The 71,251-nt window shown below is 45.1% G+C and overlaps 3 protein-coding genes across 15 annotated transcripts in view; all 3 read right to left on the reverse strand.

The window, feature by feature from the left end:
• Positions 1-6,295, reverse strand: part of RALGPS1 (Ral GEF with PH domain and SH3 binding motif 1) — a 135,183-nt gene extending 128,888 nt beyond the window's left edge. For 9 of the 11 annotated variants that reach the window (XM_058159665.1, XM_058159671.1, XM_058159667.1 and 6 more), the window contains exon 1: positions 6,124-6,295. The gene's annotated coding sequence lies outside the window, so the exon portion shown is untranslated. Of the gene's footprint in view, positions 1-5,932; positions 5,974-6,123 lie in introns of those variants that run through there. The other 2 variants (XM_058159664.1, XM_058159662.1) reach the window with 2 other exon arrangements.
• A 13,675-nt stretch (positions 6,296-19,970) lies between these two features.
• ZBTB34 (zinc finger and BTB domain containing 34) lies at positions 19,971-50,243 on the reverse strand. 3 transcript variants are annotated; one of them, XM_058159674.1, is made up of 2 exons: positions 50,162-50,243; positions 19,971-29,794 (listed from the first exon to the last, which is right to left on the reverse strand). In XM_058159674.1, the coding sequence occupies exon 2, from the start codon at positions 29,770-29,772 to the stop codon at positions 28,288-28,290; it is 1,485 nt and encodes a 494-aa protein (XP_058015657.1). In that variant the 5' UTR covers positions 29,773-29,794; positions 50,162-50,243; the 3' UTR covers positions 19,971-28,287. The 3 variants fall into 3 exon arrangements, with proteins under 3 accessions (XP_058015657.1, XP_058015659.1, XP_058015658.1); XM_058159676.1 differs by lacking the exon at positions 50,162-50,243 and adding an exon at positions 35,489-35,622; XM_058159675.1 differs by lacking the exon at positions 50,162-50,243 and adding an exon at positions 31,005-31,066.
• ZBTB43 (zinc finger and BTB domain containing 43) lies at positions 41,662-50,285 on the reverse strand. The gene is made up of 2 exons (XM_058159681.1): positions 50,162-50,285; positions 41,662-47,470 (listed from the first exon to the last, which is right to left on the reverse strand). Exon 2 carries the CDS (start codon positions 47,454-47,456, stop codon positions 46,065-46,067), a length of 1,392 nt encoding a protein of 463 aa, XP_058015664.1. The 5' UTR covers positions 47,457-47,470; positions 50,162-50,285; the 3' UTR covers positions 41,662-46,064.
• Positions 50,286-71,251: the final 20,966 nt, after the last annotated feature.

Here is a 71,251-nt window from a genome sequence, read left to right on the forward strand (position 1 = left end):
TGTCTAGTTTAATGAAAAGAAGGACTAGGGGAGACATGACAGCAGTCTTTCAATACCTAAGTGGTTGCCATAAGGAAGAGGGAGTCAAACTATTCTCTGAAGCACCTGAGGGTAGAACAAGAAGCAATGGGTGGAAACTGATCAAGGAAAGAAGCAAGTTAGAACTAAGGAGAAATTTCCTGACAGTTAGAACAATTAATCAGTTGGAACCGAAGCTGCCTCCAGAAGTTGTAAATGTTTCAACACTGGAAATTTTTAAGAAAATGTTAGATAACCATCTGTCTGAGATGGTGTAGGGTTTCCTGTCTGGGCAGGGGGGGTGGACTAGAAGGCTTCCAAGCAGTGATGGGATTCAAATAATTTAACAACCGGTTCTCTGCCCTAATGATTTCTTCCAACAACCAGTTTGCCAAACTGCTCAGAAAGTTAACAACCGGTTCTCCCGAAGTGGTGCGAACTGGCTGAATCCCATCACTGCTTCCAAGGTCCCTTCCAACTCTGTTGTTGTTATCATTATTATTATTCTCAGATTTTGGAGTTTCCCAGATGTGCCAGTTTATCTATCCTAGTAAAGAGAACTTTGAAAGATGCTTGCTTCGGAGTTTTTACTTGGAGTTGGGTGTTTTTTTTTCCTGGAACGCTGACATTAACCCGAATTTTTTATTTATTTATTTATTTTGTCAATCATATATAAGATATAACAGGTAAACGTATAAACATAATTTGGATACATGAAAAAAGTAAGTAAAAAAGGAATAATAGGATAGGGACGGTAGGCACGGTTCCCTGCTGCGCCGTGTTTTTATCTAACTAAACCTAATAATAATAATAATAATAATAATAATAATAATAATAATAATAATAATAATAATAATAATAATAATAATATCAGAGTTGGAAGGGACCTTGGAGATCTTCTAGTCCAACCTCCTGCCCAGGCAGGAAACCCTACACCATCTCAGACAGATGGTTATCCAACATTTTCTTAAAAATTTCCCGTGTTGGAGCATTCACAACTTCTGCAGGCAAGTCGTTCCACTGATTAATTGTTCTAACTTATTGTATTTCATGCCGCTTCCATTTCTTTAACCCAGGTGTGTTGGGGATGCTCTGGACGGTACAGGATGTATAAATTATTAATCAGCTGAAACGAACAATAGGGTTCCACCTGTCATAGGTGAATTATTATTTTTACGGTCATGGGGCGGGGGGGGGGGAACTCTCTCTCTAGAATTGAGCCAAATATGAAATATGAATAGCCCCTTAGCTATTTTGACACAAATGAGAATAGCCTAAAATGTAGGCCAGGGATTAAAATCCAACGTCACAAAAACAAGACGACCTGCTATGATATACAGGTAGATTCAGGTATTAGGGAATGAGGTGTCCAAAATACATTAAGAAAATATGCAGGCCTCCAAGTCTACCGATTCTGAGAATGCCTCACCTGTCACTCTGGGGATTTCACAGAGACGGGAGTTAAAAGGACACCTAAACTTTAGCTTTGTAGCTAAAAAGTCTCTAGCTTTATAGCTATAAAATTCACAGGAATGCGCTCATTGCGCTCATTGGGATGGACAAGTAGTGAGGCGTGGCCGACTCACTTTTGATATATTATGATCTAATCTGTTTACCTGTAACGTATTTATTTTGCATTCTGCCTTTATTATTCTGACAAAGAATAGAATAGAATAGAATATTTTAATTTGTATACCGCCCTTCTCCCGAAGGACTCAGGGCGGTGAACAGGCAGATAAAATACAAACATACACAATAGTAAAAACAACCCTTAAAAAACTGATTTAAATTTGCCCAAATATTAAATTTGCCCAAATATTAACAAAGAACTCAAGGCAGCAGGGAACCTATCCAATACAACTTTCCCTCTTCCTGTTTTCCTCACAACCGCCCTGCGAGGTGGGCCGGGCTGTGGGACTAGAACTCCCAATCTCCTGGCGGATTGGCCCAAAGCCACCCAAGTCAGCTTTCACGCCTAAGGCAGGACTAGAACTCTCGATCGCCCTCTTCTCTCTGGCCTGGCGCCTGAACCGCTAGGCCAGACTTGGTTCGCTCCATTGAAGCACTGTATATAAAGCAACGCGGTCATTAAGTGAATCCAGCTTCCCCCCCCCCCCGTTGGCTTCATCACAAAAAAGGAATCATGTGATTCCAGGATGCAGCAACCGTCATAACGATGAAGCATCTGAATTTTGATCACGTGACTACACTGCAATGGTTGTTAAGTGTGAAAAGTAGTCGTAGGTGCGGTTGTAACTTGGAGCAGTCACTAAACAGATTGTTGCAAGTACAGGACTACCCTGCACTACATGTAAACGTATGTAAATTTATATCATTTTTTGTAAGGCTGGACTCTGGACTGTCTTGCTGCATAGACAGATGAATGAAAGATAACCGAGGGAAGCAAAATATTCCTATGGAATAGGAATATCTTGTTGTGAAACCCACCCCAGGGTTACTTGGGCGAAATCGGTAGCTGCACAACAAAAAAACACACCAACAACAAAAAAAAAAAGACTTCCTGCAGAAGCCCACCAAGCCAGAGGGAGCTGGCAACATGCCAGGCCGACCCAGACTTTAAACAGAAATCCCAGAAAGTCTGCATTTCAAACGTTACACAGACAGAGACAAATTATTAGATCATTTGCTAAGCCTCCCCAAAGTCACTGGTTGGAAATAATAAAGGTAAAGATTCCCCTCGCACATATGTGCTGGTCGTTCCCGACTCTAGAGGGCGGTGCTCGTCTCTGTTTCAAAGCCGAAGAGCCAGCGCTGTCCGAAGACGTCTCCGTGGTCATGTGGCCGGCATGACTCAACGCCAAAGGCGCACAGAACGCTGTTCCCTTCCCACCAAAGGTGGTCCCTATTTTTCTACTTGCATTTTCTTTTACGTGCTTTCGAACTGCTAGGTTGGCAGAAGCTGGGACAAGGAACGGGAGCTCACCCCGTTACGCGGCAGCACTAGGAATTCGAACCGCCGAACTGCCGACCTTTCGATCGACAAGCTCAGCGTCTTAGCCACTGAGCTACCATGTCCCTCGATAGGAAATAGATGGCTATATAAATCATAAATATAATTTTTTTTTAAAAAACCAACCGCGTAGATGAAATTGACAGGCCAAAAATGCTCCTTAGCGATAAAGATATTCCTTGATTTACGACCACAATTGAAGAACTCTATTGTTCCTTAGCCATACAATTTTAATTGTTTAAATTTTAGATTTGGTTTTAACTTGGGGTTTTATTATTTATGTCTATTTTAAATATTCGGCCTATTTAATAAGTTTTTTAGATTAATGTTTTACTGTGTATATTTATGTTGTTTTTAGATGGCTGTACACCGTCCTGAGTCCCCAGGGAGATAGGGCGGTATAAAAATATGAATAAATAAATAAATAAATAAATAATAGAGATATTCCTTAACTTATGACCAGAATTGAGCGCTACATTTCTGTGGCTAAGAGAGACATGGATTAAATTAGTTTCGTCCCATCTTCCAAGTTCGTTAGCCACAGCCGTTAAGGGAATCACTGCAGATGTTAAGTTTATCACATGGTTTTTAAGTGAATTCGGCTTCCCCACTGATGTTGCTTGTCAGAAGGTCACCAAAGGGGGTCATGTGACCCCAGGGGCGGGGGGGGGGGCGGAACAATGCTGCGACTATCATAACTTGCCCAGCATCCAAATTTTGATCATGTAACCACGGGGAAGCGGCAATGGTTGTGTGAAAAATGGTCGCAAGACCACATTTTCAGTGTCGTAACTTTGAAAGGTCACTAAATGAACTGTTATAAGATGAAGTTCATTGTAAACCGAAAGACTCTTCCACAGAAGGCTGGTCTCTACGACAGGTGCCATAGACAGGTGCAACAAGAATAAACACAGGAAAGAAGAAAGAAAGAAGAAGAAAAAGAGGAAGAATATAGAAAAATACCCAACTGAGGAACAGGTGCAGCAGAAATAAACATAGGAAAGAAGAAAAAGAAAAAGGAGGAGGAGGAGAAAAGGAGGAGGAGGAAGAGGACAAGAAGGAGAAGAAGACAGAATATAGAAAAATACAGAAGAATATTAGAATGTACAATAATATTTACAGCTATTCTGAGCCAACCAGAGTTGTTTGGAGGAGAGGGGTGAACAATCAAAGCAAACCAAAGGAAACAGTACAGAAGCTTTCTACCAAGCCGAGTGAGGGACCCAACATGCCTTGCCCACCCAAACTTTAAACCAAAATCTATAAAATCTGCCTTGCAAATAATTAATAAACAGGTTTCAGGCACAAAACAGAGAGTCCCTAGTGCACCACCTGCAGAGTCACTTGTGTAAAATGGGTAGCTAGATGCATCACCTTTTAAAAATAATAATAATAATAATTAAAAAAAAATTCAAATCCAAACCCTGCATAGAAAGGCCACATGTGAACTTGACAACCTGAAATGCTCCTTAGCCAATGAGCGTACGATCCAACCGCCTAGATAGCTGCAACGCCCATAATATGAATAATATTAGCCAAATAATATTCACAATTATTCAAAAGGTCTCTGGTGGCTCAGACTGCTAAGACAGTCTGTTATTAACAGCAGCTGCTTGCAATTACTGCAAGTTCAAGCCCCACCAGGCCCAAGGTTGACTCAGCCTCCCATCCTTTATAAGGTAGGTAAAATGAGGACCCAGATTGTTGGGGGCTATAAGATGACTTTGTATATAATATACAAATGGATGAAGACTATTGCTAACATAGTGTAAGCTGCCCTGAGTCTTCAGAGAAGGGCGGGATATAAATTCAAATAAAAAAACAACAACAACGCAACACAAACAGTATTAACAACGCAATAACAGAAAGAAGAAAAATAAGACGACTGGAATATGGTTGTGATTCTGAAGCTTTTCTTCCCCCCCCCGACCCCCCCTTTAAATACCTTTTGTGGCCAGGGACCACCAAGACTTGACTCAAGATTTAAACTATAACATTTCAAGCCCTTGAGGAACCCCATGTGATGACATCGCGGTGGCCACCCCCAGGGGTCTGCAGGCCACAGGTGGGAGAATATAGAATAGCCAAAATAGGAATCATCAGGCTTGTTGTCAGGCCCACCCAGAGATTCTTGGATGAGATGGGTGGCCAACCCAACCCAAGCTAACACAACACAACACAACACAACACAACCCAGCCCAACACAACCCAATATAGCCCAACTCAACTCAACTCAACACAGCCCAGCCCAGCCCAGCCCAACACAACACAGCCCAGCCCAGCCCAGCCCAACACAACACAATACAGTCCAACTCAACTCAACCCAACCCAGCCCAGCCCAACCCAATATAGTCCAACTCAACTCAGCCCAGCCCAGCCCAGCCCAACACAACACAACACAACCCAGCCCAGCCCAGCCCAGCCCAACACAACACAATACAGCCCAACACAACTCAACCCAACCCAGCCCAGCCCAGCCCAGCCCAGCCCAGCCCAACACAACACAACCCAGCCCAGCCCAACACAACACAACACAACACAACACAACCCAGCCCAGCCCAACACAACACAATACAGCCCAACACAACTCAATCCAACCTGAAGCCCCCCCTACCCCACCAGTGACCATTCCCCCCCACCGTCCCCACAAATAACCCCCCCCACCCAAAAGCCACTCTCCAACCACTCGGGAGGGGAGGGGTCATGAAATCCACCAGGGGCGCCCTCCCCCCCAGGGCAGTACGACCCCTTCCTGCCCACCCCCCACCCCCGCCACCCAGGGATGCCGAAGAGACCCACCCGCGGGGGTGGGGGTGGGGGGGGTAGGCCAAGGTCAGCAGGGGGAAGGGGATGCCAAGGGTGGGCGAGGGGGTGGGGAGGGGGTTGCAAAAGAAGGCCGGGGAGGGAGAGAGGGAGAGAGACGGAGGGCGAGCAGAGACCGACCTGCAAACGACACGCCTGCCAAGCTGCGCGCAAACAAGGAAGGATGAGAGCAACGGCGAGGTGTGTGTGCGCGGGGCGGGGGGGGGGATTGTTAGAGGAGGGGCGGGGCCGGGTCTTGCGCGAGGATTGGACCCTCCCCCACCTGTCAGTCAAGCGCGGGCCAGGAGGGAGGGGGGGGGAGCCTGGCTCACCTGCTTGAGGGAAGGAGGGGCGGCCGGGCCAGGGTAAGACCCCTACCTGCGCGGTCCTCTCCCCGGGAAGGTCGGAAGGACCTTTCCCCGCCGCCGCCGCCGCCCGCGGGACGCCGGCGCTGCTCTCCGAGGGTGGGCGAGAAGCGGCGGCGGCGGCGAGGCTTTCAAGTTACGGCGAGGGGTGGGGGGGTGGGCGTTTTGAGCGACAGCGCCTCCTCCCCAGTCCCCGCGCGGGCTCGGGCGCCGACGGCCAATGGCGGGGCGCGGCGGGCGGGCGGAGGCAAATGAGCCCCGAATGCGCAAGAGGAAAAAAAAAAAAAAGCTTGGGCAACTGCGGCGGGGGGGGGGGGGGTGATGAGCGAGGGGAGGGGAGGCGGGGGAATGGAACAGCCAGCGGTGGCGGCGGCCGTTGGCGCGGAGGGAGGGGGCGCAGAGGGAGGAAGGCTCGGCCAGGGGCAGTTTGCTCGCTTTGCAATCGCGGAGGGGGGGTTGCCTGCGCGGACCCCTCCCCCCTTTCTCTCTTTCCCTCCACCCCCCCCCCACCTCCCACCTCCCAGGCTGAGCAGCCCTGCAAATTGGCACCAGCCCCTGGGGTTGGGGGGCTCGGGGGGGGGGCTTGGATGGAGGGGCTGCCTTGATTGCGCAGCTGCTCGGGCGCGCACCCGCCCACCCCGCATTTTGCAAAGGTGGGATGGATTCTCCCACCCCACCCCCAACCCACCCACGGGGGTCTCCCGGAACAGGGGAAGCAAGTAGCACAGCAGCCCCTGGGAGCATCTAAGATCCCCTTGAGGAGTTGCAGGTGGACTTTGGATGGAACATCATCGGGGGTCGGGGGGGGGGTGTCGATGGACGCGAAGAGCTGGGTCTCTGGAGAAGGCCCTGTTGGAAGGAAGTCAAGGAAGGAAGAAGAGAGGTGGAGAGGAAGGAAAGAAGGAGAGATGGAGGCCAAGGAAGGATGGAGAGATGGAGAGGAAGGAAGGAAGGAGAGAGGTGGAGAGGAAGGAAAGAAGGAGAGATGGAGAGGAAGGAAGGAAGGAGAGATGGAGAGGAAGGAAGGAAGGAGAGAGATGGAGAGGAAGGAAGGAAGGAGAGAGGTGGAGAGGAAGGAAAGAAGGAGAGATGGAGGCCAAGGAAGGATGGAGAGGAAGGAAGAAAGGAGAGATGGAAGCCAAGGAAGGATGGAGAGGAAGGAAGGAAGGAGAGAGATGGAGAGGAAGGAAAGAAGGAGAGATGGAGAGGAAGGAAGGAAGGAGAGATGGAGGGGAAGGAAGAAAGGAGAGATGGAGGGGAAGGAAGGAAGGAGAGAAATGGAGAGGAAGGAAGGAAGGAGAGAGGTGGAGAGGAAGGAAAGAAGGAGAGATGGAGGCCAAGGAAGGATGGAGAGGAAGGAAGGAAGGAGAGATGGAAGCCAAGGAAGGATGGAGAGATGGAGAGGAAGGAAGGAAGGAGAGATGGAGGCCAAGGAAGGATGGAGAGATGGAGAGGAAGGAAGAAAGGAGAGATGGAAGCCAAGGAAGGATGGAGAGATGGAGAGGAAGGAAGAAAGGAGAGATGGAAGCCAAGGAAGGATGGAGAGATGGAGAGGAAGGAAAGGAGGAGAGATGGAGGGCAAGGAAGGAAGGAGAGATGGAGGCCAAGGAAGGATGGAGAGATGGAGAGGAAGGAAGAAAGGAGAGATGGAAGCCAAGGAAGGATGGAAAGATGGAGAGGAAGGAAAGGAGGAGAGATGGAGAGGAAGGAAGGAAGAAGAGATGGAGAGGAAGGAAGGAAGAAGTGATGGAGGGCAAGGAAGGAAGGAAGGAGGCAACCAGCCCAGTTACAGTGGTGACTGGAAGACGAATTTGGGGACAGATCCTTCTGGAGAAGGTCCACAGGCGGAGTGCCCAGAGAATGCCAGAAAACGCAGACTCTGAAAAGGGCAGATCCGAGAAGGGTGGACGCCTTTTAACGCTGGTGCTGAAGGTGACTCTTGGGGATCCCGCGGACAGCAAAAATAACCAAGAAGTCCGAGATGTCTCAGAAGCCTTAGAACCTCACCAAAAAGATCCCTCCCAAGCTTTGCTTGTCAGAAGGTCGCAAAAGGAGACATTGCAACTGTCATAAGTATGAACCGCTTGCCCAGCCTCCGAATTTGGATTGCGTGGCCATGAGGAGGCTGCAGCGATCGATCCTTCGGTGTGAAAAAAATGGCCATAAGTCACTTTTTTTTCTGACCCAGATTGTTGGGGGCAATAAAGTTGACTTTGTATATAAATATACAAATGGATGAAAACTATTGCTTAACATAGTGTAAGCCGCCCTGAGTCTTCGGAGAAGGGCGGGATAATAATGCAAATTAAAAAACCCAAAACTTTGAATGGTCCCTAAACGAACTTGAGGACTTGCCTGTTCTATTCTACACAAATGGCTGTCCAGTCTCACCTTGAAAACCTCCAGGGATGGAGCAACCTCCCCCCAAAAAACCCAAAAACTATTACCTGCCCTAGAACAAACATTTAAAAAAATGTTGTTGTTGTTTTACATTTATATCCCGCCCTTCTCCAAAGACTCAGGGTGGCTTACACTATGTTAAGCAATAGTCTTCATCCATTTGTATATTATATACAAAATCAACTTACTGCCCCCAACAATCTGGGTCCTCCTTTTACCTACCTTATAAAGGATGGAAGGCTGAGTCAACCTTGGGCCTGGTGGGACTTGAACCTGCAGTAATTGCAAGCAGCTGCTGTTAATAACAGACTGTCTTAGCAGTCTGAGCCACCAGACACCTTATGTTGGATAACCATTTGTCTGAAATGTTGTGGGGTTTCCTGCCTGTGCAGGGGGTTGGACTAGGAGACCTCCAAGGTCCCTTCCCACTCTGATATTATTATTATTATTAAGCTAAGCACAGGTGCACTTTTTTTTTTTTTGATTGACATTAGCCAGGATCCCAGAAATCAGAAGAATTCTACAAATGTCAAAATGTTGTCCGTCGACTTAAAATGGCCTGATCTGGTTGCCATCGAGCAAGTAAAAAACTGCAGACATCTCCTGGGAAAACGGCCAAGATTAGTTATGTGTTGACATCCTATTCAACTACTTGTCCTGCATCGAATATATTTTCGGCACGCATGACAGACAAGCCTCGGTTGGTTGGTTTCTCTGGGTATAAATAAACCGTATATTCCTTCACCGTCGTAAAGCTGCTGTTCTTTGAAACAAAAGGAAAGGAATAAGCCAAGATAGAAAGAGGCCCCCGGTAAATGAAAGCCTGGAAGGATCAAAGTGTTCGGGCGAGAGTAAACATTACATTAAACCAAAATAAAACGCGGAGGAATATTTTGTCTAGGTTTCATTGAGAATTCATGTTTACTTCCTGCTCTGGGGCAGGTACACAGTGAAGGAAGCTGCTGCGCTTTTATTTAGCAGAAAGCAAACAGGAAATGTGATTAGCAAGAGCGAAGCAGAGTGGTTTAAAGTACAAAATCCTGCATTTTCTGGTAATTCCCTTCCTACTCGTAGAGGTGGGGGGCGAGAGAGGGAGGGAGAAAAGGATGAATAATAAAAATCAGGAAACTTGGAATTCTCTGGTACTATTGTTTCGCTCAATTTCAAGTGCCCTCAGTTTTGTTATTTATTTTATTTATTTGTATTGTGCCTTTTATTATAGAATAGAATAGAATAGAATTTTTGATTGGCCAAGAGTGATTGGACACACACGGAATTTGTCTTTGGTGCATATGCTCTCAGTGTACATAAAAGAAAAGATACCTTCATCAAGAATCATAGAAGAGAGGAGAGGAGAGAAGAAGGAAGGAAGGAAGGAAGGAAAAAGAGAAAGGAAGGAAGGAGTGGAGGAAGGTAAAGAATAGAGTAGAAGAGAATAGAGAATAGAGAATAGAATAGAATAGAATAGATTTTTTATTGGCCAAGTGTGATTGAACACACACGGAATTTGTCTTTGGTGCATATGCTCTGTGTACATAAAAGAAAATATACCTTCATCAAGAATCATAGAAGAGAGGAGGGGAGAGAAGAAGGAAGGAAGGAAGGAAAAAGAGAAAGGAAGGAAGGAAAGAAGAAAGGAGAGGTGGAGGAAGGTAAAGAATAGAGTAGAGTAGAATAGAATAGAATAGAATAGAATAGAATAGAATAGAATAGAATAGAATAGAATAGAATAGAATAGATTTTTTTATTGGCCAAGTGTGATTGAACACACATGGAATTTGTCTTGGTGCGTATGCTCTCAGTGTACATAAAAGAAAAGATATCTTCATCAAGAATCAGAATAGAGTAGGAGAGGAGAGAAGAAGGAAGGAAGGAAGGAGAGGTGGAGGAAGGAAAAGAATAGAATAGAATAGAATAGAATAAATTTTTTATTGGCCAAGTGTGATTGAACACACATGGAATTTGTCTTGGGGCATACGCCCTCAGTGTACATAAAAGAAAAGATCAAGAATTCTAAAGTACAACACTTAATATAGTCATAGACATTAGATTCCTTTTGAAGTCCTTGACCTGCAGAACTTATTTATTATAGTTCGTTTTGCACATAAAGCCCTGGTGCGCGAGGGCACGTGTTGTGCTGCTCGCTACCAAACGCCTCTTCTGGTTCCATCCGAGCCAACAGTGTTTTTCCCCAAAACAATCGAGGTTCATATCAGTCCAGACAACGCTGCCGAAGGAAGCTGCTCCGTTTTGCCGTTATCAGCCCTCTCCCACACGGCTAGATTCTTTGAAACCACAAGCCTGGAAGGACCGAGAGCTTGCAACTTTTTCTAAGTTGGCAGTTAATAACCACGCAACGCACCCGTCCCAAGCTCCAGGGGCAGGGTGTGCTCAGATAACCTAAGAGACTAGGTGCAATTGTTCCAAAACCTTCGGAATATAAGGGTGAACCTAACACAAAATACTTAGGGTGCAGCTCAGGATGTTTTTGCTTGCTTCCTCTTAAGGGCATGTTAGATCCAGGATGGTAACAATTCAGACGAGAGAGAGAGAGATGCCTGTCCAATCTCTCCTTAGGTTTGGACTAGAAGACCTCTAAGGTCCCTTCCAAATCAGTTATCTGTAGGCAGCTCATACTTAAGTGGTTGTCCATTCAGACTCTTGGATTCCCGTTAGTTGAGCCCAGTCCCACCTGTCCTCCATCCGTGCCTTTGGCGTAAAACCTTACTGAATTCAGTTTTATTGGATTGGGCTCAGCGTTTGAGCCTTTCAGGATCTCTTCAGGATCCTAAAGCAATAAGCACAGCGACTCTAGTGGCTGATACCTAATAAATATGGCCATGGCTAGCAATTAAACAGAACAGGAAAACGTGATCATAATGTAATGAAATATTAGCCGATTACAATTCTTACCTTCAACCTTTACGCATGTGATAAAGATGGCATAACTTCAAGGAAATCAGCTGGAATGGTGTGTGTTTTTTTCAGGCCAAGGGGGAAAAAAAAGAAAAGAATCGCATCGACTTTAATGAGTCAACCCTTTAAAGCAGCCACGTGTTGGTTTTTCAGACTCACACAGAAGCCTGCAAAGAGGGACTGTTTTCATTATTAGACAACTTTTTCACCTTCCTGGTTATCTCCGTCCCAGTCATGGCCGTCAGTGAATCATTTAGAGTCTCGATGCTTCATATATACTCTTAGAACTAAACCTGGACTCTGAACTTGTTAAAAAGCAAACTCTATTAGTAACTGTCCCATTTTAACAACAACCCTACAGTTTTCTTGTTGAGCAGCGAGAACAGCGATATGAGATCAGTGACACTTATTTCAGGAACTGTTTTTTAACACCTAAAAATGGTGCCTTTTTTGTTTATTTTTTTTGGGGGGGACACAAACAGCGTAGTATAAAGCAGGGGTGTTTAACTTCAGCAACTTTTAAGTCCCAGAATTCTGAGAGGTGAAGTCCACAAGTTTTAAAGTTGTCGAGGTCGGACATCCTTGGCATCAAGGGCTAAGTAATGGATCTTCTTCTGGGCATGGCTGTGCTGTTCCCTCAAAAATAGGCACCAGGTGCCAGCTCACTAGCCGCGATGACAAATTTTCTATTGAGAGCAAGCGATCCCTAGATCCCACAAAGTAGCTATTAGGGCGACTCGTCTTCAAGGTATTGAAATAAAGCTATTTAAGTTGAACAACTGATGACACCGAATGTTCACTTTCTACGCAAATTTGGTTTGGTTCTTCAACTGTTTCACCAATACATTCTTTGCTGTTGGGTTCTTTTAGTGGTGGGATGGAAGTTTATTGTTCACAAAATTATACAAATCACGACTGGAATTTGTGCCTAGAAGGTCCTCTTCTTGGCTTGGTGTGGTAAATGGTGCATTCAGTTCTTATTTGGTTGCAAATATTTCTGTAGCGGTTTTTGAAATTTGCTACATAGCCCTTTTTGTTTCATGGATGGATGGATGGATGGATGGATGGATCCCAGTTGGTCTAGGAACGAGAGACACTCAGTAGATGAATTACACCGAGGACCGATTGGTGGGGACACTTTCATCCATGTAACGGCTTTCTTGACTGTCCTTCAGTTGGTCCTTAAGTGGTACCCGAGATTCAGGATAATTTATGTGAAATTAAGGTCGTCGCAAAAGGGGATCATGTGACCCTGGGACACTTGCAACCGTCCTAAACATGGGATTTTGATCCTCTGACCGCGGGGACGCCGCAATGGTCGTAAGTGTGAGGAACGGTCCCAAGTCATTTTCCGATGCTGTTGTCGCTTCGGTCATTAAACAGGCTGTCGTAAGTCAAGCAGTTCACTTGAGCAATTATCGGAGGAGATGGGTCTTCTTGGGGACATGTTTGTGATTTATAAAATCTTAACATTGCCATTTACGGTCGATGTCACCTTGGACACCTGTGGACACCTGTCATCTCTGGAAGCAGCCAGAAGGGACGCTTAATGCTTTCCATCAATCATAGCTAATAAATAGGTAACGGACATCCTCTTTTTTACCACCGAAACGAGTGCTTGGGTATTTTGAGAAAGAAATATGAGCGTTTTAGCTAGGTGATTCACCTCCCTGACACCCTGGGGTGAAAAATAGCTTTTGCTAGAAAAGAGAGAGAGAGAGAGAGAGGAAGAGAGAGGGAGAAGGAAAGAGAGAATGGGAGAGGAAGAGAGAGAGGGAAAGGGAGAGGAATAAGGAGAGAGGGAGAGGGAAAGGGAGGAATAGGGAGAGAAGAGAGGGAAGGGGAAGGGGGGAAAGAGGGAGGGTGGGAGAGGGAAGGTGAAAGGGAGAAGGAAAGAGTGGGAGAGTGGGAGAGGGAGAGGAAAGGAGAGGAAGAGGGAGGAGGAAAGGGAGAATGGGAGAGGAAGAGGAAGAGGGAGAGAAAGAGAGAGAGGGAAAGGGAAGGGGAAAGGGAGGGAAAGAGGGAGGGTGGGAGAGGGAGAGGAAGAGAGAGGGAGAGGAAGAGGGAAGGGAAAGGAAGAGGAGGAGGAAAGGGAGAATGGGAGAGCAAGAGGAGAGGAGAGGAAGAGAGAGAGGAAAGGAAGGGAAAGGGAGGGAAAGAGGGAGGGTGGGAGAGGAGAGGAACAGAGGAAGAGGAAGAGGAAGGGAAAGGAAGAGGAGGAGGAAAGGAAGAATGGGAGAGCAAGAGGAAGAGGAGAGAAAGAGAGAGAGGAAAGGGAAGGGAAAGGGAGGGAAAGGGGGAGGGGGGGAGAGGGAGAGGAAGAGAGAGGGAGAGGAAGAGGGAAGGGGAAAGGAAGAGGGAGGAGGAAAGGGAGAATGGGAGAGCAAGAGGGAGAGGGAGAGGAAGAGAGAGAGGGAAAGGAAAGGGGAAAGGGAGGGAAAGAGGGAGGGTGGGAGAGGGAGAGGAACAGAGGAAGAGGAAGAGGGAAGGGGAAAGGAAGAGGGAGGAGGAAAGGAAGAATGGGAGAGCAAGAGGAAGAGGGAGAGGAAGAGAGGGAGGAAAGGGGAGAGGGAGAAGGAGAGGGAGAGGGGGAGAGAGAGAGAGAAAGAAGAAATATCTCCAGCATATTCCTCTGTTATTGTAAAGGGCGGAGGGAAGGGAAGCTCAATGAAATCACACAGGGCATCTTTGTACATCAACAATTGCAGACAAGGAATCGTCGCGCCCGAACAATGCATGTGTTTTTCAGCAGCTTAGAAGAAAAAGCTTTTATTTTGTATTTATTTATTATTTTTCTTTGCAGAGGACTGCTACAAAACCCTTCGCAACCCACACCCTATGAGGTTGTTGCCATGTGAAATTCCCTGCAATTAGGTTGAAGGGGTGGGCGGTGGGGGGGGGGAAACGGTACATTTCTCTACTCCCTCTAGTGGTCCATGAGAGAAAAAATATATATGAATGAATAAATCAATTTTACCATCCACCGATTCTTCTTTTTGGGGAACAGGGAAAAGTATTTTGCTCGGTGGTCAGGCTCAAATTTCAGACACGTTCAGTGGCAATTAAAATGTAAAGGAAAATAATAATAATAATTTGAGGGTGTTTTGTGTTTTTTTTTGATGATTGCAACTAATTTATTTGGAAGTAAATTCCTGTTTTGTTCCCCAAAACAAGTACCCGTCGGTCACCTTTTTTTATAGTTACATACAGGTAGTCCTCGACTTAAAACAGTTCATTTAGTGACCGTTCAAAAAAAGTGACTTACGATCGATTTTTACACTTACGATGCTGTGGTCACGTGATCAGAATTCAGGCGGTCGGCAGCTGGCTCGTATTTATGACGGTTGCAGCCTCCCAGGGTCACGTGATCCCCTTTTTGCGACCTTCTGTCAAGCAGACTCAACGGGGGAGGGGCTCAGATTCACTTAACAACCGTGTTCAACTGCAGCGATTCACAACTGTGGCAAGCAAGGTCGTAGAACGGGGAAAACTTGCTTCACCAATGTCTCGCTTAAGAACAGACAGTACGGGCTGAATGGCGGTTGTATAATAATATTATAATAATAACAAGAGTTGGAAGGGACCTTGGAGGCCTTCTAGTCCAACCCCCTGCCCAGGGAGGAAACCCTGTAAGTGGAGGGGGTACCTGTGCTTAAGCAATAAATTACACATGTAATTAATTCAGGGTTTAGATTTTCTTGCAGATACTGAATTAATTTTGGAGAATATAACCTGGGTTGGAGTTGCATTATTTCATCCGTCAGAGGTAAAGAGACCGTGTTTCAAAGCAAGGCTTAAATTTTGTTTTTATTTCACAGCCGCCGAACAGGAATACATTTCATCACCTCGCTTCCCGGTGGAACAAAATTAATTTTAGGAAGAGCTCACGACACGTTTTCTAACAAGTCGACTCTGTGTAAGGCACAAAGCAGGAATGTTTGCTTACAGGCTGAAGTCTAGCTGAAGTCCCGGTATCCCTGGGTGAAGTTCACATTTGGTTTTAACGAGCCCTTCCACCGTTTTCGGCAGGTGCGGCAAAACATCTTGTGCAACGGAGAGTTCGCAAGGTGGGCACGAGGTCTGAAATGAGGCAACCTGACAAAACATCCTGCATCTGGTGCTACATGAAGGGGAAGGAGAAAGAGAGAGAGAGAGAGAGAGAGGAGAAAGAAAGAAAGAAAGAGAGGAGGGGGAGAGAGAGACAGAAAGAAAGAAAGAGAGGGGGAGAGAGAGAGGGAAAGAAAGAGAGAGAGAAAGAAAGAAAAAGAGGGAGAGAGAAGGAAAGAAAGAGAGAGAGAAAAAAGAGGGAAAGAAAGAGAGAGAGAAAGAGGGAAAGAGAAAGAGAGAGAGAAAAAAGAGGGAAAGAAAGAAAGAAAAAAGAAAGGGGTAGAGAGAGGGAGAGAGAGAGAGAGAAAGAAAGAGAGAGAGAGAAAAGGGAAAGAAAGAAAGAAAAAAGGAGAGAGAGAGGGAGAGAGAGAGGAAAAGAAAGAGAGAGAGAGAAAGGAAGAAAGAAAAAGAAAGGGGAGAGAGAGAGAAAGGGGAGAGGAGAGAGAAAGGGGAGAGAGAGGGAAAGAAAGAGAGAGGGAAAGAAAGAAAGAGAGGGAGAAAGAAAGAAAGAAAAAAGAAAGGGGGAGAGAGAAAGAGAAAGGAAGGAAGGAAGGAAAGGCAGGCAGTGAAGGGGGAGAGGAGGGGAGGGGAGGGGAAAGGAGAGGAGGGGAGGGGACAGGAGGAGAACAAGAAAGTTCTCAATTGTCAAAATGGTCACAATATCTGGAACTATCCCCCCCCCCTCTGAAAAAAGGTATTCAAATCCTTTTAGAGGCAGTACCTCTTTTCCATACTTGAATCCCGTGGAGATAAAAATTGCGGTGCGAACCCACTTTCAGGGTGGGAAAAGCGAAGGCAGTGGCTTAAGCTCAATTTGCACCCAGCAGACCCGAGAGATCCTGTGTTTTCTCTCTCTCTCTTGACGGGAACCCCAGAGAAATGAAGCCAACCACCACCTTAAAAAAAAAAAAAGGGAGCAAGCTAGAACACGATTCGGCATATAAGTCATCTCTGAGCCGGGCAGAGCTTCATTTCAAGGCGCTCCTGCAGAAAATATGACTTCAGTAACAGAGTTGTTAATGCCTGGAATACTTTACCTGACTCTGTGGTCTCTTCCCAAAATCCCCAAAGTTTTAACCAAAAACTGTCTACCATTGACCTCACCCCATTCCTAAGAGGTCTGTAAGGGGCGTGCATAAGAGCACCAGCGTGCCTACCGTTCCTGTCCTAATGTTCCCCTTGATCGTATCCAATTCGTATAGTTATTTCATGCTTATGCTTATATATACTGTTGTGACAAATAAATAAAATAAATAAATAAGAAAACAACAACGAATAGATCAGGCCGTGCCTTGTCATCCCCTGAGCAAAGGAAAGGAAAACAGCATTTTCTCTGGGCAAAAGAAGGAAAGGAAGAAAGGAAGAAAGAAAGGAAGGAAGGAAGGAAGGAAGGAAGGAAGGAAGGAAGAAAGAAAGAAAGAAAGAAAGAAAGAAAGAAAGAAAGAAAGAAAGAAAGAAAGAAAGAAAACAAAAGTTTGCTTTGTGAGACGAAAAGTCCGAAATTTTACACCTGGTCCTTTACAAAGACTTTGGCTTTGTAGACTCACAGATGTTGTTATAACCCTGCCAACTCAAAAGCATCCAGAAAAACAAAAAAAAAACAAAAAACCTCTGGATGACTTTTAAAACAAGGGCCAAATTATGTCCTGCTTTTAAGTCGTCCGTCTCCCCCTTCTTCCGACTAAAACCCCATTCGCCAAGTGGAAACCACCAAAGGACCTGGCCCTCTTTCAGGACTTGAATAGATTTTTACCCTTTCTCTCCATTGCCGATTTGAGTTTACCGTCTCTGGGGGAGGACCAAGGATGAGGAATGGTTTTTATTAATAGCCGGGTTGGAAAGCCCCAACGGTGTTTTTTTCAAAAGGCACACGGACTTTGATTCCCACCCACCCACCCACCCTTGAAAACGTTTTCGCTTCTTATCCGGAGAAGCGTCTTCAGTTTTCGGTTCTTCGGCTTCTCGGATGAGAAGCAAAAACGCTTTCAAAGGGGGGAAAAAACCCAAGAAAGTCCAGTTGCTTTTTGGAAAAGAGCCCTTGAGACAACCGTGATCTGGAAGATGGAGAATCTCCATAGATATTTAGCCTGTCTGGATTAAAGGTTTTGACAATTTTCTGTTTAAAAGGATCTTTGCTGCCTCTTAAAATGTGCCCGGGGTGGGAAAAACGTGGGCGACTATAAAAGCCGAATGCCGATGCTTTTGAGTTTTGGGTTTTTAAAAAAAAAAAATCGCACGGGCCCAACCCTCCTCACATTAGAAAATACACCCATATGTATTCGGTTAATCAGACAGATTAATACAGTAATAGTAACACGAGTTGGAAAGGACCTTGGAGGTCATCTAGTCCAACCCCCTACTCAACGCAGGAGACCTGGACTAGGGATTCGAACCGCCGAACTGTCAACCTTTCTGATCGACAAGCTCAGCGTCTTAGCCACTTGAGCCCCCAGTCAGGCTACATATAATGGAAATAAGTAGTCAATTTTGCAAGGTTTGGGGAATTCAAAAAAATAATAATTGCATCTTAAGTTATAGGTTATGTTTTAAAATATTTTGATCCATCAGAATAGAGCAAGTGGTCTATATATTAATACCTGGCCCATTTCTCCAATTAAGTGCAGTATTTGTTAGTTGGAGAAAGTCTGCTTTTGTTCCTGTACGACTTCTCAACTGGCAGCTAAATCGAACTAAAACTATCATTCCCCAATTCATTTAAGTCTTAGGCATTGCCTTTAAACTGGTTTATGAACAAGCCAAGGTCGATTAAGTGAACCACGGTTTAAAGCCAGCCCTTCCATCAGTGCTCCTCTGATCAGTTCAGTGGCAAATCCCTGGGGTTGTTGTTTTCTTGCCCTAAAGCCGAGCCTTTGAGGTTGGGAAGTGTGCTTGGCCCTTGGCCTAGAGTTTGTATCTTTGAACAAGCCGGGATAAAGAATTAGGGAAATACACACCAAAGGGGTTTGCTCCACTCTTGGCTGGAAGAGAGCTAGGCCGCCGTGATGGGACTTTGGAAAATCCCCCCTTTTAAAAAGAGCTTGCTGTAAGGCCTTTTATTTAGTGACATGGGACTTTTAAGACTTTTCCCCTTTTGCAAATGAAGAAAAGACCAGCAGGGTTTTTTTTTTCATTAGTGCTGAATGACCTCCGAAATATGAGTGTGAGTGGCGGTGGGGTTAAACGGATCATGTTCCGAAGACGCTGGAGGAGGCGCCATTAAAATGCCACGAGCCCATGCTTGAGATAATTCTGAATTGAATTTAGCTTGGTCCATGTGAGCTGTTTCTCATGAGCACTGGGTGACCTGAACGCAGAACTGCCAAATTACATTACACCTTACCCCAAGTGACCATCATCTGTATGGGAAATGTCTCTCTCTCTCTCTCTCTGTTTCAACTTAGGAATGGTCCCCCAAGGTGCTTTTTCAAGAGGCAACTGGACTTCGTTTTTCTCCGAAGACGTTTCGCTTCTCATCCAAGAAGCTTCTTCAGCTCTGACCGGGTGGTGGGGAATGGAAGGGTTTCATTAACTGTTTTAGTAGTTAATGTAATTTAGTAACTGACCAGGTGGCTCAGTGGCTAAGACAGTCAGCTTGTCGATCAGAAAGGTCAGTAGTTCGGCGGTTCGAATCCTCGGTACAAATCTCCTGCGTAAGCAAGGGGTTGGACTAGATCAGGGGTCTCCAACCTTGGTCCCTTTAAGACTTGTGGACTTCAATTCACGGAGTCCTCCCAGAACTCTGGGAGTTGAAGTCCACAAGTCTTAAAGGGACCAAGGTTGGAGACCCCTGGACTAGATGACCTCCAAGGTCCCTACCAACTCTTGTTACTGTTGCTGATTTATACTCCTTGCAGACAGCTGGTCATTTGTCTTCTTTTAGAGAGTCGTCGAGGCCACTTGGAGGTTTGTCTGTGTCCTTACTTTTAGATAAACGACCAAGTGGCCTCAACGACTCTCTAAAAAAGGAGGCAAATGATCAGGTGTCTGCAAGGAATACAAATCCTTTCCATTCTTCAGTCAGAGCTGAAGAAGCTTCTTGGATGAGAAGCGAAGCATCTTCAGAGAAAAAGCAGAAACTCCAGTTGCCTCTTTGGAACAATTGTGGGACAACTCTTTGGGACAACTGTGACCTGGAAGACGGAGAATCTCCATCGACCACTTGGGAACGGGTGACGCAAACTGAACTCTTAAGTTCCATGGACAATAGCTTCACCACACACCCAAGTTGTATTTATAGACCCACATGCTAACCCCAAACCAAGACACATCGCGGTTTAGATAAGAGATAGACGGACACCGTAATATGAGGTTGGGGAGATTTTAACCAAGCAGGGTGTGTGACGGACACCCAGCGACATGGCACCTCTTGAAAAAATAAACCCAAACTTGGAGACAGTGTGTGCGCTTCAGAAGCATTTTAATTTATAAACGGCAATTCCCATCGACTTTATTTATACCATAAAAAGGCAATTTACAAGCAAGGAAACAAACAAACGAAAAAAATCCATTAGAACAAAATTAAGCAGCACTGAAATATTCATATCACAAAATTGGGTGTGTGGGGGTGTGTGGAGAGAAAAGAACCAACCAACCAACCAACCAAAAAACAAAAACAAAAAAAAAACCATCTGAGTATAAGAGTAAAATATCATTTGAATAAATATTCTAAAATATCTCATGCTATAAAATAATCCTTAATGGCAAGTTTAGTTGCTTTAAGAGCATCCGTTTCATTTACTTCACGTTATCGATGAAGTGTGTGGAGTTTGTGAGGTTACCGGTTTAATATTGCAAAATATTGACACTGAGGTAAGTCATTCAAAGCGTTCAAATATTGATGAGGACATCAAAAGCTAGCGGCTCTTGATAGAAAGTTACTTAAAAATGCCATTGCCAACGCACCGGCGTCACGCAAATCTGTCGTTACTCGTCTTGAGCCAAAGACGTGTAAACAAGTGTTGTTGTTTTTTGCAAAGTTCAAAAGAGATCTCAGCTTTCCACATGGAGACCTGGTTAGAAGGCATGTTCTCGAACAGAGAAAGTCAGACTGCGGACATGGTCACAGCTAGTGGGGCGAATTGCAAAGGTAATCTGATAACTCATAGACTCCCCTCGTCTGGACTGCAAAAGATTTAGAGTTTGCTTCACGCAGCGAACGGAAGGGGAGAAAGGAGGTTGGAAAATACAGAGCCGTATTCTAGATCAGGGGTGTCAAACTCGGATCCGGCCCGCAGGGTGGTTAGATCTGGCCCAGGAAACAGTGAAGGATGGGCCTCCACTGCTTCTGCCAATGAAAACAGAACTCGGGAGGGCTACGCGCAATTGGCAGAGCGTTGCAGGAGGCTGTCGCGGCTGGAAACGGAGTTTGGGAGCCCGTTTTCGCTGCGGAGCGCTCGGGCCGCCACAGGCGCCCCTGACACGAGTGACGTCAAACTGCACCCTCCCGCCCCAAGGTCAAACCCAACCTTGATGCGGTCTTCAATGTACACCGAGAGCCTATGCACCAAAGGCAAATTCCTTGTGTGTCCAATCACACTTGGCCAATCAAAAAAATTCTATTCTATTCTATTCAACGAAATCGAGTTTGACGCCCTTTGTTCTAGATCACGGGGGGCGTCCAACCTTGGCAAATTGCCGGCCGGGGAACTTTCTGGGAACGGTTTTTAAAGTTGCCAAGATTGGTCACCTCTGTTCTAGACTGGCAACGGTTTGAGTCTGAAAAACTGGCAGACGGTCTTTCGTGTTTAAGGGGGAAAGCTGAAGTCTGACGATCTGTTCCAGAACTTGCCCTCAGAAAGGACAGGAAAAATGCAGAAAACAGCGTAAATTCGTTGGGTTTGGCACAATCTGAGAAAAGGACAAGTTTTAAAAAAAAATGTTCAAACAACGTCCGAGCTTCTTCCAGAACCGTTTCGAAATTCCAACAATATACCCAACGAAGACTACCGTAATCCCACATCTTTGAAACAACCAGATAGTACAGGTAATCCTTGACTTACAACCATTCGTTGGAAGTTACAATGGTACCAAAAAAAAAAAAAAAAAAAAGGTAACTGGCCCTCCCACTTACGGCCGTCGTAACATCTCCAGGGTCGTGGGATTAAAATCCAGGCGCTAGGCAACCAGCATGTATTTGTATGACGGCTGTACCGTCTCAGGATATGTGTGTGTGTGATGCTGGACTCGCTTAAGGACCGTGTGTTTCACTTAACCCACCGGGTCAAGAAAATTGGGAGCAGCTCACTGAACCGCCGTTTCCGCTCAGCGACAGAAATTCTGCCTCCGGTTGTGGTCCGTTAAGTCAAGGACTACCTGTACGGCCTATCTCCTCCAAGGGAACGTTCTCAAGAGGCTCTTGTGTAAAAACTTGCGTCATTCCACTTTTCGCATGAAGACGTTTTGAGTATCTGCCGAGCGATTTCATGACGTGACGATTACTGAACGTTCTGAATGACTTCACTGAACTCTGGGGTTCAGTTGCTGAGCCTTACTCCGCTCCTTACAGTTCATGAACTAATATAGATTCATATATATATCTATATATCTCTATATATTTATTTATATTTATATAAAGGATTTACACGATTCCCAAATACTTTAAAATATATAAAAATTTTAATAAATAACCCTGACCTGTCTTAAAAGCACCATTCCAGGGTAGAATTCCCCTTAGAAAATAGATTAGGTGTTGCATATTTGAGTCCCTTGTTGCAGTGGCTTCAATGTGAAACCCCCTTCCGATAACGACGACAAAAGAAGTCACAGTAAACTTAAACGTATATTTCAGATAAGAGATATCCGTCAAAAGATAAAAGCTCAAACACACCCTTGTTTCCTCCCACCCCCACCCCACGCCCAGCCCTTGATCTAAAAGGAAAAAAATAATAATTCTGCGTCCTTCCTACACAGTAGAGCTCAGAACAACGGCTTCAGACAACGCAATTCTATCTAAGAAGGAACGAAAAGTCTCCTTGATGTGTTCCATTTATCCTGCGAATTTGTAAGAGACTTGAGAAAAGGGGGGAAAAAAAATATCAGTTCAGGCTCAACAAGCCGAGATATAATCTTCGCCCTCTGCCCTGGATAACGTTCAGCCTTCTCCAACCTTACGTCGGACTTCAATTCCCCTGCTTCCCAGCCAGTGAAGTACAGGTTTGGTGGGGGACGATGGGAATTTTACGCCCAACAAATCTTGAGCACTTGGATAAATTACCCGGTAGGACTCCTTGTCTGAAATGGTTCGAGCAGGGGGTTGGACTAGAAGACCTCCAAGGTCCCTTCTAACTCTGTGATTCTGATTTCATCTGATTTTTTTTCCTTTCTTTTCCTCAGTCCCACTTCGGAATGGAGCAGGAGAGAGGTCCAGGATGAACCGTGGTTTAAAAGATGAGGTGGGCTCAACCTGCTCTCAGTTTTGGCCAGGACTTCCAAGTTAATTTCTACTGTGAAACATACGTGGGATATATATGAAAGGTTGAAGACTTGCAATTCCCTAAATCTCCTTTTCTTACGGCAAATTTCCTAAAACTATCCTTCCCGTCACTAAAAAGCATTCATCCTTGAATACAGAACCAATTGTGAGGTGTTCTGTTGCTTTAAAAAAAAAAAAAAAAAACCCACTTATTTACAAAGCTTTTCCCTCCCCCCACCTTAGTCTATTTACAAGCTCAATAGAAGTTATATGGAAGAGTTAACTGGTTAGAAAAAAAAAAATTCAGTCGCTATTTAAAACCACAAACATTAGCAAAAGTATAAAAATTCGTTTTCACAGTATGTAAATAGGTTAAAACATATAAACAAAGGACATTGTCACTGTTGTTTTTTTTTCACATTGTCTACACGGCTAAAAAGGTAGATTGAGAGACTCAATTATGAACCAAATTTCTAGGATTTCACATATCTAACCCAAAGTTTCATATATAGCTGTCTCCACTGACTTTCTTAATTCCTGCATTATTATAAATGAAATGAATTTGCCATTCTGGATTAACTTAACACTGTAAAGTCAGCGGTACAACTGGCTCACTGCATGCTTCAAAAGGGTAAGAAGGTGTACCCCGTTCCCCCTCCCATTGTAACGGAAACACGGTGCAAAAAGGCACAATTTAGGGGTTGCGGCTAGATTTGGAGGCCTGTTTGTTTGTTCACCTTGCAAGATAGGGGGAAACGGCAGAGCAAAATCTGAGGAAGACTTGCATAAGGGCTGCTTCACGCAACGAGTTTTGCTTTTTGTGCCAAGGCCAATCACAGGTATCTGGGAAGCTCAACGCACCGCTGATTTTGCTGCGGAGGCGTTTGCGCAGAATGGTCCACCCCTGCTAGCACTGATAAAGTTCGCTAGTTGGGCGGTGAAACGTTTGCAAGGAAACACCTAAGCTCAGAGAGCACTCTTCAACCCTGAGCTACAAATATTTTCCTCTGTCAGTAGAATCGTTCGTCTAACTTTTTCAGCAGCTGGAAATTCTAGGACTTGAAATCCTTAACCAAGGAGTAGAGCGGCTAAAATGGCAGCCACCACAGTTACCTGCTAGTAGAGAGTCAACCTGAATGCAGCCACATTGGCGCAGCTTCTGAAACATTTCTCAACGGTGATCGTTTCAAGGTGGCTGGACTTCAACTCCCAGAATTCCCGCTGGCTGGGGAATTCTGGGAGTTGAAGTCCAGGCATCTTAAAGTGGTTAAGAAACACTGGCATAAGGAATGGGGAAAGGGGGGGTACGGACAATGTTATGACAGGGGTGAGAAATTAATTAGTCGATATTATCAAAATGTCTAGGTATTTTTCATTTGGTCTTTGCTGGATGTTTGCCTCCAATACAAAAGCAGCAGAACTGGAACAGAAATTCGTTTTATACAAGTATGCCCTGCCACGCTTTTAAATCTTACTGAAGCCCTTGGAAAATATGTTGCTTTAACTTTACGCATGCCGGCTTCCTACAGTTGCCATCTCCGATGAAGCTCTCTGATTTATACAGTACTATATTATGGCTTGATCATCTTTTAACCCTAGCAGGCAGTTGAAAGAGGGGGGAAAAAAACCTATCAACAACACAAGCAAACATACGAAGGGCTTAAAAAACCTTTTAAAAGAAGGCTGTCATCGGATGGACGAACGCTTAGGCGGGTTAACACTAACTATGCCCCCACCCCTCCCGGTTACGAAATCTGCATAATTAAACAAAAAAAAAAACAAGGTAGCCTTTTGGATACGTCACTCTTTGGTAAACTCAAACCAGCTCAAGTTTACAGCTTAAAAATAAATAAACGAACAGCACTGTATACCTCGGAAGGAAGGACTGAGAGAGGGCTAAGATCGCAGAGCAGAAAATTAACCGTCCTCTTCCCTCACCCGTCCCTTAATCCCGACTACTGTGGAATAAAACCAACTGATTTAAAAGGCACCGCAGCAGAAAACCTTGGCAAAGCAATTAAAAAACCGGTTTCGTTCCTTGGATGGAAAGGTGGAAAGGTAGCTCACGCCTTAAGAAGCGTCAAGAGGATGCCTGAATGGACACCGATGCCCTCGCTGAAGCCTGGGATCTGACTTTGCCCTGTGGAAGTGTGAAAATTTGTCTTTGTTTTCTTCGGGGGGCCCATCTTGCCAATTCCACCTTGAGCAAAGGTAAAGGTAGAGGTTCCCCTGTCCAGTCGTGTCCGAGTTTAAGGTGCGGTGCTCGTCTCTGTTTTTTGGCCAAGGGAGCCAGCGCTGTCCGAAGACGTTTTCCGTGGCCATGTGGCCAGCGTGGCTGTACTCCATAGGCGCACAGAACGCTGTGACCTTCCCACCCAAGTGGTACCTATTTATCTACTCACATTGGCATGCTTTCGAACGGCTAGGTGGGCAGGAGTGTCCGGCCGCACGCGTACACTACAGGTCGGCCTCGACTTGACGGCAGCTCGCTGAGTGGCCGTTCGAAGTGACAACGGCGCTGAAAAAAAGCGACTTACAACCATCTCTCACAGATCACATCCCTGGGGAATGCCAGATTCAGAGGGCTACCTGTAATTTCCTGATGTCCAAAGGAGAGGAAGGGAGGGCAGAGGAAAGAGGAGGAGAAACACAATAAATATATGGATGTTTGTGGGTGGGTGGGCGGGCTCTTTGGATCCCAATTTTGTTTCTAGAGTGGGGGGGGAAGGTAATAAAAGGGCTGGATTGAGATGGTGACAGAAGTAAGTATCTCTAAGAGAGGTTGAAGAGGAAGAGGCTAACTATGTTAGTTTAACTCCGCTCAGGGAGTAGACATGATGTACTGCAGATTTTTGCTACACTGCTCTAACGACGCATTTCCCTCTCAAACACTGCAAAGATCTATTCTCTGCCTTCCTTAAAGCCTGCGCTTTCAGCGTTCAAAACCACAATAGATATTCACGTCTCTTTTGGGCAGGTCGCCTCAGCAAGATGGAGAACGGACCCTCATTTGAGAAAAGCCAGGCCTTTTAAAAAAATAAATAAAAAAAATTCACAGTTGTGAGAAAGCTTTTAAGGAATCACCCTGGAATTCAAAGCGAAGGCTCAGATTGAAATGCAACAGCGTGCGCTACGATAGAAAAACCCTTAAAATCGGCGAAGTGGTCATGCATCCTCCAGATTTGGCAGACAGGTACAGAGGCAGGACATCCGTCTGTCTCCCGCCCCCCCCCCCCCCCCGTTGAAGAAGCACATATTGGGATGATGGGAGAAACCATGGTTTCGTTTAACTAGGAAGAGCATGGCCGTGCCGCCACGGGGTTACAGGCACATAGAAAGAGAAAACTGAAGTTCTGAGTCCCAAAAGTGCTTTTTCCAAGAAGCAGCTGGGCTTTCTGAAAAACAAGGAAGTCCAGCTGCCTCTTGAAAAAGCAAATTTGGGACAACCTGGACGATTGAGAAGCTCCGTAGACACTGGAGTCCCAAGCACCCTTCAAACTAAGCACCACCAATCTTTCGTTCTGCTCAACCCAGTTAACTCTACGGTCTACACCTCCGTATCAGAAATTGAAACCGCCACTAATCAACCCAGCAAGGAGAGCAATGCGGGACGTTCCCGTAAAGGCGAAGACACCGATCGAAACGCCGCTCACTCCACCAAACGTCAAAAGTTAACACGCTTCTAAACAAAATCCGTCATTTTCTCCACTGGGGTAGAATCCTTGTTTAATACAGTCAAGTTTGCCAGCTTATTCTCTTTGAGGTCTTTTTTTTCAGGGAAAGCGAAATCTAAGCGGAAAGGTAAAAAAAAAAGGTTTTACTACCGGTTTTAAGTTTCACATTTTTCTATGCTGTAGTTAAGGGGAAGAAAAAGTTAGCACCACTTTTGAAAGTTTATCAAACATCTGAAAAGCAGAGAAAACAGGATATTTGTTATTGGCTGTCTGTGAAAAATACTGATTTAGCCACTGTTATGGAGAAGCTAAAAGAAGCCTCTCTAATACAATAGGATATATTGCTCATCGTTTCCCATATAATATCATTACAAAAAAAGTTTTTTTAAAAAAAATCAACTGTTTCATTTGAAAACATTTACGTATGAAGTTAAAGTGTACCCGAAGAGGTCCATTACAAATACTGCACTGAAATATTGTAGATTCAAATACAACATCTTTTTTTAATCCACAGTTAAAGCTGACCGTTAACTATCCAGAGCGATTAATGTAAAAACGTGATTTAACCTGGTCTGCCTTTTTACAGTACGAAATGAAGGTAGATTCTGAGGAGAGTAAAAAATAGTTAAAACCACAATCCTGTATTCTGTCTTGGCTAATATAATAATACATTTTTGTTCCTATAAAAAAAGGAGGGAGGTCAGCACCGAAGTTGTCCAGTTTGGATTTTGGACAAGAAAAAGCCCCAAATTAATACATTGATGGCATTTGGTTTTTATACGCTGTGGAGCAAAGTTATAGTAAAAAAAAGTTATGCTTTGCTTGCTTCTGGACTATCCTATTTGCACAAAGGGAAAAACCAACCAAGAACAATGTTTCTTGAACAAAATCCAGTCTGGGGAACTTATAAGTTTGAAAGCCTTATCGTCAACAGGGTTCTTTTTAAAATTTATTTAAGATTATTCTACATTCACCCCTCACCAACCAGAAGAGAAAAAAAACAACCCCGAACCTTTTATAAGTGTTTATATATATATATATATGTATATTGTATATATATTATATAAAATTCAAAGCTATCGAAATAGTTATTCCACAAAGAAAACAAACAGACATCCAAGGACATCTCGTCTGCTCGTCGGCTCCCCACAACGCAACGTGAGGCGCTGGTTGGCGAGCCAGCCAGCACTATCCCTGTTGCCATCACATCTTTAGCTAACCAAGCTCGCCCCACCATCGGCGAGCACGTCATTCCCCTAGATCAGGGGTCTCCAATCTTGGCAACTTTAAGACTGGTGGACTTCAACTCCCAGAATTGAAGACTTCAACTCCCAGAATTCTGGGAGTTGAAGTCCACACGTCTTAAAAGTTGCCAAGGTTGGAGACCCCTGCCCTAGATGGTATTTTGCGAGTAAAGCTCACCCTGCTTCTTTGCAAACAAAACAAGCAGGCTTTGGCTCCGGAACCACGCCCACAAGAACGGCTAAAATTTAGGAGGACGGGGAGGGGTGGAAAAAATTGCAATTATAACTCTGGTGAAACCGATCGAAGAAACGAAAGGGGAAAAAAAAACGTGTGCTTTGCTCGAATTGCGTGGAGAGAGAAAAACAGCCTCGGGTGTTTTTAATCGGGGGTGTGCACATCCATGGTATAATCCAGAGTCTCGGGCGCGGAAGGATCGTCGTCTCTCTGTTCCATATAGACTTCTGTTCTTTCGGGCGATTCCACCCGGCTTCGAATTTCAGCCACGCCGGGATGATTTTTCCGCAAGTGCTGGTTCAAGGTCCCTTGGAAAGGGAAGCACTTCCCGCAGACTTCGCAGCGGAAAGGCTTGTCGTCGGTGTGGCCGCGGATGTGGTACTCGAGCTGATCCTTGCGGGTGTATTTCTTCCCGCAGTACTTGCAGACGAAGGGCGTGATGCCCATGTGTAGCCTCATGTGCCGGTCGAGGCTGCCCTTTTGGTTGAAGGACTTCCCGCAGTAGATGCAGATCAGCCGTTCGCTGTAGGCGTACCAGTGGCCTCTGGAATTCCTTTCCCGCGGGCCGCTCTCGTAGCCCGGCTGATGGGCGGAAGGCTCGCCGTCGGTTCCCGACACCAGGCTGGAAACGTCGCTGTGCAAGTGGCTGGTGGAGACCCGCTTTTGACGCCCACGGCCTCGGTAGGAGCCGAGCATAGACCTCGAATTGCCGGAACTCCTCAGGCTGCCGAAGGATTCGGAGACGTTAGCAGACTGCGAGGCTCCCTGGGAATACGAGAAAGCATTTTGCAAGACGGAGCCGTAGGACCCGACGTTAACGGCCACCACTTGTTCTCCGTCCACCATTTCCGTGTGGTATCCATCGTCGCCAAGCGAAGAGCTATCCGAGCAGCTGGGCCGGTCGGATTTTTCCATTTTGACTTTCACCTCGGCAGCCTGGCTCTCTCTAATGATCAGCTCCGCTTGCTCGTGGTCTCCTTCGACTTGAATCTCGTATTCCGAAACGCTACCGCTGCTACCCCGGTCCGAGTGGCCTTCTTCTTGCAGGCGGCCGCGGAGAGCGTTGGCCGGCGTCGTTTCCATTCGGAGGTCGTTCCCTGAAGCTGGCGGGCGGCCCTGAGCGCAGTAAGGGGGAGGGGATATCTCGATGGGGTTGGCAAAATAGCCGCTTTCCTTCATGCCGTTGTGGTTCTCCAGGGGATCTTCGCCGCCGATCGTCACCGAGTCGACTTCCCCGACGCTGATTTTCGAATGGATGCTTTCCAGGATCTGAGTGCACTTGTCAATGACGCACTGCATCTGGAGAAAGCTGGCTGCGGTGAGGAAGCTGACCACGTCCTTCAGCTGCAGAGACATCCTTCCAGTGTAGCAAAAAGAAAGCAACTGCTCGAAGACGCTGGGGTTTTTAATGACGGAGATTGACAAGCCACTCATGGTGTTCAACGCCGAATGGTCGCGGAAGTAGGGAGAGCTGGCGGCTAAGACAGCTTTGTGAGCTCTGAACGGCTGGCCCTGGATGTGCACGACGATGTCGCAAAGCTTGCCCTGCAGGCGGAGTTCGTTCAGCTGGCTCAGGACGCTGCTGCTGTACTCGGGAACGTCGAACTGGATGAAGCTGCTGCTGTCCATGTCTCCTGGCCCAAGGTGTAACCTGCAGAAAGGACACAAAAGGAGCGTTCACGAAATCAGAATTCAAAATCCACGGCAGCCGTCTGGGGCCAGGGATGCGATTTTTAACTTGGCACCGCATATGATCTGCAAGTTGATGAGAATAAAAATACAAGAGGTGGCAAGTTTTGCCCGAGATTCAAAAGAGCAAATTACGTTCATGAGACATGGCACATTTGGAGCTGTGCGAAGTAGGAGGGAATTAATTCCCCTAACACGGAGTTGATAGGGGGAGGGGGCTGCCATTTGATACCGCAATCTCTTAGAACATCGGCATGAATTAGCACATTGAGTCCCTTCTTCAAATACCGGGAATTAATAAACCCATTAGAAGTTGCGTACTAAGAATGCAAAAAACAGAAGAACTAATTTATTTGTTACATGTATTTGCTGACTATCTCGCGGCGGGGCTACTCTAGGTGGCTTACAACAGTAAAAATGAAGAAATGAAAAGACTATAAACAGAAGATACTACAACCTTACAATCAGGCTGGAGTCGGGGCTGAGCGTTTACTTGCTGGATGCCCTTCCTGATGCCTACGTAGAGTTCGCAGCAGATATTTTCTCATTGATAGAGAAACATCTGTCGCTACTAGAATTGAACCCTCGAGCTCTCGAGTGTGAGGTGAGCTTCTTTACTTGTAGGCCACTCCGCCGCTCAAAAAAGAAGACAACAGAACAATAAACAATGAGAAATAACCAAAAATGAAATGATGGCCAAAAAAGAAAGATGGACAGATAGAGAGCAGAGAACAAGGAGGGGGTGGAACCTGCCATCAATCCAGCAGCCGCTTCCAGCATGGACTGGAAGTACATTGTCTGAAAGGAGCTGACCCCAAGTACTGCTGATGTACACTAACAGGTCATGCAACATTAAGAGGCAAAGAATATTGCAATTTCCTTCCTTCTCCTGACTCCAAAACAGAATTTCTCAACAATTTGAACCATCTTAGTAGACAGAAGAACAACTGATGTCAAAAATTTTGCTGCAGTTTTTTCCCAAACCCTTCCAGAAGACTAACAAAGGTGCTTCCTTTCACACAAAAGTCATCCCTTTGGGGGGAAAAAAATGTAGCAGAGATAAATCAGAGAAAAATAGGCAAAAATAGGCAAAAATAGGCAAAAAATAGCCAGAGCCACTGGAATTACAACTTGGCTCACACCCCGCTGATAATCAGCGATCGCAAACTTACTAATTGGGATGGAATTTAATTTCTTCTCTCGCCTTCCAATGTGAGTGCAGCCTCGTCTATCCGAATTGTGAGATTTTAAAAAAGAAAGAAAGAAAAGATGATCTCATTTTTATCCGGGCCACCTCACTTTTTAAAGAAGCATATATTAGCAGCCCCTCCAAGCTCTCTTTCGCTGTAATTCCCCGGAATCTTAATCAGCAATAACTTTGAACACTGGAAATTGTATTCAATAGATCTAAAGAAGCAGGCTCACAACAGCGCATTTTGGTTTTGCAGAGCCCATATGAGCCAATCAATGTCCACAGCAGATAAAGCAACCTTGAACGTTATGTACCTTGCTTTTATTTAAACTTCCACATATTTTACAAGTCTGTAAATACCATTTCTGAAGAGAGATCTATAAAACAGAGAATGTATTCCGTGTACACACGACAGTATAGGCAGAACGCCATAAGCTGAACCTTAAAATGGTATTTTATTCTTATTTTATACTTATGGCTGTATGACTGTAACTTTGTTGCTGGCAATCCTTATGATTTATATTGATATATTGACCATCATTTGTGTTGTAAATGTTGTACCTTGATGAACGTATCTTTTCTTTTATGTACACTGAGAGCATATGCACCATGACAAATTCCTTGTGTGTCCAATCACACTTGGCCAATAAAAAATTCTATTCTATTCTATTCTATTCTATTCTATTCTATTCTATTCTATTCTATTCTATTCTATTCTATTCTATTCTATTCTATTCTATGATTCTTAATGAAGGTATCTTGTCTTTTATGTACACTGAGAGCATTTGCACCAAGACAAATTCCTTGTGTGTCCAATCACACTTGACCAATAAAAAATTCTATTCTATTCTATTCTATTCTATTCTATTCTATTCTATTCTATTCTATTTGTGAGCCATCGCTGTAAGAAAGAATCGCCTTCCTATGACCAAGGAGAAGGATGGTTGATTATCTGGAGCTAGTCCTCTTGAGCTATTTATATGTACAGGTTAGGTGCAGAGAGGCCAGTTAGTGACTTTATTTTTGCACTTGCAAAATTACCAAGACGTGAAAAGGAGACTTGCACTATTAAACCACATTGTTTATCCATCGTTACATCCATGATCTGTGTTGATGCTTTTTATATAAGAAAATATTCAGTGTACTTTTTCAGTTCAATAATATTGATACACTGAAGAAAATTAAATCTTTCTTACATAAATACATCAACAAAGAACGGCCGTTCGACGTTAACAACAGCACTGAAAAAAAGGGGACATGACTGTTTTCCACACTTACGACCACTGCAGCATCCCCGTGATCAAAATTCAGACGCTTGGCAAATGACTCATATTTATGATGGTCGCAGGGCCCGGGGTCATGTAATTTCCCCCCTTTTGTTATCTTCTGAGCAGCAATCTAGCTAGATTCACTTAACAACCGCATCAACCAAGAACTGCAGTGATTCACTTAACAAACGTGGCGAGAAAAGTCGCAAAATGGGGCAAGCTCACTTAACACATGTCTCACTTAGTCACATACATTTTGGGCTCAATTGTGGCGGTACGTTGAGGGATACTTGCACAGTTTTCTTTATGTACCTTATCACCACCTCAGTTTCTCCACTGCTGTCTGTAAATGAGTGCTTGGACTTCACTTCCACACCAAAGAAGTAATTAATTAGTCCAGACTAACTGATAGCGTCAGATAAAACTTAGTGGTGAAATCCACGAGTAACTACTCCTGGGATGTGAGAGCATAACAAGGCGTTGAAGTTAGAAAGGTGTATCAAAAGTTCCCACGTCAGATGTTTACATCTATAAATGTTGAGACTCTTCCCCCTTTAAGGTGCCTTTGGCTTCTTAAAACCTTCAGTGCCGTTAACAGTCCCTTCTTACAACCAGCTCTGCCCCACTCTGTCGCTTCTTCTCCCCCCCCCCCCACCCGATGTAAAACTCAAACCTGTGGGAGGTTTATAAACAAAATTCTACCTATCGTCCATTGCTGCATTCTTCTCTTTATTCCCCATCGCTTCCGCCTTCGGCTTATAGAGCCTCACCTAATAGTACCCGGTCTTTTTTTTAGCAGCGAGTTCCAAACTGTCGCCAAGGTAACAATTTCCAGACCCTTCCAACTAGACAGAAGGGAAAGGAGACCCTAGAGTACAGAAAGGTTTCGCTAAACAAATACCCCGTGCTTCGTTAGCTGCCCATCTCAACAAGAGACTCCAGAATGGTGAATGATATCAAATAATAATAATAAAAAAAAACAATTGGAGGGTAGAAAGCCCAGCAGTGCTCAAGAAAACCCTCTTCGACCATGGGCACTTGCCAGGTGAGCTGGCATCCATATACCTGCCTTCCTAACCAGGGTTGGTTATAGGTATATCCATCACACAGGATCATTTCTATGGAGTAAACCGGAGGCAGCATTTTAATTGATTTATATGCCACCCACCTCACTGCCAAGCGATTCTTGAGTGTTAGGGACATTCACCACCTTGCATTTTTATACATATATATGTAAAATAATGGGTCGCAGCGTTAGCCTGGTTCCCAACAGACTAGAACTCACAATCTCTTGGCTTCTAGCCGGGTGCCTTCCCCACTAACCCCTAGCTGGCTCTGGGTGGAAGAGGAGGTTCTACAATAGATCACTTGGGGACCCAGGCAAGAGGGCAGGGCTGCAAACTTATGAATGCCACCAGACTAGAAAACGGGTGATCGTGAGTTCTAGTCCCACCTTAAGCATGAAAGACGGCTGGGTGGCTTTGGGCCAATCACCAGGCGATGTTGAGTTCTAGTCCCACCTTAAGCATGAAAGCCGGTTGGATGACTTTGAGCCAGTCGCTAGGCGATGATGAGTTCTAGTCCCACCTTAAGCATGAAAGACAGCTGGATGACTTTGGGCCAATCACCAGGCGATGATGAGTTCTAGTCCTACCTTAGGCATGAAAGGCCATCTCCGTGACTGGGCCAATCGCCAAGAGACAGGGAGTTGTATTCCTGCCTGAGGCATGAAAGACAGCTGCATGACTTTGAGCCAATCACCAGGCGACGGTGAGTTCTAGTCCCACCTTAGGCATGAAAGCCGATTGGTGACTTTGGGCCAGTCGCTAGGTGATGGTGAGTTCCAGTCCTACCTTAAGCATGAAAGGCCATCTCCGTGACTGGGCCAATCACCAGGAGACGGTGAGTTCTAGTCCCGCCTTAGGCATGAAAGCCATCTGGGTGACTTTCGGCCAATCGCCAGGCAACAGTGAGTTCTAATCCCGCCTTAGGCATGAAAGCCATCTGGGTGACTTTGGGCCAATCGCCAGGCGACGGTGAGTTCTAGTCCCACCTTGGGCATGAAAGACAGCTGGGTGACTTTCGGCCAATCGCCAGGTGACGGTGAGTTCTAGTCCCACCTTGGGCATGAAAGACAGCTGGGTGACTTTCGGCCAATCACAAGGAAACGGTGAGTTCTAGTCCCACCTTGGGCATGAAAGCCATCTGGGTGACTTTGGGCCAATCGCCAGGCGACGGTGAGTTCTAGTCCCACCTTGGGCATGAAAGACAGCTGGGTGACTTTGGGCCAATCGCCAGGTGACGGTGAGTTCTAGTCCCACCTTGGGCATGAAAGACAGCTGGGTGACTTTTGGCCAATCACAAGGAAACGGTGAGTTCTAGTCCCACCTTGGGCATGAAAGCCATCTGGGTGACTTTGGGCCAATCGCCAGGCGACGGTGAGTTCTAGTCCCACCTTGGGCATGAAAGACAGCTGGGTGACTTTCGGCCAATCGCCAGGTGACGGTGAGTTCTAGTCCCACCTTGGGCATGAAAGACAGCTGGGTGACTTTCGGCCAATCACAAGGAAACGGTGAGTTCTAGTCCCACCTTGGGCATGAAAGCCATCTGGGTGACTTTGGGCCAATCGCCAGGCGACGGTGAGTTCTAGTCCCACCTTGGGCATGAAAGACAGCTGGGTGACTTTGGGCCAATCGCCAGGTGACGGTGAGTTCTAGTCCCACCTTGGGCATGAAAGACAGCTGGGTGACTTTGGGCCAATCGCCAGGTGACGGTGAGTTCTAGTCCCACCTTGGGCATGAAAGACAGCTGGGTGACTTTCGGCCAATCGCCAGGTGACGGTGAGTTCTAGTCCCACCTTGGGCATGAAAGACAGCTGGGTGACTTTGGGCCAATCGCCAGGCGACGGTGAGTTCTAGTCCCACCTTGGGCATGAAAGACAGCTGGGTGACTTTGGGCCAGTCCCTCCCTCCCTCCCTCCCAGCCCGGCCCACCTCACAGGGTTGTTGTTGTGGGGGAACTAGCAGGAGGCAGCAACTACGCTGCCTGCCCAGAGTTGCTTTATAAAGCCACGAAGGCCGGATGGGAATGAGAGGAAACCATCATCGGAGGGAAGGCGCCTGAATAGGAAGAAGCCGGAAAGGAAAAGGGGCCCCCAGAGGCCGCTCGGCAGGCCGCCTCCCTTCTCCCGCCTTACCTGAGGGGCGTCGGGGTCTCCTCACATGGCGGGCCCGCCGGAGGGAGCTCGGCCCTGGCCCGAGTGCTGCTTTCCCCCCGGCCGCCACCGCCAGCGCCGCCGCTTTCCCCCCCCTCAGCCAGCGGCACCCGGAAGCGAACCCTTCCTGCTGGGGCGGGGACGGGCGGACGCGCGGTTCCGCTTCCGGGGCGCCAATCGGAAAAAGGAAGCGCCGAGGACACGCCCCTTCAAAGGAGGGCCGGCGAAAGAGAGGGCGCATGCGCGCAAAGAGAGAGAGAGAGAGAGCCTCGCACATCTAATCCCTTGCGCCCCTAGTGGGCGTTTCTGTGTCCTACTCCGAGCAGCTCTCATCTTAATCCGGATTTTGCGTTAAATCTAAACCTAAAGTGGCGCGATAATATAATTAATATAATAATAAATATTAAAATACAATAGAATAGAAATAGGTATAGAATAGTATTTGTATTAGTATTAGTATTATTATTAGTATTGTCCAAGTATTAGTATTAGTATTAATATTACTAATACTAGTATTAGTATTAATTTGTCTTGGTACACTGAGAGCATATGCACCAAGACAAATTCCTTGTGTGTCCAATCACGCTTGGCCAATAAAAAATTCTATCCTATCCTATCCTATCCTATCCTATCCCTGAGTAGAGTAGAGTATACCAGAGTATAATATAGTTATTATATTATTATACTAAAATATAATAAAAAAATTATAAATAAAATAATTGAGAGGATTAAAGTTAGCGTATTTCAAACCTCAGCGTATTTCAGGTCAATTTCCTTTTCTTGTGGAGGATGGCACCGAATCCACCTGCACAAGAAGTACTTTAGGTTCACACCATCGGTTCTTGCATAAATCCAATTTTTCTGGGTGGGGAACAGGGATGGGTGGGTCAAGAGAGGATGCTATCCTCAATTGCAATGACCCACGGTCATCCAGGATCCAAGCTGTTCTGTCCTCCTTCAGAGACGCAGAAACAAGCGTGGTAGAGCAAAGATCAAGACAATTTAAAAAAAAAAAAATTGGTTACGCAGATCAACGCGTGTTTTATTCTCCTGTCCTCCTGGTCCTTTTCTGTGGTTTTCTTTTGTTTAGGGAAAAGGCATTTTCGTCACGATTGGGTTTGCCATAACTGAGCCCAAAATTTCTGTTGCTAACGTGAGAAAGCCGTCAAATCATTTTATGATCTTTCCCACCCTGGTGGTTAAGTGAATCACTGCGACTGGTTTTGCTTGTCAGAAGGTTGCAAAAAGGAATGATCGCCTGACCCCGGGACACTGCGACCGTCATAAATAGGAACCACATGCCAAACGTCCAGGATTTTGATCAACTGCTGCAACGGTCATAAATGTGAAAAACGGTCCTAAGTCTCTTTTTTGACCGAAGTTACTAAACGAATGGCTGTTGAGCGCTACCTGCAAATCATGCACGGTGTCTTACACACCACTTGTACCTCGAGTCCCACAAATTATAGCTCAGCATCTGGAATGAACCTCTCTTTTTTTTCTGATCCCACTTTGGTGGATGCAAAATCCAAGTTTTTCTGCTGACCTCCTTCCCTTCTGCGGGGCTGTGGAGTTAATTGAAAGCCTTTTTTTAAAAAAATTTTCGGGAGGGGGAGGCGGGGTTGTCTAAAGTTTATGACCTGATTCAGCCCAGTATTGTGTTCTTAGAATCATAAACTCTTCCCGAGTTTGGATTCCCAGGAGAGATTTGGTGGTGGTGGTGGTGGGGTTGAGTTTAATACGTTCACAAGTTATCCTGCCTGGACACATTAAGGTACAAATGAGTAATGCGCAGGGTGTTTATACTTGTTGACCTCTGTGCTGTGGACTCTTTATTATCTTTTGGGGTAGGATAATAATGATAAAAAAAATATTCTGCTTTTTCTTAAAAAAAAAAAAGCACTTTTTTTTTTAAAAAAAAAGACATTTCTTCCTTCCAGATCGAGAGAAGTATGGATATTTTTTGTTTATTATTTGCATTTATATCCCGCCCTTCTCCGAAAACTCAGGGCGGCTTACACTATGTTAGCAATAGTCTTCATCCTATTTGTATATTATATACAAAGTCAACTTTTATTGCCCCCAACAATCTGGGTCCTCATTTTACCTGCCTTATAAAGGATGGAAGGCTGAGTCAACCTTGGGCCTGGTGGGACTTGAACCTGCAGTAATTGCAAGCAGCTGTGTTAATAACAGACTGTCTTACCAGTCTGAGCCACAGAGGCCCTTAGTATAACATTCACTGTTGTTATATACAGGTGGTGCTTGACTTACAACATTCCTTTAGTGACCGTTGAAAGTCACACCGAAAAGAGTTCGTTTAGTGTCCGTTCAAAGCCCCGAAAAAGGGTGACTTAGGGACGTTTTTCAGAGTTACGACTTTTGCAACATCCCCGGGGTCACGTGATCACAATTCAAACGCTTGGCAGCCGGCTCATATTTATGACAATTGCACTGTCCGGGGGGGGGGGGGGCGTGTCATGTGATTCCCCACCCCCGAGGACTACCTGTACGAGGTATGCTTTTTAAGTCAACAATGGGTGAAGGGGCTTCTTGAAAATGTCATCAAAAAAGGACAACAAAGACTGTTCTTTCTGCGCCAACTCAAAAAGCTCAAACTGCCCAAGGAGCTGCTGATCCAGTTCTACAGAGGAATGATTGAGTCTGTCATTTGCACCTCTATAACTGTCTGGTTCGGTTCTGCAACCCAACAAGACACATTTTGTTTGGGTTACACATGTATTTTATTTGGTTTCTGATTTTTTTCCCCTTTTTTGGGTGATGGGGGTGGGGGTGGAAAAGACTCATTTCCCCCCCTGCCCCCAAGAGGGGCAGCTATTATCATCTGCACCTCCCTAACAGTCTGGTTTGGTTCTGCAACCCAACAAGTCAGACACAGACTTCAACGGATAGTTAGAACTGCAGAAAAAACAATGGCTACCAACCTGCCTTCCATTAAGGACCTATATACTGCACGAGTCAAAAAGAGGGCTGAGAAAATATTTGCAGATCCCTTGCATCCAGGACATAAACTGCTTCAACTCCTACCCTCAAAACGACGCTATAGAGCACTGCACACCAGAACAACTAGACACAAGAACAGTTTTTCCCCAAAGGCCATCACTCTTCTAAACAAATAATTCCCTCAACACTGTCAAATTATTTACTAAGTCTGCACTACTATTAATCATTCCCATCACCCATCTCCTCCCACTTATGACTGTAACCTTGTTGCTTGTATCCTTACAATTTATATTGACTGTTTCCCTATGACTGTCATTAAGTATTGTACCTTATGATTCTTGACAAATGTATCTTTTATGTACTCCAAGAACATATGCACCAAGACAAATTCCTTGTGTGTCCAATCACACTTGGCCAATAAAGAATTCTATTCTATTCTATTCTATTCTATTCTATTCTATTCTATTCTATTCTATTCTATTCTATTCTATTCTATTCTATTCTAATCTAATCTAATCTAATCTAATCTAATCTAATTCTATTCTATTCTATTCTATTCTATTCCATTCCATTCTATTTTCTATTCTATTCCTAAAAAAACCCAGCCATAAAGCGGTTTAATTCATTTGTTGTGTTTCTATCTTGGTCTCCGTTCCACCTCAATAAGGGCTTGTGAACAAGATTTGTGAAACAAGTTCCGATTAATTTTTGCACGTTTGACGGAAGTCGGGCGTACCTGTGAAACCCAACAGGAATAATTTTACACAGGTCCCGGCATGTGCTATTTTCCGTGTCTGAAAGAAACACGTCCCTTCTTTCGTGATCGTGCGAGAAGAGAGTTCTTATGCACGGTGATTGAATTTAAAGGGAATTTAGTCCCGGATTTAAGCCGAAGCGTGGCCGTTTTGTTTGGAAAGCAAACATTCGCTCCGGCCATAGTCAGTTATGACAGCTGTCGGAAGGGCAAGCATCTCAGAGATTGGGTAGATTTGGTTACCCCTTTTGAAAATAAATGGCTGAATTCGGATACTCTTGTTGAAAAGGAGCGATTAAATGACATTTGTTGTGATGGCCAGGGTCAGTCGAATGCCACTGACCGCCGGTTGGTAAGAGGCGGTGGCGCAAAGGTTTTCTCTGCCTGGGTGAAGTCGACTTGACTGAACACAAGTGGCCTTCAGCGTCTTCGTTTCAGGTGATCAGAAGGGACCGAAGCACTGCCCTTTTGCACAAGAATGTGATTGTGTGTTAACGCACATCGAAGAGGGGGTGGGGCATCTGGAGTTGCACACCTGTCGTTTGCAAGTCACTAACCACCCCTGGATTTCCCTGGAGTGCTTTGGAGGGAGGGTAGAAGAGTGTTTTCTTTCCCACGCTTGATTTCTCAAGGGGGAGCAACAATATATGGATGCTACATTCTCTTAGGGTAGAACAAGAGTAACACAGTTGGAAGGGGCCTTGCGAGATCCTCTAGTCCAGTCCAGGGGTCTGCAACCTGCGGCTCTGCAGCCGCATGTGGCTCTTTCATCCCTGTCACAACCGCCAATGTGCGACACCCGCTGGCATTTGATTTATTGAGCTTTTTGACTTTTTTTTTTTTTCAGAGTTCAAAATGTTTTGGTTGCCTGCAGAAATAAAAAATTGTCTCCTCTGTAGCACTTCATTGATTTCATAAATGCAGCACGTTATAGGTTTTTTTATACATAGCATAAAGGTAAAAAAAACCCACCATGATATATGCAGCGTTATCTTCATTTTAGATGTCCGAAGGGTTTTGTGGCTCCCGGTGTTTTTTCATTTCTGTGGGAAATGGGATCCAAATGGCTCTTTTTGAGCGTTTAAGGTTGCTGTCCCCTGTTCTAGTCCAACTCTCCACCCAAGCAGGAGACCCTATACCATTTCTCCAGCACCAATGGCTGTCCAGTCTCTTAAAAGCCTCCAATGATGGAACATCCACAACTTCTGGAGGCAAGGAGTTCCACTGATTAATTGCTCTCACCGTTAGGAAATTTCTCCTAGGTTGGTTCTCTCCTTGCTTGGTTTCCAACCATTATTTCTCATCCTGCCTTCAGGTGCTTTGGAAAATAGCTTGACCCCCTCTTCTTTGTGGCAGCCCCTCAAATACTGGAAGACTGCTATCATGTCTCTCTCAGTCCTTCTTTTCATTAAACAAGAGACATAATGAAACAAAATGTTAAAAAGTTACCACGTTTATGCAGTTACTTGCTTACCAAGCACATCTAAATTATATGAAATTTAACCAGGACTTCGCCAACTTCCTGACCTTTGAACCTTTCGCCACGAGCTTAAGACACATCTTTTTATCTGCGCAGGACTGGACTAGAATTTTAAATTTGGTTTTAATGGGGTTTTACTATTTTATTGTGGTTTTAATATTCGGCCGTATTTAATAAGTTTTTTAAATTGGGGTTTTAACTTGTATTTATGTTTATGTTTTACTTGGCTGTAAACCGCCCTGAGTCCCTTGGGAGATAGGGCGGTATAAAAATATGATTAAATAAATAAATAAATAAAATAAATAAATAAACCAAAATATCTTTACGGTCCCCAAGGCCTGTCACAACTTCTGAGCACCCCTAATGTTTGGAAAAATTGAAAAGCTGAAAAATTTGATGCGCCCTATAATTTCTGCAACGGTTCTTTATATGTTTTAGCCTCCCGGTCTCCTAAACGTCTTTGGTTGCTTTTCTCCACAACAACCCTGCGAGGCGGGTTGGGTTGGGCTGAGAGAGAGAACTGGCCCATCCTGTCCAATGTAGAGATCAGAGGTGGGTTTCAGCAGGTTTTGACCAGTTCTGGAGAACCGGTAGTGGAAATATTGAGTACTTCGGAGAACCGGTAAATACCACCTCTGACTGCCCCCATCTATTCTCTGCCTCCCAGGTCCCAGCTGATTGGGAGGAAATGGGGATTTTGCAGTAACCTTCCCATGGATTAGGGAGGGAATGGAGATTTTACAGTATCCTTCCACTGCCACGCCCACCAAGCCACGCCACGCCCACTACACCACGCCCACAGAACCGGTAGTAAAAAATTTTGAAACCCATCACTGGTAGAAATGTCCTTGGGTGTATGCTACTTTTAGCCGGACTTCTGAATTCTTTCAACCCAAATAAGGGTTCCTATTTATTCCGAAATCGGCAGCCGTTAAGATTCAATGAAACTGGCTCCCACGCACATTCCTTGGGCGGGCAAACAAAACACGCGTAGCAAAATACCGATAACATTTATTAAAACATGTTATACAAAAGAGCAACAGACTCTTCTATAAGAAGAAAACAAAGAAAGAGGAATGTCACATGATAAAAGGACAGCAGAATTATACCTCCCACTTTTGTGATATAGTACACGGCAGTTCACAGATCAGTTCTAAGTATTATAAGTGACAATGCTTGACGGGCAAATGTTTGTAGTGAAATGGAGGAGGTTTACTTGTTTGCAAAAATAAAATAAAATAAAAAAACCTCCAATCGCATTTATTCTAGAAGTATGGAGGAAAACCAGAAGGGGAGATATAGAGGAGCGGAAAAGCAGCAATAACCAACTTAGGATGCAGGCTTGAATTAAAGGAGAACCATGTCAACGTAACACATCAAAAAATATTAATATACATTTAAATCCTCCAACTCTCCTTTTCCCCTTGGGGCTTAGCAGCTAAACTCTTCAATTCTACTCATCCGTAGCTGAATTAAAAAACAAAACAAAACACAAATCTTTTCTGAATGCTTTTTTTTTTAATATTCCACTATCCTAAATAAAACAAGTAACTTTCTTTTTTAAAAAAATAGACTCTCGGGTTTAGAAATATCATCTGCCCCCCAAAAAAACAAAAAACCCACATTTAACATAGATGCCCTTTTTTTAAACAAAAACACAAAGAGGCCAATGGTGAATTTTACAATATCATATTTACAGTCTGAAAGATGCTGTGTTGGTGTGGGGAAGGGAAGAGGAGGGGAGGGGGTTTGTGGTTAATACCTCTAAAATCCTTTAAGGATTAGAAATAAGAATAGATTTCCCAAACCCAGCAGTTTTGCCTTTGCAGATGAGCAGGAAAGCAAAGTATGGATTACTATCCGAATTGCACCAGAACAGAGGGGAAGAGCTTAGCAGCAGATATCTGAAAGAAAATGACGATTGCAAAAAAGCAACTGCAGGTAAAATTTAGCGGGGTGTTTCCTTCCTCGTCAAAAGGGAAGTGTTTCTTAGAGAAAATGTTAGTTGTGTTAGCAAGATGGGTCCAAAACTAAATGTACTATTATCACGCAAGGCCGCACTGGCCCCTGTCCGGGACGTTGAACGTGACGAACGTCCTTCTCTGGATTGGCCGCAAGACAAGAGCCACTCACGGAAGATGAACAAATGGAATTTACCTTTACAGCACAAGAAGGGGCAGTCGTACTGCTTATTCCCTTACCTCGCACCCAGAGTCCGAGCCTAAGTGGAAATGACCTATTTCTATACTTCGGGCATTTTATCTAGTTTTCCTTAATTGCAACTGCCAGTTTGGATCTCTCCTAAAGGAGAAAGGAGAGGGCTATTAATTGCACATAAATTCTGCCTGGAGCCGGCAGATGAAAAAATGTTTTATTTAGTTTTTAATCCCACGCTGAAAAACAACGGAAGCATTGTGTCTCTGTTCCTAGCTTGAAGCTACTCAGCATGTTAGCGACATGTTAAAAAGTGCAGAAGCATATCCCAAGGGCTTTTTTCAAAAGGCAACTGGACTTTCTTGGGGGTTTTTTTTGTTTTCCCCCCTTGAAAATGTTTCGCTTCTCATCCAAGAAGCTTCTAGGACCGGGATGGCGAACCTCTCGCACGCGTGCCAGAGGTGGAACGCCCTCTCTGTGGGCACACCCGCCGTCACTAGCTGCTCTCCAAGTTTCCGGTGTACGCACCAGAAACCCAAAGACCAGCTGGCTGGCACGCATGCGCGTACTGGAAACCCAAAGACCAGGTATACTGCAATATAGCCGATGTCATTGATGGCGAGCCTGTGTGCATGTGTGCGCCAGAGCACCGGAAAACCAAAGACCAGCTGATCTTCGGGTTTCCGGCGCTCCGGCACGCGCACACAAATGCACGCATTCTGGTTTTGGCACTCGGTGCCAAAAAAGTTCGCCATCCCCGTTCTAGGATCAGAAGCGAAACATTTATAAGGGGGAAAACAAAACAAAACAAGGAAGTCCAGTTGCTTTTTTTGAAAAAACACCTTTGGGACAACAACCTCCCAGGACATTCTAAGGCAGTGACGTTATTTATTTATTTATTTATTTTGCTTCGGTTTGGTTTTGGAAACAAAACTAAAAAACAAAAACAAAAAACCAGATCCTTAGGATCTTACTTTCCTCCACAAACCCCACCCACCCAATACCCCACCCTTATGTAAACAAAAAATTTCTCATCCTTATAAAAGTTTCAAACGAGAAATAAGAAAAACCAGACCGAACGACATGAATTAGAAATCAAACCGGAGGGAATATATCTATATATATCTATATATCTATGCTCGTATATATGTATATATACACGTTCTAAAAATATTATACTTTTTTTTTTTGCTTTAAATACAAAGTGCTTCTGTACATTAGCAAGTTACAGTGTTTGCAAGTTACAAAAAAAAAAAAGATCCCTGCTGAGTTAACGTTTTTTTTTGCTAGGGTTCAAGTGAGTGGCAGCCATTTCTAACGAAAGGCATGGCTCAATTCGTGGGGGACACTTGATGTTGACCGTTCGTAAGTGCCTGTGGTCAGCTGAAGAAGTGCCTTAGCAGAGACCCTGAAAGATTATCCATGGTGAGAGAGAGAAGACACAAAGGGACCTCAACATCTGATAGGTTTTAACGGGAGGGGGGGCGTATTTAATTAAGAGAGCAGCTTGGGTTACAGTGTGCTACCCTTGTACCAAGTCAAATGCTCGTATCTTAAGACATCAGCTGAAAAGATAATTTCAGCAATCGAAGAAGCACCTAAAATAATGCTTGCTTTTTCCCCCCCCCTGGTGAATCTACCTAGGCTGTTATTTCTGAACCTTGGAACCCTTTTAACTCTTTGTTATTCTGCATTCTAAGTTGAGCGGACTTCAACTCCCAGCATTCTCCAGCCAACACGGGGATTCTGGGAGTTGACGGCCACCCATCTTAAGCGGCTGGGAAACACCCCAACCTAAACAAGGAGCGCAGGTTCACCTTTTCTCCAAGGTGTGCAGCTAGAAACCTGGATGAAGAACGCAGGGTGGTAATTCTGCCAAGGCGAGATGGAACGCAAGTGTCTTAACCAACCTGCCTCCCTCTTGAACAACGGTTGTGGATGAGAAAGAACCTCAATTCCTTATGAACGATCTGGATTACGAAATTAATCTGCATTATGAAATTAATCGGCAGCTTAAAAAAAAAATGCATCCACTGTGGAGGAGAAGCAGCATCAGATTTAAAAACTCAGAAGGAAATTCCCCGAATATGGGCACAGCTTTAAGGGCGCTATTTATTTTTCAGCCCACTGGAAGGAACTGTAGTTTAAAACAGGTTCTCTACAGCCTGGCTTCTAACGAATCTGGGTTCATACGGAGGTTGGTACAAACACCGTGCAACACCCAAAGGGGATTTGCTTTCTGGTTTTGGAGCAGACTGTTAAAATACAGACTCAAAAAAATGACGTCTGCGCTAAAGGAGGGGCACTTTCCTCCCCATTGGGGAACAGACGTAAATGCCCAATCAAAAGAAGAGGCTGGTTTGATTGACAATTGCATTAGGCACAAGGGAAGGATAAGAAAGTGAGGTGTTAAAGTGTCCAACGCCATATATCGCATTAAAAAAAAAAAAACCCTCTAACAGGTGCTGTTTGCCAAGACAAACAAGGGCCGTCAGTCAACGCAACTCAGAAGCTGGACAGAACTTTTCCCTCTTGCTCAGAGCCGCCTCGAACCTCGAGATGGGCAGCAAATAAATTTGACGGCAATAATAATAATTTGATGATGTTAAGAATGATAGTCTCGCACTTGAAAATTATTTAGCAATGTGGTCTTGGAGAAAAATTAACCCACTCGCTCACTCACCCTTTGGTTCTCAGCAAGCAAGCGCTCTCACCGCTATTTTACTAGCTTCAATTCAAAGGCCGCTAACCGGGGAGCACCACCGAAGGGAACCGCCACCCCGCCGGGAGCCCCACCTCTCACACGTTCCCGCCGAACCTTAAAACACCAAGCAAAATTGTCTTGAGATGAATTCAAAGCAAGAAGCGTTCCTTTCGGAGAGAACCCGAACGTTCCCCAAGCACGAATGAAATAGCGGTAAATTATAAGTAGGTTAAAAAGTACCGTGGTGCCAACTTGCCGGTCCGTTTGCAGTCTCGGGACAGGGACACCTTAAGAGAGGGTCCCGGCCCCAGAGTTTATCGGGAACCCACCACCTCAAAAAGCAGCAAAGGCCTCAGGCACGAGGCCGTGGGACAAACAACCGTTCCGCTTGTTCAAATAAGCCGTGTTCAGATCGAGGCCGGGCGACACCATCGCCCGTCCGATTAAGCCATTCAATTCCCTTCCTTTCTCTCCCCCCCCTTCTCCCCCCCCCCCCCGGCTTCTAGTTCATCTTAGCAGCGTTCTGTTCCATTTTGCAGGCTTGGTAAGATTTGGTGCAGGAGGTGACGTGCCGGTGGAAACTGTCTCTCCACATGAACCTTTTCCCGCAAATGTTGCACTCGTACGGCTTAATGCCGGTATGGATTTTCATGTGGCCCACCAGGTGGTGCTTCATTTTGAATTTCTTACCGCACACGCCGCAGCCGTACGGCCGGAGTCCGAGATGCATACCCATGTGACGGTCCCTCTGGCTTTTGTGGGTAAAGCTCTTGCCACATTGGCAGGGGTAAAGTTTGTCGGTGGTAGAAAAGCCAGCGAGGGCGTTTTCTTCCTTGATCCCTGAGGGAAGGTCTAAGCTTTCTCCGTAACCCGAAGCCTCCGGTCTCTGGAGGCTCAGAGTCCTATCGCTCCTTTCCCCGGAGAACTCTTCCATGGAGGAGCCGTAGAAGTCAACTTGCTCGTCGTAGGTGCCTTCGTTGGCCGGGTTTCCAAATTCCATGTCCACCTTCCTATCGTTGACCCGGAGATCTTCCACGATGGTGGTCTGTACAGGATGATGTGGCTGAACGGCATTCACTGATTCGGAGACTTGGTGTTCGTCGTAAGATCCGTGCATTTCCACTCCTTCGCAGTCTTGAACAAACCGCTCCGTTTTTACATGGATCCACCGTTTGTGAGACATAATGCTGGGCTTGCTATAAACAGGCCGGGCATATTGATAATCGGTACTGTCACTGACGCCTTCTTCTCCATCCTGGCTGGTCATTCCAGTGCTCAACCGGTCGTGTTCCGTAGAGGAATTGCTAGGGAGATACTCATGTTCGGTCAATTGAGACAACAGCTCATCCTTGGAGCTCTCCTCTTCGTTCTCCCCATCCCTCAGTTCCTGCGCTTTGTGGAAATCCGACTGGCCCGCTGCCCCCAGCTCAAAGCTTTCTGCCAGGCCGTTGTAGTTACTACTGCTCGGAGACTGGTGGTCGCTGGCCCGGTTCAGCTTTTGACAAAGGACCGAAGGGTTCCCTTCCAAGACCTCCGTGCATTTGTCCACCACGTGCCACATCTGGAGGAAACTGGCCGCCGTCAAGTAGCTAACGATTTCCGGAGCAGGCATGACGAGTCGGCCGGTGTAGGTCGACAGGAGGATATTCTCGAAGACTCTGGGGTGCATGACGTCGGGAAGGACAATCCGTCGGCTGTTCTTCAGGAGCACCTGATCGCAAAAGTAAGGGGAGCTGGCGGCCAGGACGGCTTTGTGGGCTCGGAAGAGGTGACCCTGGACCACGATAGACACATCGCAGAGCTGGCCTTGCTGGCGCTGCTGGTTGAGCTTCTGCAGGACGGTGTTGCAGAAATCGGGGAATTCGACGCGGAAAGAGGTCGCCCCCGGCTCCATTTCATCAGTGAACACTGCAAGAGAAGAGAGCGCCGGTTTTAAGAGGAAAGGAAAGGGGCAGCTTTGCAAGTTGAGAAGGCACCCAGGAAAAGCATGACCGAGGCTGGGTAACGACAAGTTTCTCCACACACCCCACTCCCTTCTGGCGCTGATGAGGTCACCTAGTTTGGTGACGAAACGTCGGCAAAAAGCACCCACTTCAGCGTTACCGGTGTTGGGTAACGAAAGGTTTGCAAGGAAACAGCCAAGCTCAGAGAGCACCAAGGACCCCTCCTTTCAACCCTGAGCTACAAGAGTCTCTTTTATAGCACCAACTCAGAATAAAACAGACGGCTGTCCTATCGGAGGGTGGGGTCGCCCCCACTTCCTTGACCCCCAGTTCAAGAGAGCCAGTTTGGTCTAATGGTAAGACCTCCCCCCCCCCCAAGCTTAAACCAGGAGAAGGTGAGTTCTAGTTCTGCCTTAGCCATGAAAGGTGGTTGGGTGACTTTGGGCCAATCACCAGGCGACGGAGCGTTCTAGCCTTAGCCTTAGCCATGAAAGCCACCTGGGTGACTCTGAGCCAATCACTAGGAGACGGTGAGTTCTAGTCCCACTTTAGGCATGAAAGCCAGTGGCGTGACTTTGGGCCAGTTCCCCCCTCCCTCTCTCTCAGCCCAGCCCACCTCACAGGGTGGTGGTTGTGGGGAAAATAGGAGGAGGAGGAAGGAGCATTAAGTATGCCCGCTGCCTCGAATGAACTTACAAAAGTCATAAAGGCAGGATAAAAAAACGAGCGTAATAAATAATATTATCAGTCCATGATATTTGTGATACAGTTTTAAATGTTCAGCTGACCGAATTTCATGTTTAATGAATAAAAGTTTAATAATAATAATACAGACATTGACAAATTTGCCACCAGTCAATTGCAGAAGGCAGCTTTACTTGCAAGAGCTTCCATTCTGCGACCATCTCAGTAACACTGTCAAACATCCGGATCTTGCCTATCCCAGGGTCCTTAGTAAGGACTCAGTAGGTAGGCAAAAATGATGATGATGATGGTGGTAGTGATATACTTGGTATATCTATATACCTAGGACGCTGGCAGCAACCCGTATCAACCATTAGCACCAGTCAGTGGTATTTGTGATGCAATGTTCAGTTGACTGAGTTTCATGTTTAATGAATAAAGTAAATAATAACGATAATAATAATAACAACAACAACAACAACAATAATAATAAATACTTGGGTGATACCTATGGCAGCAACCCGTATCAACCATTAGCACCAGTCAGTGGTATTTTTTTTTTTAATTTACATTTACATCCCGCCCTTCTCCGAAGACTCAGGGCGGCTTACAGTGTATAAGGCAATAGTCTCATTCTATTTGTATATTTACAAAGTCAACTTATTGCCCCCCCAACAATCTGGGTCCTCATTTTACCTACCTTATAAAGGATGGAAGGCTGAGTCAACCTTGGGCCTGGTGGGATTCGAGCCTGCAGTAATTGCAGGCTGCTGTATTCTAATAACAGGCTTCTTACCAGCCTGAGCTATTACGGCCCGTTGCAATGTGATGCAATGTTCAGTTGACTGAGTTTCATGTTTAACGAATAAAGTAAATAATAACAACAACAACAACAACAATAACAATAATAATAATAAATACTTGGCTGATACTTCCTGACCTCCGGACCTTTCGCCGCGAGCTGAAGACATATCTATTCTTCCGAGCAGGACTGGCTTAAATAGGGTTTTTAAACATGGTTTTATTGGGGTTTATTTTATATTTTGTATTGTATTTTAAATTTAGGCTATATTGAGTAAGTTTTTTAAATAGTGTTTTTATTGTAATGTATTGTATTATTATTTTATCTGCCTGTTCACCGCCCTGAGTCCTTCGGGAGAAGGGCGGCATAAAAATTAAATTATTATTATTATTATACCTATGGCAGTAACCCGCATCAACCATTAGCACCAGTCAATGGTATGTCAGTTGACTGAGTTTCATGTTTAACGAATAACGGAAATAATGATAATGATAATAATAATAATAATAATGATAATGATAATAATAATAATAATACTTGGTTGATACCTATGGCAACAACCCGTATCAACCATTAGCACCAGTCAATGGTATGTCAGTTGACTGAGTTTCATGTTTAACGAATAACGGAAATAATGATAATGATAATAATAATAATAATAATGATAATGATAATGATAATAATAATAATAATAATAATAATAATAATAATACTTGGTTGATACCTATGGCAACAACCCGTATCAACCATTAGCACCAGTCAATGGTATGTCAGTTGACTGAGTTTCATGTTTAACGAATAACGGAAATAATGATAATGATAATAATAATAATGATAATGATAATAATAATAATAATGATAATAATGATAATGATAATAATAATAATAAATAATAATAAAAAATAAATAAATAAAAGAAGGGCCTCTGTCAGGGCAGCCTCTCCTCCTCCGTCCTTCTCTTGCCAGGCAGAGCCGTCACACCAAACCCCCCACCCACCCACCTCGAGAGGCTCGCCACCAGCGCCGGGACGGTAGACTGCTCCTGCCTAGGGAGGCTCTCTCGTTGGGGGGGGCGGGGGGATAAAGGAGCCCCTCCCTCCCTCCCCATGCCCAGGAGGGACCCCCCCTCCCACCACCACCTCAAGGAGAGCCGCCCCTTCGCCTACCTACCTGCCCCGGAGAAACAGCCTCACATGGCGGGCGGCCTCCCCAGGCGACCCCGCCGCGCGTCCTTCGCCCCCTCCGCCGGCCTCCTTCCTCCAGCAACTCCGGAAGCCCAGACCCGGAAGCCCCCCCCTCCGGCCTCTACTTCCGGTCCCCGCGCCTCCGGCTTCCGGTATATAGAGTAGGAGGGGGGAAGGACGATAGAGTAGGGCGGGGAGGACAGAGCGGAGCCTCCGTGGGAGCTGGGCGGAATTCCCACCCCCCGCAGGCCTCGCCCATTATCCAGAGCCATCCGGGGCGGAGCAACATGGGTCGGGAGGGAAGAGCGGCCAAGTCCAACCGGGCGCCCGCGAGCGTCTCTTCGGTGGCACCATTTCTCGGGTGGGGGGGAGGAGAAGGGCAGGATGGGGATTTTGGTTTCGGTTTCGGTTTCGGAATAGAGATTTCCCCCAATGAATTCTGCCTGGCCGGGCTGTCAAGCTTCAAATAGAATAAACAGAGAGGGGACCTTGGAGGTCTTCTAGTCCAACCCTCTGCTTTTGAAAGGGCTTCTTCTCCCATTTGGGGGCTCTTGAGATTTTGGGGTTCCATGGAGGAAAATAGGGCCCGGGGGGGGGTGCAGAGACATTTTCCTCTCCTCCCCCCCCCCAATGCAACATAGCCTTTCTCAACTGTTTTAATTTATTGAATTTATTGGCCAGATTCTGAGGACTGTTGGCCAACAGTTTGTTTTGCGGAACAAAATCCCGTGAAAAATTATTGACATTAATATCCATCGGGCTGCACGTTCTTCTTTTTACACGATCCAATAAATAAATATCCCAAGAATGCCTCCGTTTTTCTTTTTAATAGGATAAATATTGATAATATTGATAACTCGTGTAAGACCAAAAGCTCTTTTTGTTCTATTACTACGGTCGGCGAATGGGTTGTTCACATTCGCATGTGAAGAGTTAATGCTTATTACTACTAAGAAATCATAACCCCACTCTCCCCGTAGCATGGGTGATGTCGCCTAGTTGGGTAATGAAACGTCTCCAAGGAAAACACACCAAGAAGACACCAAGGACTCCTCATTCCAACCCTGAGCTACAAATATTCTCCTTTATTAGTACAGAGAACCTAATCAATATATAAAAATAGGAGGCAGGCGACTTGAAGCAGCGTTGCTCACAGTCCTCCTCCTCCTCCTGATGATGTTACCTAGTGGGTTAATGAATCGTCTGCAAGAAAACAGCCAGGCTCAGAGAGCACCACCATCCAGAGCTACAAATATTCTCTTCCGTTGGTAAAATATTTAGCTGGGGAGGTGGAGGGGAATCCAGCCCTTTCTGTCTCTCTGCTGCCACCTTGGGGTTGCCCGGATTTTCCCAGTCTAATCAGGGAAGCCTCCGTTTTTGGGACTCTCCCTTACGGAAAAAACTTCCAGGCTTGTTCACGAAGAACAAGCGTGCCTACCGTTCCTGTCCTATTGTTTCCTTTCGTTATATCCAATTAATATAGTTACTACATACTCATGCTCATATATATGTTTATATATTATGTAGTTATTACGTGCTTATGCTTATGTATACTGTGTGACAAAAATAAATAAATAAAAAATAAAAAGAAGAAGACGACACGCCTAGAAGCTGCCAGTCCTCTGTGCTGGGTTAAAAAATCCAGCTTGGCTCATTTTAGACAATCAAAGAGGCACTTTGTGATCCTGGCACGGGGGAGAGGCTTCCAGAAAGACCACTGGGGCTCCCCCCCCCCGGCCACTCCTTCTTGTTGTTTTGGAGAGTTCAAAGTAAGGCTTTGATCTATTCTCAGCTGGTGAATTGCCCCTCTGACATCTTGGACATGTTGGGGAATTCGCTCTCGGGCTCGCATGCTGTGAAGCGGAGTCTCGTGGTGGTGACATTTCCCTTCCGGAGAAGAAGACCGTAGTAGCTCTAGAATTTCCCATCTCCAGGCAGGTTGGGGGCCCTTTCCTGGTGCAGTCATGGCCCAGCATGCCAAGGGGTTTCCTTTCCTTTCCTTTCCTTTCTTCCTTTCCTTTCCTTTCCTTTCCTTTCCTTTCCTTTCCTTTCCTTTCCTTTCCTTTCCTTTCCTTTCCTTTCCTTTCCTTTCCTTTCCTTCCTTCCTTCCTTCCTCCCAATTCTTTCTTCCTTCCTCCCTCCCTCATCCATCCATCCTCCCTCCCTCCCAATTCGTCCTCCCTTCTTCTTCCTTCCTTCCTTCCTCCCTCCCATCCATCCATCCTCCCTCCCAATTCTTCCTTCTTTTCTCCTCCCTCCTTCTTCCTTCCTCCTTCCTCCTCCTCCCTTCTTTTTCCTCCTCCTCCCTCCCTTTTCTTCCCTCCTTCCTTCCTCCCTCCCATCCATCCATCCTCCTCCCAATTCTTCCTTCTTTTCTCCTCCTCCCTTCTTTTTCCTCCTCCTCCCTCCCTTCTTTTTCCTTCCTTCCTTCCTTCCTTCCTTCCTTCCTTCCTTCCTCCCTCCCTCCCTCCCTCCCTCCCTCACATCCATCCATCCTCCCTCCCAATTCTTCCTTCCTTCCTTCCTTCCTTCCTTCCTTCCTTCCTTCCTTCCTTCCTTCCTTCCTTCCTTCCTTCCTTCCTTCCTTCCTTGGAATGCATAATGCACCAAGGCAGAATTAAGAAACATTTTTGGGTTGTTTTTCTGAACCAGGTAAGAAGGCCTTAATAGCAGCACCATGCCGGTCATGCTGAAGAAAAGCTAGGTGAAGGTTTTCTGGAAAAGGAAGAGAGAGAAGAAAGAAAATGTCCCTCTTAGCAGCTATCAGTAGATGGCACTAAAACCCCAAGCAGCTCAAAGCTCATCTTCCAACATTTAATGCAGCCATATTCTCAAAATCTTAGCCCTGTTCCTCCAGCCTTCAGTGCCTTAGAAGCAGGGATCTTATTTAACAAATAAATACTAATTAGATAAAGCAAGGAACGTAGTAATTGTGCGCTCCTATTGTTAATATCCTGCAAAATCTCAGGCTCGTTGAATGTCATATCAGTATCTACCACGGCACTAAGCTTTAAAGGGCCGTTCCTACAAAGATGCAAAGTTTGCAATTTTTAAGAAATTTAAGGGATTGGGTGATAAACCGTAAAATCAGAGAAGCAGCCATCCAAAGTTGCTATGGGAATGCTCAAAATGAAGGTTTCTGAGTATCAGTTGCTAGTGCGATTCGACGATGGAATGAGTTCTTCTAAGGTAGCAAGTCCTACAGGTAAGTCCCTGACTTTTCATTTCATTTTGCGACCGTCCAAAGTTACAACGGTCCTGAAGAAAACAGCTTTACAACTGGTCTTTTCATCAGGGAATTTTCTCCCCCGACCCCCGAGCTCTTGTAAGATGGAAATTCTGCCCGGCATTTTATATACATACCGCAATGAGGAACTCGCAATTTAAAGCGGAGAAGAAGAGAAGAAGTTAAGAGCCTAGTGTGTCAAAACAACGACGACCACAAACAAAACCCTTCCTTCCTTCCTTCCTTCCTTCCTTCCTTCCTTCCTTCCTTCCTTCCTTCCTTCCTTCCTTCCTTCCTTCCTTCCTTCCTTCCTTCCTTCCTTCCTTCCTTCCTTCCTTCCTTCCTTCCTTCCCTTTTCCACAGACTTTTATCTCCAAACAACGGGCCCCAGTAACTTCATAGATGACCCTGTAACCTCTCCATCGTGACCTGTGAAATATGAAATAGGAGTTTTAATTACAAAAAAACTAGAGAGTGCCTTTTGTTTGTTTAATATTTAATGGCCTGAAGCAATTTGCCGTTCAAAAACAGCCAAGCATTTTCCATTGTTTTTTTTTAAAGGTTGTCCTCTCTCCCTCCCTGTTCTCTATTCAGGGGGTGCAGCTATCCCTCAAAATGTGCGGAACTTCCTCCAAGATAGTGGGATAATAGTTGCCTTCCTGGGAATCACCTATAGCTGGAAGTTACTTTTGAAGAAAAACCCCACTATGCCTCAGGGCAAAGCTATGCTGGGGCATTGTGGGAAATCAAAATAGAACTAGAAGTTCTTTACCTGCCTGATAGCCTCTAGATTAGAATAGAATAGAATAGAATAGAATAGAATAGAATAGAATAGAATAGAATGTGGAGTGGAGTGGAAGAATGGAATGGAATGGAATGGAATGGAATGGAATGGAATGGAATGGAATGGAATGGAATAGAATAGAATAGAATAGAATTCTTTATTGGCCAAGTGTGATTGTCTTGGGTGCATACCGTCTCAGTGTACATAAGGAGAATAAAATACACTCATCAAGAATAAAAAGATACAACACTGAGTGATAGTCAAGGTATCAAATCGTACTAGGAAACAAATAAAAACAATATAAATTGAAAGATACAAGAAACACGGTTATAGCCATAAGTGGGAAGAGATAGATACTAGTAAGAAAGAACAAAATAATAGTAATACAGTCTAAGTAAATGATTTGACAGTGTTGAGGGAATTACTTGTTAAGAGGAGTAATGGCATTCAGGAAAAAAAAACTGTCCTTGTGTCTAGTTGTTCTGGTGTGCAGTGCTCTATAGCGTCGTTTTGAGGGTAGGAGTTGAAACAGTTTGTGTCCAGGATGTGAGGGGTCTGTAAATATTTTCCCAGCCCTCTTTTTGACTCGTGCAGTATACAGGTCCTCCATGGAAGGCAGGTTGGTAGCCATTGTTTTTCCTGCAGTTCTAATTATCCTCTGAAGTCTGTGTCTGTCTTGTTGGGTTGCAGAACCAAACCAGACAGTTATGGAGGTGCAAATAACAGACTCAATCATTCCACTGTAGAACTGGATCAGCAGCTCCTTGGGCAGTTTGAGATTTTTTGATTAATGTAATCAATTAATAATCAGTTATTAATTACGGTAATCTAGAATTGATTGGGTTGGGTTGGGTTGGGTTGGGTTGGGTTAGATCAGATCAGATCAGGGGTGTGGAGGCTAAAAGGTAGAAAGAACGGTCACAGGAATTGGGTATGCCTAGTTTAATGAAAAGAAAGACTAGGGGAGACATGATAGCATCTTCCAATATCTGAGGGGCTGCCCCAAAGAAGAGGGAGTCAACCTATTCTCCAAAGCACCTGAAGGCAGGACAAGAAGCAACGGATGGAAATTAACCAAGGATAGAACCAGCCTGGAACTAAGGATAAATTTTCTGACAGTGAGAACAATTAAAACAATCTGGAGGAACAACTTGCCTCCAGATGTTGTGGGCGCTCCATTACTGAAGGTTTTAAAAAAGAGACTGGACAGCCATCTGTCTGAAACGGGATAGGGTCTCCTGCTTGAGTAGGGGGCTGGACTAGGAGACCTCCAAGGTCCCTTCCAATTCTGTTATTCTGTTAGGTGTTTTGCATGCCAACGGAAAAAGGAACAAATCTACTGTCTAGGAATTCTGGGAGTTGTAGTCTCAACCCATGTAGAAGCTTTTCAACAAGGGAAGACGGAGTTAGGAAACCAGATAAACATACAGTAATAGTCGCAGCTTGAGGAAATATCAGTCTGCTTATTCTACAATGATCTTGAGGGATCTTTAGGGCATTCCAAGGGTGTTTAGATTTAGCATCAAGAAATGAAACTTGCAAGGATTTCCAAGCTGTGCACTGGGAGGAAAGAGAAACAAAACAAAACCAGAAGTCAGTGATGGAAGGAGACAGCAGGAGAAAGTCAACTATCCCAGCTCTTGATCGTTAAATTGATTTCTCCCTATCCCTCTCCTTCCCTCCTATTCCTCTGTGAATACTAGAATGGGAACATGACTGCTTTTTCATTTTGTTTTGACACGGCACCTTTAAAATTTCATGCCTGCACGGGAGAGCTCGTCAAAGTGACAGATAAAAGTTGACATTAATCTCCACTGTGTCACTCTAGTGACTGGCTGTTTTTGATTTCCCCATTACCCTGTGGGATCATCAGGGAAACGCAAGAATACAATACCGGAGAATTTGGTTAACACGAACGGGGTGCTGTCGAGATGCAACTCCCTGGAGTTATACGGTTTCATTTTGTGCAAATTAAGTAATGTAGATAGATATAGTTACGATAGATAGATAGATAGATAGATAGATAGATAGATAGATAGATAGATGAGAGAGAGAGAGATGAGAGAGATGATAGTTAATAGATAGCTATGGAGTTAGAGAGAGAGGTAGAGTGGTAGAGAGGCAGAGAGATAGAGAAATGAGAGAAATGAGAGGGAGATAATAGATATGGAGACAGAGATAATGATAGATAGATAGATAGATAGATAGATAGATAGATAGATAGATAGATAGATATCTGACAGACAGACAGAGATAAGAGAGATAGATAGATAAGAGAGAGGGAGAGAGAGAGATGATAGAGAGATGATAGATAATAGATAGATATGGAGTTAGAGAGAGAGGTAGAGAGGCAGAGAAATAGGTAAATGAGAGAAATGAGAGGGAGATAATAGATATGGAGATAATGAAAGATAGATGGATAGAGAGAGAGAGAGAGATAAAGAGAGAGAGATATGATAGAAATGATAGAGAGAGATGATAGATAATAGATGTGGAGTTAGAGAGAGAGGTAGAGTGGTAGAGAGGCAGAGAGATAGAGAAATGAGAGAAATGAGAGGGAGATAATAGATATGGAGATAATGATAGATAGATAGATAGATAGATAGATAGATAGATAGATAGATACAGTGGTAGGATTCAAGTAATTTAACAACCGGTTCTCTGCCCCAATAATTTCTTCCAACAACCACTTTGCCAAACTGCTCAGTAAGTTAACAACCGGTTCTCCCAAAGTGGTGCGAACTGGCTGAATCCCACCACTGGATAGATAGATAGGCAGAGAGACAGAGAGAGAGATCATAGATAGAGAGATAGGCAGAGAGGTAGAGAGGCAGAGATAAATAGAGAGAGAGATGATAGAGAGATAATAGATGTGGAGATAGTGATAGAGAGAGAGAGAGGCATAGAGAGATAAATAGAGAGAGAGAGATAGAAAGAGAGATGATAAGAGATATATAATAAAAGCAATGGACTATTACTCCTCTGTTGATTTCCAATTTCAGTTTAATGGGCGTCCAGAATTATTTCACAACTCACTTCCTAGTGTTTATTTTTGACTTTTTTTGTCAGCACGATTTTAAAAATGCAGGGAAGTCAGCGATATAAGATAGATAGATAGATAGATAGATAGATAGATAGATAGATAGATAGATAGATAGATAGATAGATAGATAGATGTTTCTCCCTAGCAGAAAAATTGACCAAAGCTTTTAAGTGCGAGTGGTAAAACACACAAACCATCAACACAGCTCATTCTTCTCCATAAACTGCTAACGTTCACTGAAAAGAAAGGGACAAGGTAATAAAAAAAGAAATTCCCGATTCTTAAAAAACTCTTCACCCTGGGCACAGCACCTCTTTCCACCCTGCCAATGACTAATCCAGCTTGTAAATTTAGTCTCCTCTGATCTGTGCTTCTCTCGCGCTCTCTCTCTCTCCTTTCCTTTCCTTTCTTTTCTTTTGTTGGCTTTTTTTAATTAACTTGTCACACCGCAGCCTGGAAATCTCCTTGTCAGTAGCTGACAAGGAGTTGGCAAGACGGGTGGAATATTGACTCAGGAGAAGACAGCAGCCGGGGAGTTTCACCCTTGTCTTTTTGCTGATGGCCAGCTCTGATTTTCTTGGGGCGTTATAGAGGGCCTGGTTTACAACGGGTTGCAAATTTGTTCCAAGAAAAGAAAAAGAAAACGAAAGAAACACCCTGCTGCCTGCAAAGGAGGGGGAAAAAAATAAATAATAACTTTGCTTGCGTGACCTTCGAGATTAAAACTATTCATAAAGATTCCAATGGGGTTGTTTTTAATCAAAGGCTCATCTATCACCACGTGCAAACTTTCGCCGGCTTTGTAACTTGTTGAGGGCTCGTTTGGCTGGAGAAATTGTTGAAAAACCAAACCAGAAACAGCCGCCTCTTTCAGGGAAAAGAAGGTAATCAAGAGTGAGAGGAAGGGACCTTGGAGGTCCTCTAGTCCAACCCCCGGCTCTAGCAGGAGATCCTATACTATTCCATAGCAGAGGGTCCTCATTTGGCCGATCTCGGAAGGATGGAAGGCTGCGTCAACCTTGAGCCAGTGAGACGCAAACTTCTGAACCTCTGGCAGTGGATAGTCAGCAGAATTAGCCTGCAAATATTGAATTGCAATCACTGCGCCATCACCACAGGTGAGGGAAGGAGGTACGGAAGAGAAGGACCTGGGGTGACATGCAAGCATCTTCCGGTCCTTGAGAAGAAGGGATTGATTTATTCAAGTGTTGGAAGGAAAGTCCTTCTGGGTTCAGATCCAAGTGGGGAGGAAGACACTGGAAACATGGCGGCTGCTTGGAAAGATGGCTTTTTAATGGTGGACGGGATCACCTGCCTTGAAGATTTTGGGTGAAGAAAAACAAAAACAAAAACGGAGAAGGGATGCTGGGAGTGCCCTGGTTTTATGCCTCAGTCTCTGGGCTTTTGAATTTGAGCTTGTGTTCTGATTGGTTGTCAGACTCCCATGGGGCCGTGCAGGGCAGTGGTGGGCTTCAAATGTTTTTACTACCCGTTCCGTGGGCGTGGCTTGGTGGGTGTGGCATGGCTTGGTGGGCGTGGCAGGGGAAGGATACTGTAAAATCTCCATTCCCACCCCACTCCAGGGGAAGGATATTGCAAAATCCCCATTCCTTCCCCACTCCAGGGGAAGGATACTGTAAAATCTCCATTCCCACCCCACTCCAGGGGAAGGATATTGCAAAATCTCCATTCCCTCCCCACTCCAGGGGAAGGATATTGCAAAATCTCCATTCCCTCCCCACTCCAGGGGAAGGATATTGTAAAGTCTCCATTCCCATCCCACTCCAGGGGAAGGATACTGCAAAATCCCCATTCCCATCCTACTCCAGGGGAAGGATATTGTAAAGTCTCCATTCCCACCCCACTCCAGGTGAAAGGATACTGCAAAATCCCCATTCCCATCCCACTCCAGGGGACAGGTACTATAAAATCTCCATTTCCTCCCCACTCCAGGGGGGGAGGATACTGCAAAATCCACATTCCCTCCCCACTCCAGGTGAAAGGATACTGCAAAATCCACATTCCCTCCCCACTCCAGGGGGAAGGATACTGCAAAATCCCCATTGCCACCCTACTCTGGGGCTGGCCAGAGGTGGTATTTGCCGGGTCTCCGAACTGCTCAAAATTTCCGCTACCGGTTCGCCAGAACCTGTCTGGATGACATATTTTCTCGCCAACTGGGACCACGAGTTGGGAATGACTGCTCTCCAGAAGGACCGGCTGGAGAACCGCCGTCCCCCCACCCACCCACCCACCCCGCCCTCCCATGAGATATGAAGGCAGGAATCCAAACCTGGATGGAGCAAATTATTTCTGTGTGTCCCCCCACCACCACTGCCCCCCAGCAAACAGACAATACTCTGTGAGCTCTGCCTTTAAACAAATCAAGCGAAAGATTGCGAGAGCTGATAGGGGTATGAATTAACAATCAGGGCTTGTTTCCAAGTGCCACGCTAGCTACCCGCTACCCTGCAGAGGCGACTTTTGCAGGTGGCCTGGGGGGTGGGTGGGGGGCTGGGGGGGCTCCAGGGTGCAGCCACCCTGTCAACGCCTGCCCACTCCTCCTATACGCCTTTTCTCTTCAAATTAACTCCATTCTTCACCATACAAAGGGAGATAAGCCACCTGCTTCCCTTCCTGCAGAGAAGCTGGAATCAGCCCCCCTCCCCATTCCCCACTCCAATCGTCCTTGCAGGATTGGGCGAGATATTTTATATTTGCAAAAGGGGAAGATTATTTTTTTAGATAAACCGAGGTGGGGAGTGGAGGAGAACGGGAGCCTGACCAGCTGCCTGTCCGTATAACACATTTTTATTACTATTTTTTTTTAAAAAAAAGAAAAGAAAAGGAAAGAAAGAAAACGAGGTTATCTGCCTTCCTTTCCTTTCTGTACAAGGGATGAAATAAAAAATGAAATCGCGCTCTGTATCTCTTGCCTTGAGTTCTGGGCGCAACTGCCCGGACAGATCTAGGGATCTCGCTGTAGGAGTTGAAAGGTATAATAAATATACGGCTGCATGGAATGGAAAGGCATTAGGTAAAATGTGGACCAACCCTGGGAAGTTAGGATGTGCAAAGGGCTCCTTGCCTTTAATACTGGGCCTAAAAATAGGGAGAAACAGAATAATTTATTTCTATCTCCCAAGAAATTAAAGGAGAAACCTGATACCTATTAAGCTGGAATAAACTCATCCATGCAACCACCATCCATCCATTCTGGAGATCCTTGGCGCTCTCTGAGCTTGGTTGTTTTCTTGCAGACGTTTCCTGACCCAACTAGGTAACATCATCAGTGCTAGATGTCAGTAGGCATGAGCTTGGTAGCACTGATGATGTTACCTAGTTGCGTCAGGAAACGTCTGAAAGAAAACAGCCAAACTCAGAAAGCACCGAGGATCCCTCGTTCCTCTGCCACCTCTTCCTCTCTCCTCCTCCTCTGACGATCCCAGCTGAGCCGCGTGATCATCAGAGGCTTTTTTTTTCCTTTTAAAAGCATTTTTTTCGACAGAAGAAAAAATGCTTTTAAAAGTAAAAAAAAAACCAAAAAAAACCCTCTCTGATGATCGTGCAGCTCAGCTGGACATGCGGGGCGGGGGGGGGGCAAGGATTTTTGCTACCGGTTCTCCAAATCACCCACCGCCATCGCTACCGGATCGGGCGATCCGGTCCGAACCGGGAGCATTTCACCCCTGGGAAATAGCTTAACGTCCCCATTTGTCCTTGGTGCTAATTGGGAGCAGAGAACGTGGAAGGCAAGCTTTGGTCCAGCATGAAAATTAAGACATGCTATGCGTTGCCGCAGTGTTTTGTCTTAGCGTCTGATGGGAAAGAGGAACACATTGAAGTGACTTGTGGCCCTGGTGAGAACTTTAGCCACAACATTCTGATGCTGAGCCTCCGATAAGGTATGGTAGCGCCTAACTGTGGTCACACACACCTGGCCTATGCCTAGGACACCTGTTCTGTTTATTCAAAGCTTAGGGCACGGTGGATGGTTGCCAGAAAGCCTGCCTGCCGTGCTCCTAGAGGCCTTCATCAAACAATCCTCCATTGTCCCTCGATGTGATGCTATCAGAGGCACTAAAGTCTAACAAGGTTTCACTGCAGTGTCCTTGCTCGGATCAACTCTCTTGGTAAAGAGAGGGCAACCCGCACTAAGCCAAAGGAGCAAAGCCGTAATGCGGACATCCAAAGGGTCTCAGGAAGCTTCCTCCTTAAGACAGGAAGGAAGGCCTAGAAGAAACTCTGGTCACAGCGATGAGCAAGACGGGGGACTAGAAAGGGGAAATAGAAAAAAAGAAAGAAAAGAAGGGAAGGAAGGAAGGAAGGAAGGGAGAGAGGAAGAGAAGGGAGGGAGGGAGGATGGATGGAAAGAAGGAAGGAAGGAAGGAAGGGAGAGAAGAAGAAAAGGAAGGGAGGGAGGATGGATGGAAAGAAGGAAGGAAGGAAGGAAGGAAGGAAGAGAGGAAGAGAAGGAAGGGAGGAAGGGAGGGTCTGTAAGATGGAGAAGGAAGGGAGGGAGGATGGAAGGAAGGAAGGAAGGAAGGAAGGAAGGAGGAAGGAGAGAAGAAGAAGGAAGGGAGGAGGATGGAAAGAAGGAAGGAAGGAAGGAAAGAAGGAAGGGAGAGGAAGAGAAGGGAGGGAGGAGGATGGATGGAAAGAAGGAAGGAAGGAAGGAAGGAGAGAAGAAGAAAAGGAAGGGAGGGAGGATGGATGGAAAGAAGGAAGGAAGGAAGGAAGGAAGGGAGGGAGAGAGGAAGAGGAGGGAGGGAGGGAGGGTCTGTAAGATGGAGAAGGAAGGAAGGAAGGAAGGAAGGAAGGGAGAGAAGAAGAAAAGGAAGGAAGGAAGGAAGGAAGGAAGGAAGGAGAAAGAAGAGAAGGGAGGGAGGGAGGATGGAAAGAAGGGAGGAAGGAAGGAAAGAAGGAAGGGAGAGAGGAAGAGAAGGGAGGGAGGGTCTGTAAGATGGAGAAGGAAGGAAGGAAGGAAGGGAGAAAGAAAGAGAAGGGAGGGAGAAAGGGAGGAAGGAAGGAAGGAAGGAAGGAAGGAGGGAGGGAGGAGGGAGGATGGAAAGAAGGAAGGAAGGAAGGAAAGAAGGAAGGAGAGGAAGAGAAGGAGGAGGAGGTCTGTAAGATGGAAGGAAGGAAGGAAGGAAGGGAGAAAGAAAGAGAAGGGAGGGAGAAAGGGAGGAAGGAAGGAAGGAAGGAAGGAAGGAAGGAAGGAAGGAAGGAAGGATCTTAATTGTTTTCATACTGAATAGATTTTTAACTTCTAGAGAAAAAGGAAGGAAGGAAGTGAAGGAAGGAAGGAGGGAGGGAGGGAAGTAAGTAAGGAAGTAGAGAGAGACAGGGAGGGAAGGAGAGAGGGAGGGAAGTAAGTAAGTAGAGAGAGAGGGAGGGAAGGAAGGAAGGAAGGAGTGAGGGAGGAAAGGAAGTAAGTAAGTAAGTAGAGAGAGACAAGGAGGGAGGGAAAGAAGGAAGGAAGGAAGGAGGGAGGGAGGGAAGGAAGGAAGTAGAGAGAGACAGGGAGGGAAGGAGGAAGGAAGGAAGGAGGGAGGGAAGGAGGGAGGGAAGGAAGGAAGGAAGGAAAGAGAAATATGCCAAGGATGAGCCCACACTACTAAGATAAACAACTGGAAACAAAAGGCTTGGTGGATTCTCCCCTTTGGCCACTAGAGATCCAAAATCCGGCTCCTTGCATGTTAACACCTCGTAACAGCCACCCACTGACAAAAGGAACAAACTTTAAAAGCAGATATCAAAGGAGAGCCCTGGAAGAAGAGAGAGAGGGCAAGATCTGGGAATAAGAAACAGATGCGGGAGTCCCGCTCCCATCCAGGGCAGGGCAGGCAGGGGATGGCAACCCTTCTTGAACCTGGACGACAGAAGCTTCAAACCCAGAGGACGAGGCGAGGCGAGGTGGCGGGCGGAAGGAGACATCTTTTGCCTCCGGGCACTTCTGTCCCAGGGCTGGAGAGGGAGACTGGTAAACAGCCGGTTCCCCCAGGAACAAACCAGGTCAAGAATGTGGACCTCAAAGGGAGATAGATGTCCATGAGATCCAGATGTGGAGACGAATTGACCTCCGGTTCTCAAGCTGCTGGTGGCGGCGGCGGCGGCGGCGACACAAGAGCATCGGGGGGGGGAGAAAAATCAAATCGAGCAAACAGAAGCAGCAAAATGCTTCGGAGTGGAGAGAGAGAGAGAAAGTTGTGGACGGTGTCGATCCCACATTTGAATTCCCAGTGGGAAACACGACAATATAGGGATGTCACACGCCCTTGGGGTATAACGGGATAACACTGTTGGAAGGGACCTTGGAGGTCTTCTAGTCCAACCTCCTGCTAGAGCAGGAAGCGCTATACTCTCGCAGATAAATGGTTGTCTAATCTCTTCTGGAAAGCCTCCAGCGATGGAGCACCCACAACTTCTGAAGGCAACTTCTGTTCCGCTGGTTAATTGTTCTCACTATCAGGAAATTCCTCCTTAGTTCTAGGTTGGTTTTCTCCTTGATGAGTTTCCACCCAAGTTGCTTCTTGCCCTGCCCTCAGGTGCTTTGGAGGATAGCTTGACTCCCTCTTCTTTGGGGCAGCCCCTGAGAGATTGGAAGACTGCTCTCATGTCTCCCCTGGTCCTTCTTTTCATTAAACTAGCCATGTTCAGTTCCCGCAACTGTTCTTCATATGTTTTAGCCTCCAATCATCCCCTAATCCTCTTTGTTGCTCTTCTCTGCACTCTTTCAAGTGTCTCGACGTGGTTTGTTGTTTTTTTTTCGTCATGGTGATCAAAACTGGATGCAGGAGAAATAAGACTTTAAAAGGGAGGTTTTGTGCGACCTTCTCCCTTCTTATTCACCCTCAGTCATTCTGTTCTGCTTTGGAAGCCAAGAGAAAACTTCAGGGGGAGAATTCTCTTTCCTAGGTCAGCAAAAACATGAATTTGTGGTTGTTTTCCTCATGGTGGCTTCTTTAAAATAAACTTCTTTATGATGGCCGCTATGGCTGCTATACCTGCCCTGAGCTGCTATTTTTTTTCTCTGGGGCCTGGCTTCACAACACAACACAACACAACACAACACAACACAACACAACACAACACAACACAACACAACACAACACAACACAACCATCTCACACTTCATTTTCTAAGTTCCTATACCAATGATGGCTAACCTTTTTACCATCGCGTGCCAAAAACAGGGGGAGCACGTGTGCATGTGTGTGTCACGCGTGCCCATACCCATAATTCAATGTGCCCCGCTGCGCATGTGTGTGTGACCCACCCACACTCCCCCAGCTTTTGGCACGCGATGGCACGATGGGCCCGGGAGGCCTGTTTTTCGCTCTCCCCAGACTCCAGAGCCTTTCTAGGAGCCCGGGGAGGGCAAAAACGGTCTTCCTCACCCACCCAGAGGCCCTCCGGAGGCCAGAAACAGCCTGTTTCCTGACTTCCGGTGGGCCTGGAAGGCCGGAAAAGATCTAAGGGGGAAAAATAAAATAAAATAAAAAACACCATGCAATATTCAAGTAGCCAAGGTGGCAGGATTGAACAGTTTTCTAAGGAGATCCAGGAAAAAAATAATAATAAAAAAGATTTCTCAGATAAGTAGCAGAGTTCATAAGGGAATCGCCTGACCCTGGAAATGAGAACAGACCTTAGCAAAACACCGCAGAACAAAAAGCAGATGGACAATCTATTCTTATCGCATGAAAAAGGGCAGCCAGCTCCCCCTTAAAGCGAGAGACAGACAGAAAGAGGATATATATATATATATATATATATATCATATATATATATATATATATATATATATATATATATATATATATATATATATATATATATATATATATATATATATATATATATATATATATATATATATATATATATATATCCTCTTTCTCTAGAAAGAGGATATATATATATATCAAGGAAGGTTCCCTTAATGTACTGTTGATTGGAAAAGGTTTTTTTTAAAAAAAAGGCATACCTACCCAGATGCCAAAATTCTCCACCTTCTTGCAAAGAATTAATCGAACCAAATGGGGTAAGAGCTTAGCTTTCTTAACGAACGTCGGAGGTCTAACTTCCAGGTTTTGCAATAAAATCGCTTTTTGTATGAATGGCCTAAAATGAACTCCTTTTAAAAGAAAAATGTGCCCGAGTTGTGTCTTAAAGAGAGAGAGAGAAAGGGAGAAGAAGTCCATAATAAATGGACTTATTAGGGCAGTGATGGTGAATTTTATTGGCACAGAATGCCCAAACTAGAGCGCCAGAAACCCAACAACTAGCTGAGTGGCACACAAGCACATCTTGGAAACCCAATGACCAGCTGGCTGATGCGCATGCATGCCTTGGAAACCCAATGACCAGCTGACTGGCGTGAATGTACACCTCGGAAACCCAATGACCAGCTGGCTGGTGCACATGCGCACCTCAGAAACCCGATGACCAGCTGACTGGTGTGCATGTGTGCCTTGGAAACCCAATGACCAGCTGACTGGCATGAATGTACACCTCGGAAACCCAATGACCAGCTGGCTGGCGCACATGCGCACCTCAGAAACCCAATGACCAGCTGGCTGGTGTGCATGCACACCTTGGAAACCCAATGACCAGCTGACTGGCGTGAATGTACACCTCGGAAACCCAATGACCAGCTGGCTGGCGTGCATGCGCACCTCAGAAACCCAATGACCAGCTGGCTGGTGCACATGTGCACCTCGGAAACCCAATGACCAGCTGGCTGGCGTGCATGCGTGCCTTGGAAACCCAATGACCAGCTGGCTGGTGCACATGCGCACCTCGGAAACCCAATGACCAGCTGACTGGCGTGAATGTACACCTTGGAAACCCAATGACCGGCTGGCTGGCGCACATGCATGCCTCGGAAACCCAATGACCAGCTGACTGGCGTGAATGTACACCTCGGAAACCCAATGACCAGCTGGCTGGTGTGCATGTGCACCTCAGAAACACAATGACCAGCTGGCTGGTGCACATGCATGCCTCGGAAACCCAATGACCAGCTGGCTGGCGCACATGCGCACCTCGGAAACCCAATGACCAGCTGACTGGCGTGATTGTACACCTCGGAAATCCAATGACCAGATAGAGCTCTGCGTGCCACTGCACGTGTTCCATAGGTTTCCCATCACAGTATCGGGGGGAAAAAACCCGTACATATGAATTTCTGATCAAACCTTTGCTTACAAAAAGCATTTGCAAAACAGTGAGGCACTAGAGACAGAAAACAAAAACATATTTCAATCAGATCGGTAGCTTTGCACATTTCCTGGTTCCATAAATGACCTTGAGATGGTACAGAAACTTTGGATGATCCTGGTAGGGAAAACAACAACAACAACAACGATTGCAGTTCCAAACCAGGAAACAAAAACAAAAACAAACAAATTCTGCTTTTCCGCCACCTCTTTATGATCGAGACTTTCTTTTTTTTATTGTTCCTTATAAAATATACATAGCTTTTTATTGAATTGCCCGCTGTCGAAATCTGCAAGAATTTTATTGCTTTTTACTATCCAGGAGAGGGATGAAAACGGCGCTATCCGTGTAATTTTGTAAGAAACCAAGACAGTAAATCTAATTTGGCCAATATAGGTTCAATGATGAAAAATCATACACTGAACTGGAAATTAGTGATCTCGGTGACAAGGAGTTGGGGAATAGAGTGTAGGATACTGAGGATCTCCACTTTGGGTATGTTCACACCTGGGTTTTTTTTAAAATTGGAAGCAGGTGCTTCTCCGATTTAAAGGGGGATGTTAGCAATGCATCATGGTGAAGTAATGGATCCAAGATGGAAAGCTTGCCTTGTCTCTCCGGCAACTGGTCTTTCTTGGTTTTTCCTTGAAGGAGTTTCGCTTCTCATCCGAGAAGCTTCTTCAGTTCTAACTAAAGAAGCTTCTCGGATGAGAAGCGAAAGGTTTTCAAGGAAAACCCAAGAAAGGCCAGTTGCCTCTTGAAAAAGCACCTTTGGGCCGAAACTTGGCTTTGCTTACAGAAAGCCACACATTCCGTTTCCAGCCTCCCGTGGAAAACTTGGAGATCGCCATCATTTGAGAGAACTTCCAGTAGAGAAGATACAAAGTCCGCCAAGTTTTCAAAACTTTTTTTTCAAAACTCAACTGGACTTTTCTTCGTTTTTGTCTTTTGTTTTTTACCTTGAAAAGGTTTCATTTCTCATCCAAGAAGCTTCTTCGCTTCTAATTGAACTGAAACGACTTCGGTTCTGACAGAACTTCTGAAGAAGTTCTGAAGAAGCTTCTGGGTTGAGAAGCGAAACGTCCTCAAGGAAAAAAACGAAAAAAGAAAAAAAGTCCAGTTGCCTTTTGAAAAAGAATCTCCAAAGACACGAAGCGGCAAAGTTTTTAGATAAGAAGACACTGATAGAAATGAATCAAATACAGATCCAACCTAGAAGTAAGGAGGTCTCGACCGTCAGCGAGAACAATTAATCAGTGGAACTCCTTGCCCCCTGAAGCTCCATCACGGGAGGTTTCAAAAAGAGACTGGACAACCATTTGAGCGAGTCGGTATAAGATCTTCCTGCCATGAGCAGGGACAAGAAAAACAAAACGCACAGTTTGTCACCAGAAGTTTTGAACGCTCCAACACTGGAAGTTTTAAAGAAGAGGTTGGATAACCATTTGTCTGAAGTGGTGTAGGGTCTCCTGCCTAAGCAGGGGGTTGGACTAGAAGACCTCCAAGGTCCCTTCCAACTCTGTTATTCTATTCTATTCTATTCTATTCTACTCTACTCTACTCTACTCTACTCTACTCTACTCTACTCTACTCTACTCTACTCTACTCTACTCTACTCTACTCTACTCTATTCTATTCTATTCTATTCTATTCTATTCTATTCTATTCTATTCTATTCTATTCTATTCTACCTCTAAGGTCCCTTCCAGACATAGGATTCTATGATTCTAGATTGCCCGAAGTTTTGATGGCAAAAAAAAGAAAATAAAAGAAAAAGAAAAGAAAGGAAGTTAATCGTTTGTCCAAAGGCAAGGGATGTGAGCTCAGTAGCAATGCTCAGGTATTTTCCAATCTTCTCCTGCATTTCTTAATTCCAGGGCATCAAAGAAAGTCATTTAGATAATGATAGCCTAAGAATTCAGCCACCCGTGGTTTTCTTTCCTCCTCCTTTGTTATTATGTTTAACTCCCCAAATCCTCTCTCAGTCACTCCCCCCCCCACCTCTTTTGTCCTCTCTCTTTGGGGGGCAGAGGAAGAAAACTGGATAATTATTTCTATTTGTGTTCTGCTAGCTGAAACAATAATGGAAGACTTTTGTTCAAAACATATGCACAGCCGTTTTCTTTCCCCTTCTTTGCATCCGATACAACCACAAAAATTTTCTCCAATGCAATCTTGGCCAAACTATGGATGTGACATCTTTTCGTTGATTATTATATTCCATCTTTCCTCTGGCCTGCAAAATCAATGGCTGGACATTTAAAATTCCCTCTCATTGGTTGTTTCCCCAATAATGCATTTATAGCAAAACAGCCAGTTTTCATTTTGGTACTATGTCTCTCTCTCCTACACTCGTCTTCCTCCTTCTCTCTCTCTCTCACTTTTTATTGATTTCAATAAAAAAGGCTAATTTGAAGATGGAACAGGGGGTGCCGAGCTAGGAGGACGTGCGTTTTGCACAATGGATTCAGGGAAGTTTTGGAGATGGGAGACAAAAGGGCGAACAAGGGACATTTGGGTAGGGAAAAAAAGAGACCCCGAAGAAGCAACGCAGGCTTATTTTTCCAAAACGTTTTTATTTTGAGAGGTCAGCCCGTAAAGGAGATTAAGGCAATGTGCTTTTTCCGCTACCGGTTTGGCTGAACCGGGCCAAACCGGGAGCATTTCACCCCTGGGCTACCCTGTAGGAAAAAGCAATGAATTGATTTGCATCCGGCCAACTTTTTCAAGGTAGATCGGGGCCGGCTCAGGTATATCCAGCTTTGGTCTGGACATAAAGAATAGGCTTTAAAAAGAAAAAAGAAAGAAAGAATTGATCTGTGTTTTAAAAATCTTAAGTGTGGTACAGTTCTGAATGTCAGACAGCAGTAAAATGCAGAGGTGTTTTTTTTTTTTTACAGAATTACAAAATAACAGAGTTAGAAGGGACCTTGGAGGTCTTCTAGTCCAACCCCTTGCTCAAGCTGGAGACCCCATGCCATTCCAGACAAATGGTTGTCTAATGTGTTCTTGAAAACCTCCAGTGTTAGGGTACTCACAACTTTTTCTTCCACTGATTAATTGTTTTAACTGTTGCTTCTTTCCTTGATCAGTTTCCACCCGTTGCTTCTTATCCTGCCTTGAGGGGCTTTGGAGAAGAGCTTGACTCCCTCTTCTTCTTTGGGGCAGCCCCTGAGAGATTGGAAGACTGCTATCATGTCTCCCCTAGTTCTTCTTTTCATCAAACTAGACATACCCAGTTCCTGCAACCGTTCTTCATATGTTCTAGCCTCCAGTCCTCTAATCATCTTTGTTGCTCTTCTCTGCACTCTTTCTAGATTCTTTTCATGGTTGGTTCTTGGGAATGTCATTGGTTTCGTCTCCATTTCAACCTCCCAAACTAGCGGACAATTGGTTATAGATCTACCTGAGGAAGAAGTCTACTGCATGGAGAGGAACTCTTGTCACAACGCAACCTAGACAATTGCACAATGGATCCAGGGACATCCCTGTTTCTGCTCTCAGACACGGCCCGATCTAAGTCCTCGACATTCTTCCTTGGCCTCTTTAGAGCTGGTTGCCCTCCATTATTTGTTCCATTCCCTTTAAAGTGAACTCATCCCCATATCCAGGCTGGGGCAAAAAACGATGCTTGATGAGGATGATTATTTTTTTTATCCCAGAATCAGAAAACGATTCGGTTTTCTTGACCGATCAGGAGAGAATAGAATAGAATAGAATATAGAATAGAATTTTTGATTGGCCAAGTGTGATTGGACACACAAGGAATTTGTCTTGGTGCATACGCTCTCAGTGTACATAAAAGAAAAGATACATTTGTCAAGAATCATAGAATAGGATAGAATAGAATAGAATAGAATAGAATAGAATATAGAATAGAATTTTTTATTGGCCAAGTGTGATTGGACACACAAGGAATTTGTCTTGGTGTATACGCTCTCAGGGTACATAAAAGAAAAGATACATTTGTCAAGAATCATAGAATAGAATAGAATAGAATAGAATAGAATAGAATAGAATAGAATAGAATAGAATAGAATTCTTTATTGGCCAAGTGTGATTGGACACACAAGGAATTTGTCTTGGTGCATATGCTCTCAGTGTACATAAAAGAAAAGATACATTTGTCAAGAATCATAGAATAGAATAGAATAGAATAGAATAGAATAGAATAGAATAGAATAGAATAGAATAGAATAGAATAGAATAGAATAGAATTCTTTATTGGCCAAGTGTGATTGGACACACAAGGAATTTGTCTTTGGTGCATATGCTCTCAGTGTACATAAAAGAAAAGATACATTTGTCAAGAATCATAGAATAGAATAGAATAGAATAGAATAGAATAGAATAGAATAGAATAGAATAGAATAGAATAGAATTCTTTATTGGCCAAGTGTGATTGGACACACAAGGAATTTGTCTTGGTGCATAAGCTCTCAGGGTACATAAAAGAAAAGATACATTTGTCAAGAATCATAGAATAGAATAGAATAGAATAGAATAGAATAGAATAGAATAGAATAGAATAGAATAGAATAGAATTCTTTATTGGCCAAGTGTGATTGGACACACAAGGAATTTGTCTTGAGCGGGATGACATCTCACTCAGAACTGGAAATATTTCCCGGGATTATCTTGTATGTCATAGCTGCTCTCCAGTCACTTAACAATCGCTCAAAGCAATGATATAAAATACCACTTTTTTTTAAAAAAAACCTAGTTGAAATAATAGACCGTCTTTTGTCCCCTGATTCCTGGAGGACCGCAACTCTTTAACTCCCTGAAACAGGATTCT

This window comes from Ahaetulla prasina, chromosome 16 (genome assembly GCF_028640845.1).
Source record: "Ahaetulla prasina isolate Xishuangbanna chromosome 16, ASM2864084v1, whole genome shotgun sequence".
Lineage (NCBI taxonomy): Eukaryota > Metazoa > Chordata > Lepidosauria > Squamata > Colubridae > Ahaetulla > Ahaetulla prasina.

Excerpts from the sequence above, each read along its gene's own strand:
- ZBTB43 (XM_058159681.1), bottom strand. The coding sequence starts at position 47,456 with ATGGAGCCGGGGGCGACCTCTTTCCGCGTCGAATTCCCCGATTTCTGC.
- ZBTB34 (XM_058159674.1), bottom strand. The coding sequence starts at position 29,772 with ATGGACAGCAGCAGCTTCATCCAGTTCGACGTTCCCGAGTACAGCAGC.